Source organism: Pelophylax lessonae, assembly GCF_965119305.1.
Source record: "Pelophylax lessonae genome assembly, chromosome: 2".
NCBI lineage: Eukaryota > Metazoa > Chordata > Amphibia > Anura > Ranidae > Pelophylax > Pelophylax lessonae.
In genome coordinates, this window is record NC_138769.1 from 739,901,165 (window position 1) to 739,973,253 (window position 72,089).

A 72,089-nucleotide genomic window follows, 5' to 3' on the forward strand; every position below is an offset into this window, starting at 1 on the left:
TGGAACTGTTGGCTTGCCCCCCGTCCAGTGTCCTGTCCGAAAGGACGTTCAGCGCAGCAGGGGGGATCGTGACCGATAAGCGCACTCGCCTAGCTCATGACAGTGTAGACTACCCCACATTTATAAAAATGAATGAGGCATGGATCTCTGAGGAATTCAACACGTGATCACCAGTAGACCATGTTTCATTGAAATTCCTCATCACAGGCCACAAATATCTGCCAAACCGCCATCCACCCACAACAATTCCTGGTCCTTGTCGTCGCTAAATACAGCGGCATAAAAGGCATTTCATGTCCATTGAATGGCTAATTTTTGGGGCCTATACAGGCCGACACTTACTTTTGTATACTGTGAACGCCTACTGTACTTCTAGCCATCAAAAACTAAGTTCTTTGCTGCCAGTTAAACCCATGGAAGCTAATTTTTGGAGCCTATACAATCCAACACTTACTTCTGTATACTGTGTGAACGCCTACTGTACTTCTAGCCATCATATACTACGTTCTTTGCTGCCAGTTAAACCCATGGAAGCTAATTTTTGCAGCCTATACAATCCAACACTTACTTCTGTATACTTTGTGAATGCCTAATGTACCTCTAGCCATCATATACTACGTTCTTTGCTGTCAGTTAAACCCATGTGAGCTAATTTTTGGAGCCTATACAGGCCCCCACTTACTTCTGTATACTGTGAACGCCTACTGTACCTCTAGCCATCAAAAACAAAGTTATTTGCTGTCAGTTCAAACCACGTGAGCTAATTTTTGGAGCCTATACAGGCCGACACTTCTGTATACTGTGTGAATGCCTAATGTACCTCTAGCCATCAAATTCTAAGTTCTTTGCTGTCAGTTAAACTCATGTGAATGCCTAATGTACTTTCAGCCACAGAATACTACGTTTGTAGCTGTCAGTTAAACCCATGTGGGCTAATTTTTGGGGCCTATACTGGCCGACACTTATTTCTGTATCCTGTGAACGCCTAATTTTTCAGACTGGAATTGAAAATCAATGGGTCTGTAAAGGTTCCGCCAAATTGTGGAATGGATGCGGACCCATTTTACAGATGTGTGAATGGACCCTATATGTATTAGACATGTATTTACCAGCTGCTGTCAGTTCTGGCTGATTTATGAAAAAAAAAATATATATATTTTTTGCTGTAAGAAAAAAAAAAAAAATTAGGGCAACTGTTTCAATTGCAATACTTCTGTTATGACATTGTCCATGTGCTGGGACTATTTGTGCACAGCTAGTACATCTTTTGTGGCTGCAAATAGGACCTAAAGGTTTTTAAAGTTCGCATCCCATTAAAGTCAATGGGGCCCGCCGCAAACTCGCGGTTCGCGGACTTTTGGGAAAATTTGCGTCTGACGTTCGCGAACCACCCCGGCCGATGTTCGTCCATCACTACCCAGCAAACCATCTATGAAAGGGTCACCTCACCCAAAGCCAAAAGGAAACCCTGGGACAGTCTCTGGTATCTCTCAGGGACTCCACTGGGGAGATCTCTCCCCAGGAATAATGAGAATAGCGATAGGAAAAGTCAGTTGTTGACAGGGGAAATCTTCCATTGGGGACACTAGTTCTGGTGACAACTGTCTAAGAGGAGATTTCTTCTTACTTACCATGGTGTCTCCCAGAGAGGAAGTGAAGGCAAACCTCCCCAAACACCAGAGGGATCCCATCACTCCTATATCCAAAATGAGAAGAAAAAAAAAAAACATAGCAATGAGCTCTAGCGACTGCAGGACCCAGCGCTCAGCAGATGGAGGGACCCAGCGCTCACCAGATGGAGGGACCCAGCGCTCACCAGATGGAGGGACCCAGCGCTCACCAGATGGAGGGACCCAGCGATCACCAGATGGAGGGACCCAGCGATCACCAGATGGAGGGACCCAGCGATCACCAGATGGAGGGACCCAGCGATCACCAGATGGAGGGACCCAGCGATCACCAGATGGAGGGACCCAGCGCTCACCAGATGGAGGGACCCAGCGCTCACCAGAAGGAGGGACCCAGCCCTCACCAGATGGAGGGACCCAGCGCTCACCAGATGGAGGGACCCAGCGCTCACCAGATGGAGGGACCCAGCCCTCACCAGATGGAGGGACCCAGCGCTCACCAGAAGGAGGGACCCAGCGCTCACCAGATGGAGGGACCCAGCGCTCACCAGATGGAGGGACCCAGCCCTCACCAGATGGAGGGACCCAGCGCTCACCAGAAGGAGGGACCCAGCCCTCACCAGATGGAGGGACCCAGCGCTCACCAGATGGAGGGACCCAGCCCTCACCAGATGGAGGGACCCAGCGCTCACCAGATGGAGGGACCCAGCCCTCACCAGATGGAGGGACCCAGCCCTCACCAGATGGAGGGACCCAGCGCTCACCAGAAGGAGGGACCCAGCGCTCACCAGATGGAGGGACCCAGCGCTCACCAGATGGAGGGACCCAGCGCTCACCAGATGGAGGGACCCAGCGCTCACCAGATGGAGGGACCCAGCGCTCACCAGATGGAGGGACCCAGCGCTCACCAGATGGAGGGACCCAGCGCTCACCAGATGGAGGGACCCAGCGCTCACCAGATGGAGGGACCCAGCGCTCACCAGATGGAGGGACCCAGCGCTCACCAGATGGAGGGACCCAGCGCTCACCAGATGGAGGGACCCAGCGCTCACCAGATGGAGGGACCCAGCCCTCACCAGATGGAGGGACCCAGCGCTCACCAGGCGCCGGACCCAGCGCTTACCAGGCGAGGGCTCTCCAGATGCGGGACCCAGCGCTCCAGACTCAGTCACTTATATAAATGTGGTTGTGCCAGACGATCAGTCAATGCACAAGAAATGTGACATAAATTGTGTGCAATTGCTTGCTTACCCCAAAGGAAAGCACAAAAAGAAACAGATTCCCCTTCATTTCCTGTCTTGGTGTCCTCATCAAAAGATTTCCACTCACTTCCTGTACTGGTGCCCCCAATAGAAGATTTCCTCCAACCTCATGTCCTAGTGCCCCATTGAGAAATTTCCCCCTCACTTCCTTTGTTGGTATCCCCATTGGAGGATTTACCCTCACTTTATGTTCTGGTGACCCCAGGGGAAAATACATTTTCCAATGGGGACATCAGGACAGGAAGTGAGGGGAAATCTTCCAAAGGGGACACCAGGACAGAAGGGGAGAGAAAAACTTCAAATGGGGACATCAGGACAGAAGGGGAGAGAAAAATCTTCCAATGGGGACACAAGGACAGAAGGGGAGAGAAAAATCTTCCAATAGGGACACCAGGACAGAAGTTGAGGGGATGGCTTTCAATGGGGACATCAGGACAGGAAGCATTGAGAAATCTTCAAATCAGGACACCCAGACAGGAAGTGAGGGAAAATCTCCCAATGGGGACACCATGGCAGGGAGTAAGGGGAACTCTTTCAATCGGGACACAAGGATAGAAGGTAAGAGGAAATCTTCCAATGGGGACACCAGGAGAGAATGTGAGGGGAAATCTTCCAATGGGGACACCAGGAGAAAATATGAGGGGAAACCTTCCAGTGGAAATACCAGGACAGGAAGTGAGGAAATCTTCCAATTGGGAGACAAGGACAAGAAGTGGGGAAAAAAAACTTCACATAGGGACACTGGGACAAGAAGTGAGAAAACACATCTTGCCAATGAGGAAATCAGAAAATCTTCCAACTGGGTGACTAGGACAGGAAGTGAGGGGAAATCTTCCAATGGGGACACCAGGACAGGAAGTGAGGGGAAATCTACCAATGGAGAAAAAATGTTTTCTGAAAAGCGATCCTCTGAGATCTTCTGAGGGCAGTCATTAGGTTCTATTCCCCCCTATGAAGGAAGGCAGTGGGCCGCCATTAAAACAGTGCTGTGGGGACACCGGTGACATTGCACACCTTCCCTCCTCATAAACACACATAGGAAGGTCCAACCCATACTTTGTATCAAAATGGCTTTGATTGCCCCCCCCCCTCCATATAAACTGACCTGAGTTTCTGGAGGACTCATATCTCTCTGCCTGCACCCAGAAATCTCACCCTCTGCACCCAGAAATCGCTCTGCCTGCCCCCAGAAATCTCACCCTCTGCACCCAGAAATCGCTCTGCCTGCCCCCCAGAAATCTCACCCTCTGCACCCAGAAATCGCTCTGCCTGCCCCCCCCCCCCCCCCCAGAAATCTCACCCTCTGCACCCAGAAATCGCTCTGCCTGCCCCCAGAAATCTCACCCTCTGCACCCAGAAATCGCTCTGCCTGCCCCCCAGAAATCTCACCCTCTGCACCCAGAAATCGCTCTGCCTGCCCCCAGAAATCTCACCCTCTGCACCCAGAAATCGCTCTGCCTGCCCCCCAGAAATCTCACCCTCTGCACCCAGAAATCGCTCTGCCTGCCCCCAGAAATCTCACCGCCTACACCCAGAAATCTCACCGCCTGCCCCCAGAAATCTCTCTGCCTGCCCCCAGAAATCTCACCCTCTGCACCCAGAAATCGCTCTGCCTGCCCCCAGAAATCTCACCGCCTACACCCAAAATCTCACCGCCTGCCCCCAGAAATCTCTCTGCCTGCCCCCAGAAATCTCACCCTCTGGACCCAGAAATCTCTCTGCCTGCACCCAGAAATCTCACTCTCTGCACCCAGAAATCTCACCGCCTACACCCAGAAATCTCACCCTCTGCACCCAGAAATCTCACCCTCTGCACCCAGAAATCTCACCGCCTACACCCAGAAATCTCTCTGCCTGCACCCAGAAATCTCACCCCCTGGACCCAGAAATCTCACTCTCTGCACCCAGAAATCTCACTGCCTACACCCAGAAATCTCACCCTCTGCACCCAGAAATCTCACCGCCTACACCCAGAAATCTCTCCCTCTGCACCCTTAAATCTCACCCTCTGCACCCAGAAATCTCACCCTCTGCACCCAGAAATCTCACCGCCTACACCCAGAAATCTCACTCTCTGCACCCAGAAATCTCACCGCCTGCCCCCAGAAATCTCTCTGCCTGCACCCAGAAATCTCACCCTCTGCACCCAGAAATCTCTCTGCCTGCCCCCAGAAATCTCACCCCCTGGACCCAGAAATCTCTCTGCCTGCACCCAGAAATCTCACTCTCTGCACCCAGAAATCTCACCGCCTACACCCAGAAATCTCACCCTCTGCACCCAGAAATCTCACCCTCTGCACCCAGAAATCTCACCGCCTACACCCAGAAATCTCTCTGCCTGCCCCCAGAAATCTCACCCTCTGCACCCAGAAATCGCTCTGCCTGCCCCCAGAAATCTCACCGCCTACACCCAGAAATCTCACCGCCTGCCCCCAGAAATCTCTCTGCCTGCCCCCAGAAATCTCACCCTCTGGACCCAGAAATCTCACCCTCTGGACCCAGAAATCTCACCGCCTACACCCAGAAATCTCACCCTCTGCACCCAGAAATCTCACGCCTGCCCCCAGAAATCTCACCCTCTGCACCCAGAAATCGCTCTGCCTGCCCCCAGAAATCTCACCCTCTGGACCCAGAAATCTCTCTGCCTGCACCCAGAAATCTCACCGCCTGCCCCCAGAAATCTCTCTGCCTGCACCCAGAAATCTCACCCTCTGCACCCAGAAATCTCTCTGCCTGCCCCAAGAAATCTCTCCCTCTGCACCCAGAAATCTCACCCCCTGGACCCAGAAATCTCTCTGCCTGCACCCAGAAATCTCACTCTCTGCACCCAGAAATCGCTCTGCCTGCCCCCAGAAATCTCACCCTCTGGACCCAGAAATCTCTCTGCCTGCACCCAGAAATCTCACCGCCTGCCCCCAGAAATCTCTCTGCCTGCACCCAGAAATCTCACCCTCTGCACCCAGAAATCTCTCTGCCTGCCCCAAGAAATCTCTCCCTCTGCACCCAGAAATCTCACCCCCTGGACCCAGAAATCTCTCTGCCTGCACCCAGAAATCTCACTCTCTGCACCCAGAAATCTCACCGCCTACACCCAGAAATCTCACCCTCTGCACCCAGAAATCTCACCCTCTGCACCCAGAAATCTCACCGCCTACACCCAGAAATCTCTCTGCCTGCACCCAGAAATCTCACCCCCTGGACCCAGAAATCTCACTCTCTGCACCCAGAAATCTCACTGCCTACACCCAGAAATCTCACCCTCTGCACCCAGAAATCTCACCGCCTACACCCAGAAATCTCTCCCTCTGCACCCTTAAATCTCACCCTCTGCACCCAGAAATCTCACCCTCTGCACCCAGAAATCTCACCGCCTACACCCAGAAATCTCTCTGCCTGCACCCAGAAATCTCACCCTCTGGACCCAGAAATCTCACCCTCTGGACCCAGAAATCTCACCGCCTACACCCAGAAATCTCACCGCCTACACCCAGAAATCTCTCTGCCTGCCCCCAGAAATCTCACCCTCTGGACCCAGAAATCTCACCGCCTACACCCAGAAATCTCACCGCCTGCACCCAGAAATCTCACCCTCTGCACCCAGAAATCTCACCCTCTGCACCCAGAAATCTCACCGCCTGCACCCAGAAATCTCACCGCCTGCACCCAGAAATCTCACCCTCTGCACCCAGAAATCTCACCGCCTACACCCAGAAATCTCACCCTCTGCACCCAGAAATCTCTCTGCCTGCACACAGAAATCTCACTCTCTGCACCCAGAAATCTCATCGCCTACACCCAGAAATCTCATCGCCTGCACACAGAAATCTCACCGCCTGCACCCAGAAATCTCACCGCCTACACCCAGAAATCTCTCTGCCTGCACACAGAAATCTCACCGCCTACACCCAGAAATCTCTCTGCCTGCACCCAGAAATCTCACCGCCTGCACCCAGAAATCTCACCCTCTGGACCCTGAAATCTCACCGCCTGCACCCAGAAATCTCACCGCCTGCCCCCAGAAATCTCACCGCCTGCACCCAGAAATCTCACCCTCTGCACCCAGAAATCTCACCGCCTGCACACAGAAATCTCACCGCCTGCACACAGAAATCTCACTGTCTGTACTTCTAAATCTCACCTTTATCCCCAGAAATCTCACCGTCTGTGTGCATAAAGCTGTCAGTGATTGAATAGTTATGAAATCTTCTCAGAATCCCCCTCTATAGCCAGTGATGATCTCTATGGTGTCAGAGAACAGAGCTCCCCTCCCCCGAGGATCTCCATGTCTGACACCAACAATACTCACCACACCCGCTAACCCTTCACCTGCTGACACTTATCCACTGACCACCAGCAGAAGGGGCCCTAATGTGTCTGAGCTCTGTGCAACCACAATAACATTCCCCTCGGAGTGTTTTATTACTCAGCATGTAACATCTAGAGTCACAAGCTGGCCATACACTGTGCAATCTGATTGTACAATCTCCTTCAGATTACCAAAACTGTGCAATAGGAGGACAAACCTAAACAATCCAATCAATGTCTATTCAATCAGACATGCCTTGACTGCTATTGTACAATCAGATTGTATAGTGTATGGTCAGCATTCAACTATATCTAACAACAAACGATTGTTTTCATTTATGATGTAGTAGGGAAATGTAGGACTGATCTTTTCATTTTTTTTTTATTAAAGATGTCCCTTCACTTCCTGTCCTGTAGTCACAACAGGAACTGAGAGTAAATTCCTCCAAAGTGGGAGAAAACCCTGTCCATAATGTCACAAGAACAGGCGTCCCCATTGGAAGATGTCCCCTTACATCCTGTCCTGATATCTCCATTGGAAGACTTATACCCTCACTTCCTTTCCTGATTTCCCCATTGGAAGACTTATACCCTCACTTCCTTTCCTGATTTCCCCATTGAAGACTTATACCCTCACTTCCTGTCCTGATATCCCCATTGAAGACTTATACCCTCACTTCCTGTCCTGATATCCCCATTGCAAGACTTATACCCTCACTTCCTGTCCTGATATCCCCATTGAAGACTTATACCCTCACTTCCTGTCCTGATATCCCCATTGAAGACTTATACCCTCACTTCCTGTCCTGATATCCCCATTGCAAGACTTATACCCTCACTTCCTGTCCTGATTTCCCCATTGGAAGACTTATACCCTCACTTCCTGTCCTGATATCCCCATTGAAGACTTATACCCTCACTTCCTGTCCTGATATCCCCATTGCAAGACTTATACCCTCACTTCCTGTCCTGATTTCCCCATTGGAAGACTTATACCCTCACTTCCTTTCCTGATATCCCCATTGGAAGACTTATACCCTCACTTCCTGTCCTGATATCCCCATTGAAGACTTATACCCTCACTTCCTGTCCTGATATCCCCATTGCAAGACTTATACCCTCACTTCCTGTCCTGATTTCCCCATTGGAAGACTTATACCCTCACTTCCTGTCCTGATATCCCCATTGTAAGACGTATACCCTCACTTCCTGTCCTGATATCCCCATTGGAAGAATTATACCCTCACTTCCTGTCCTGATATCGCCATTGGAAGACTTATACCCTCACTTCCTGTCTTGATATCCCCATTGGAAGACTTACACTCACTTCCTGTCCTGGTATCAATATTTCCCTATTGGAAGATTTTCACCCCCACTTCCTGTCATGATACCCCCTTTATAAGACTTACTCTCAATTCCTGTCCTGGTAGCCCCATTGGAAGATTTACCCTCACTTCCTGTCCTGGTGTCCCCGTTGAAAGACTTACCCTCACTTCCTGTCCTGGTGTCCCCGTTGAAAGACTTACCCTCACTTCCTGTCCTGGTGTGCCCGTTGAAAGACTTACTCTCACCTCCTGTCCTGATATCTCCATTGGAAGACTTATACCCTCACTTCCTGTCCTGATATCCCCATTGGAGACTTATACCCTCACTTCCTGTCCTGATATCACCATTGGAAGACTTATACCCTCACTTCCTGTCCTGATATCTCCTTGGAAGACTTATACCCTCACTTCTTGTCCTGATATCCCCATTGGAAGACTTATACCCTCACTTCCTGTCCTGATATCCCCATTGGAAGACTTATCCTCACTTTCTGTCTTGGTGTCCCCATTTGAAGACATATCCTCACTTCATATCTTGGTGTCCCCACTGGGAAGTGTCCCTGCACTTCTTGTCCTGGCATCCCGATTGGAAGGCTTGCCCACATTTCCTGCTGTGCTGTCCCCATTGGAAGACTTACCCTCATTTCCTGTCCTGGTATCCCCATTGGAAGACTTACCCTCACTTCCTTTCTTGGTGTCCCCTTTGAAAGACATACCCTCATTTTCTGTTTTGGTGTCCCCACTTGGAAATGTCCCTGCACTTCTTATCCAGGTAGCCCGATTGGAAGGCATACCCACATTTCCTGCTGTGCTGTCCCCATTGGAAGATTTACCCTCACTTCTTGTTTTGATGTCCCTAATGGAAGATTTCCTCTAGCTTCCTGTCCTGTTGTCCCTATTAGAATATTTCCTCTCAATTTGTGTCCCTGGTATTCCCATTGGAAGAGTTCACCTCATTTCCTGTTCTGGTGTCCCCAATGGAAGAGTTCACCTCATTTCCTGTTCTGGTGTCCCCATTGGAAGAGTTCACCTCATTTCCTGTTCTGGTGTCCCCATTGGAAGAGTTCACCTCATTTCCTGTTCTGGTGTCCCCGTTAGAAGATTTCAATCTAACTTTCTATCCTGCTATCCCAATTGCAAGATATCTCTTCACTTCCTGTCCTGTTGTCCCCATTAGAGTATTTCCTCTCACTTCTTGTGTTGGTGTCCCCATTGGAAGATTTGCCGGTACTTCCTATGACACACGATGCCAGAGGGTGAGCAAATGCACTTTTTTTGTTCGTTGTCACCCTTCACACATAGGACCATTTATTTTCATAGTCTGCCCTACACATGACCAATGCAGGAGAGCATCCGATGCAGCTTTATGGGCGTTCATCGGTTTCTCAGCGTGCGTTCGGCCGTGTGATTGTATTGTACTGCCGCTTATATCTGACCTCTGACCTCTCCTTTAGTCTTGTACAGTTGTACTGGCTCCTCCCCCTGGACTGAAATGGCTTCCACTGATTGTGTGTGATACTGTGATGTCATAGCTGTATCCAGGGGGGTGGGGAGAGGTAATACTGTGATGTCATAGCTGTATCCAGGGGGGTGGGGAGAGATAATACTGTGATGTCATAGCTGTATCCAGGGGGGTGGGGAGAGATAATACTGTGATGTCATAGCTGTATCCAGGGGGGTGAGGAGAGATAATACTGTGATGTCATACCTGTATCCAGGGGGGTGGGGAGAGGTAATACTGTGATGTCATAGCTGTGTCCAGGGGGATGGGGAGAGGTAATACTGTGATGTCATAGCTGTATCCAGGGGGGTGGGGAGAGATAATACTGTGATGTCATAGCTGTATCCAGGGGGGTGGGGAGAGATAATACTGTGATGTCATAGCTGTATCCAGGGGGGTGGGGAGAGGTAATACTGTGATGTCATAGCTGTATCCAGGGGGGTGGGGAGAGGTAATACTGTGATGTCATACCTGTATCCAGGGGGATGGGGAGAGATAATACTGTGATGTCATAGCTGTATCCAGGGGGGTGGGGAGAGATAGTACTGTGATGTCATAGCTGTATCCAGGGGGGTGAGGAGAGATAATACTGTGATGTCATAGCTGTATCCAGGGGGGTGGGGAGAGGTAATACTGTGATGTCATACCTGTATCCAGGGGGGTGGGGAGAGATAATACTGTGATGTCATAGCTGTATCCAGGGGGGTGAGGAGAGGTAATACTGTGATGTCATACCTGTATCCAGGGGGATGGGGAGAGGTAATACTGTGATGTCATAGCTGTATCCAGGGGGGTGGGGAGAGGTAATACTGTGATGTCATAGCTGTATCCAGGGGGGTGAGGAGAGATAATACTGTGATGTCATAGCTGTATCCAGGGGGTGGGGAGAGGTAATACTGTGATGTCATAGCTGTATCCAGGGGGTGGGGAGAGGTAATACTGTGATGTCATAGCTGTATCCAGGGGGGTGAGGAGAGATAATACTGTGATGTCATACCTGTACCCAGGGGGGTGGGGAGAGGTAATACTGTGATGTCATACCTGTATCCAGGGGGGTGGGGAGAGATAATACTGTGATGTCATACCTGTACCCAGGGGGGTGAGGAGAGATAGTACTGTGATGTCATACCTGTATCCAGGGGGGTGGGGAGAGATAATCAGAGATGTATAGTAACGAAGTAGAACTACTTAAGTACTGTAATTAAGTACGGAAATGCGGTATCTGTACTTTCCTAGAGTAGAATTTTTTTCTCCTACTTCTACTTTTACTTCACTACATTTTTTCGATGATTTCGATACTTCTACTCAAGTATTTTTTTTTTGTGCTGCATAGTTACTCGTTACTTTTAAAAAAATTACCACTGCCAGAACAGTAGATGGCAGGTTACATAAAGCTCAAAAAAATGTGTATAATGTCATTTGTAAATCAGCGCATACGAAAATAAAGGCTGTGTATAATAAAAGCTGCTATACCAAATCTTTCCAATAAAAATAAAATATGAAACAAACAAATAAATGGTGCTACAGCGCTTAAAGTGCATCAAGAAACTACTAACAAACACAGGTTAATCATTTGAATAAATCATTTGAAATAATAAAACCAATATGATGTTCAAACTTTTGACTTCTTTCTTTAATAACTACATAACACAGTACTTGTACTTCTACTTTCAGTACTTGAGTAGAAATTTTTTTTCAAAACTACTGGTACTTTTTACTTTTAGTACTTAAGTAGCAAATTTTTTGAAAAAACTACTTGCAATACTTAAGTAAAAAAAATGTTGAATACTTTAGTACTTCTACTTAAGTAACTTTTTCTGCGAGCACTTCCACTTCTACTCAAGTAATTTTTTGATCGAGCACTTGTACTTTTACTCAAGTAGAAATTTCGAGTACTTTATACAAGTCTGGAGATAATACTGTGATGTCATAGCTGTATCCAGGGGGGGGTGGGGAGAGGTAATACTGTGATGTCATAGCTGTATCCAGGGGGGTGGGGAGAGATAATACTGTGATGTCATACCTGTATCCAGGGGGGTGGGGAGAGATAATGACAGGTCCACTTTACGATGTGCTGTAAACCCAAATGAAAGGAATGGGGGTGGGGATAACGATCTCTTCTTCACTCCGGGGACTTCAAAGTAGGACCTGCAGGTAGATGAGGGCAGGAAGTCATTGAGTGTTTTATGGCTCCGCCCAGAACCGGGCGACAGATGAATGTGGAGGTTTCAGGAATTCACATAATACTCCGGGACAGTGACCGGACGGGGGGCCACAGAACAGCCCTATTCCAAAGAGCGCCCCCTACCCCTGTGAGCTATGAACTCATTCTCAACACCATACCCCTCATAATGGGCACAGCAGGTGTACAGACCTGGGAACTCAGCACAGGGATGATGGGAACCCCTCATAATGGGCACAGCGGGGGTACAGACCCGGGAACTCAGCACAGGGATGGTGGGAACCCCTCATAATGGGCACAGCGGGGGTACAGACTCGGGAAGTGCAGGGATCCCTAACATACAGAAGTGATTGTGGGGGTTGGGGTTGTTGCAGAATGCTGATGATCACTGATAGGAGATCTCGGTGTGTATGGAAAGGATTGGATGTTAGGAATGCTCAGCATGTCTCTGTCGGGGTGTTGGGTTCTCAGTGGTGCTCATTGTTGGCTGATGTTTTGTGTCCCCAAATGTCCTGAGTCACGCAGAGCGCTGTGTCAGGCCCTGGAAACATCGCACATTGTACTGGAAACAGAGACTGGTCAGGTAGACGGGACATCAGGGGGGAGGGGGGACAGGGGACTGGGGGGAGCAGACCAGCCTGGCACACATCCAATGACTGATATATTGTCAGATGAGGACAATCAGGGCTCAATTTCACTGGCTGACACTGAAACATCTTGGTGACATAGGATACTCTGGGGTCAATGGGTGACATAAGATACTCTGGGGTCGCTGGGTGACACAGGATACTCTGGGGTCACTGGGTGACATAGAATACTCTGGGGTCACTAGGTGACATAGAATACTCTGGGGTCACTGGGTGACATAGAATACTCTGGGGTCACTGGGTGACATAGGATACTCTGGGGGTCACTGGGTGACATAGGATACTCTGGGGTCACTGGGTGACATAGAATACTCTGGGGTCACTGGGTGACATAGAATACTCTGGGGTCACTGGGTGACATAGAATACTCTGGGGTCACTGGGTGACATAGGATACTCTGGGGGTCACTGGGTGACATAGGATACTCTGGGGTCACTGGGTGACACAGGATACTCTGGGGTCACTGGGTGACATAGAATACTCTGGGGTCACTGGGTGACATAGGATACTCTGGGGTCACTGGGTGACATAGAATACTCTGGGGTCACTGGGTGACATAGGATACTCTGGGGTCACTGGGTGACACAGGATACTCTGGGGTCACTGGGTGACATAAGATACTCTGGAGTCACTGGGTGACATAGGATACTCTGGGGTCACTGGGTGACATAGAATACTCTGGGGTCACTGGGTGACATAGGATACTCTGGGGTCACTGGGTGACATAGGATACTCTGGGGTCACTGGGTGACACAGGATACTCTGGGGTCACTGGGTGACATAATATACTCTGGGGTCACTGGGTGACATAGGATACTCTGGGGTCACTGGGTGACATAGAATACTCTGGGGTCACTGGGTGACATAGGATACTCTGGGGTCAATGGGTGACAAAGGATACTCTGGGGTCACTGGGTGACATAAGATACTCTGGGGTCGCTGGGTGACATAGGATACTCTGGGGTCACTGGGTGACATAGGATACTCTGGGGTCACTGGGTGACATAGAATACTCTGGGGTCACTGGGTGACATAGAATACTCTGGGGTCAATGGGTGACAAAGGATACTCTGGGGTCACTGGGTGACATAGGATACTCTGGGGTCAATGGGTGACAAAGGATACTCTGGGGTCACTGGGTGACATAGGATACTCTGGGGTCGCTGGGTGACATAGGATACTCTGGGGTCGCTGGGTGACATAGAATACTCTGGGGTCACTGGGTGACATAGAATACTCTGAGGTCACTGGGTGACATAGAATACTCTGGGGTCAATGTGTGACAAAGGATACTCTGGGGTCACTGGGTGACATAGGATACTCTGGGGTCACTGGGTGACATAGAATACTCTGGGGTCACTGGGTGACATAGAATACTCTGGGGTCACTGGGTGACATAGAATACTCTGAGGTCACTGGGTGACATAGGATACTCTGGGGTCGCTGGGTGACATAGAATACTCTGGGGTCACTGGGTGAAATAGAATACTATGAGGTCACTGGGTGACATAGGATACTCTGGGGTCAATGTGTGACAAAGGATACTCTGGGGTCACTGGGTGACATAGGATACTCTGGGGTCACTGGGTGACATAGAATACTCTGGGGTCACTGGGTGACACAGGATACTCTGGGGTCACTGGGTGACATAAGATACTCTGGGGTCACTGGGTGACATAGAATACTCTGGGGTCACTGGGTGACATAGGATACTCTGGGGTCACTGGGTGACATAGGATACTCTGGGGTCACTGGGTGACATAAGATACTCTGGGGTCGCTGGGTGACATAGGATACTCTGGGGTCACTGGGTGACATAGAATACTCTGGGGTCACTGGGTGAAATAGAATACTCTGGGGTCACTGGGTGACATAGGATACTCTGGGGTCAATGGGTGACAAAGGATACTCTGGGGTCACTGGGTGACATAGAATACTCTGGGGTCACTGGGTGACACAGGATACTCTGGGGTCACTGGGTGACATAGGATACTCTGGGGTCAATGGGTGACAAAGGATACTCTGGGGTCACTGGGTGACATAGAATACTCTGGGGTCACTGGGTGACATAAGATACTCTGGGGTCGCTGGGTGACATAGGATACTCTGGGGTCACTGGGTGACATAGAATACTCTGGGGTCACTGGGTGACACAGGATACTCTGGGGTCACTGGGTGACATAGGATACTCTGGGGTCAATGGGTGACAAAGGATACTCTGGGGTCACTGGGTGACATAGGATACTCTGGGGTCACTGGGTGACATTGGATACTCTGGGGTCACTGGGTGAAAAAGGAAACTCTGGGGTGACATAGGATATTCTGGGGTCACTGGGTGACATTGGATACTCTGGGTAACAGAAGATACTCTGGGGTCACTGGGTGACAAAGGATGATCGGGGGTCACTTGGTGACACAGGATACTCTAGGGTCGCTGGGTGACATAGGATACTCTAGGGTCGCTGGGTGACATAGGATACTCTGGGGTCACTGGGTGACATAGGATGATCTGGGGGTCACTGGGTGACACAGGATACTCTGGGGTCACTGGGTGACATAGGATACTCTGGGGTCACTGGGTGACACAGGATACTCTGGGGTCACTGGGTGACATAGGATATTCTGGGGTCCCTGAGTGACATTCGATACTCTGGGGTCACTGGGTGACACAGGATACTCTGGGGCCAGTGGGTGAGATTGGATACTCTGGGGTCACTGGGTGACATAGGATACTCTGGGGTCACTGGGTGACAAAGGAAACTCTGGGGTGACATAGGATATTCTGGGGTCACTGGGTGACATTGGATACTCTGGGTAACACAAGATACTCTGGGGTCACTGGGTGACAAAGGATGATCGGGGGTCACTTGGTGACACAGGATACTCTAGGGTCGCTGGGTGACATAGGATACTCTGGGGTCACTGGGTGACATAGGATACTCTGGGGTCAATGGGTGACATAGGATACTCTGGGGTCACTGGGTGACTTAGGATACTCTGGGGTCACTGGGTGACTTAGGATACTCTGGGGTCACTAGGTGAAAAAGGAAACTCTGGGGTGACATATGATATTCTGGGGTCACTGGGTGACATTGGATACTCTGGGTAACACAAGATACTCTGGGGTCACTGGGTGACAAAGGATGATCGGGGGTCACTTGGTGACACAGGATACTCTGGGGTCGCTGGGTGACATAGGATACTCTGGGGTCACTTGGTGACATAGGAGGATCGGGGGTCACTGGGTGACACAGGATACTCTGGGGTCACTGGGTGACATAGGATACTCTGGGGTCACTGGGTGACACAGGATACTCTGGGGTCACTGGGTGACAAAGGATACTCTGGGGTCACTGGGTGACATTGGATACTATGGGGTCACTGGGTGACATAGGATACTCTGGGGCCAGTGGGTGACATAGGATACTCTGGGGTCACTGGGTGACATAGGATACTCTGGGGTCGCTGGGTGACATAGGATACTCTGGGGTCACTGGGTGACAAAGGAAACTCTGGGGTGACATAGGATATTCTGGGGTCACTGGGTGACATTGGATACTCTTAGGTTATTGGGTAACAGAAGATACTCTGGGGTCACTGGGTGACATAGGATGATTGGGGGTCACTGGGTGACACAGGATACGCTGGGGTCGCTGGGTGACATAGGATACTCTGGGGTCACTGGGTGACATAGGATACTCTGGGGTCGCAGGGTGACATAGAATACTCTGGGGTTGCTGGGTGACATAGGATATTCTGGGGTCACTGGGTGACATTGGATACTCTTGGGTCATTGGGTAACAGAAGATACTCTGGGGTCACTGGGTGACATAGGATGATTGGGGGTCACTGGGTGACACAGGATACGCTGGGGTCGCTGGGTGACATAGGATACTCTGGGGTCACTGGGTGACACAGGATACTCTGGGGTCACTGGGTGACATAGGATACTCTGGGGTCACTGGGTGACATAGGATACTCTGTGGTTGCTGGGTGACATGGGATACTCTGGGGTAGCAGGGTGACATAGGATACTCTGGGGTTGCTGGGTGACATTGGATACTCTGGGGTCACTGGGTGACATAGGATACTCTGGGGTCACTGGGTGACATAGGATATTCTGGGGTCCCTGGGTGACATTGGATACTCTGGGGCCACTGGGTGACATAGGATACTCTGGGGTCACTGGGTGACATAGGATACTCTGGGGTCACTGGGTGACATAAGATACTCTGGGGTCGCTGGGTGACATAGGATACTCTGGGGTCAATGGGTGACATAGAATACTCTGGGGTCACTGGGTGACACAGGATACTCTGGGGTCACTGGGTGACATAGAATACTCTGGGGTCACTGGGTGACACAGGATACTCTGGGGTCACTGGGTGACATAGGATATTCTGGGGTCCCTGGGTGACATTGGATACTCTGGGGCCAGTGGGTGACATTGGATACTCTGGGGTCACTGGGTGACATAGGATACTCTGGGGTCACTGGGGGGGACACAGGATACTCTGGGGTCACTGGGGGGACATAGGATACTCTGGGGTCACATGTTAATGGGGAGAGCAGAGTGACAGAGAGAATAAGTCATCAATCTGCTGCTTCTGCTTTAACTGTGCAGTCATGGGGGTGGGGATTTGGGGGTTGCAAGTGAAAAGTCACGTCTCATGTTGAAAGAGGAACTCTGAAATACAGTATGAGGTCAAATCTCGGATGGATCCTGCAATGTGAACTGTCCGAGTTGTACTTCCCCTTTCCACGTCTATTCACATGATTAATAGAAGTCATAAAAATGGACTTTCCGCCATGCTTGTACAATTGTACGGTGGTGAACCCCTTTATATCTGACCCCGCCCAGGGAAGGAAATGTAGGGTGACCCCACATTGGCTTAGAATGAACCTGCAGGGGGCGATATATACATGGTGGTCACCTCTCTCTGCCCTCCCCCGAGTTCCCATTCCTGGACAACCCAGGGGGAGAAGCAATGTGCCCAGAGGCTCAGACATTTCTGCTCACCGCGGGCAACTGCCATCCTGATACATTGCCATGAGCAACAAGAACAAGAAGACCTCCCCCCCCCATCTTCCTTTCTCTATCAGCCTGGTGCTGCACAAATAGAAGTTAGGCAATGAGCGTCTCCTTTTCCCACCTCTCAGAACATTCTACAGAGAGGACACATTGTGTGTAAGGTTACATACTAAAATGTGTCACTGTGACAGCGCTCCACTCTGACATCACCAAACTCCACCCTCACATCATCAAACTCCACCTGACATCACCAAACTCCACCCTCACATCATCAAACTCCACCTGACATCACCAAACTCCACCCTCACATCATCAAACTCCACCTGACATCACCAAACTCCACCCTCACATCATCAAACTCCACCTGACATCACCAAACTCCACCCTCACATCATCAAACTCCACCTGACATCACTGAGCTCCACTCTGACATCACCCAACTCCACCCTGACATCACTGAGCTCCACCCTGACATCACCGAGCTCCACCCTGATTGAGCTCCACCCTGACATCACTGAGCTCCACCCTCACATCACCGAGCTCCACTCTGACATCACCGAGCTCCACCCTGACATCACCGAGCTCCACCCTGACATCACCGAGCTCCACCCTGACATCACTGAGCTCCACCCTGACATCACTGAGGTCCAATCTGACATCACCTCAGCTCCTAACTGAACACGGGCCCGCCCACTCCCTCTCCCACCTTTAAAAACTCTTCAATATGTCACACCTACTTTAACAATGGGTCCCGCCTACAAAAGTACTGAACGCTCGCTGCAAGTTTGCCCCGCCCTTATCTGTATAAAGTCCCGCCTATCCTTTGAATAGCCAGCCATCTTTCCCCGCCCATACTCAATGAAAACACAGCCCCGCCCTTCTCCGTTCCCATGACAACCCGTCTCGTGACTCTCCACGGAACCGGAAAAGGAAGTTTAGCGGAGTTCGCCACTTCCGGCGGGTCATGTGAGGGAGCCGAGAGTGAGGGCTCTCCGGGGAGGACATGGGCTGCTGCTACAGCGGCGAGACCGACACCGGAAAGGGGGTGAGACACGGAGAGACCTTACTATGGGGGAGGGGAGAGACGGAGAGTCATTACTGTGGGGGGAGGGGAGAGAGACACGGAGAGTTCTCACAGACAGTCCTCACTTCATTATTTGGGGGGAGGGGGGGACACAGACAGTCCTCACTTCACTATTGGGGGAGGGGGGACACAGACAGTCCTCTCTTCACTATTGGGGGAGGGGAGACACAGACAGTCCTCTCTTCACTATTGGGGGAGGGGGGACACAGACAGTCCTCACTTCACTATTGGGGGGAGGGGGGGACACAGACAGTCCTCTCTTCACTATTGGGGGGAGGGGGGACACAGACAGTCCTCACTTCACTATTGGGGGAGGGGGGGGGCACAGACAGTCCTCACTTCACTATTGGGGGGAGGGGGGGACACAGACAGTCCTCACTTCACTATTGGGGGAGGGGGGGACACAGACAGTCCTCACTTCACTATTGGGGGGAGGGGGGGGGCACAGACAGTCCTCACTTCACTATTGGGGGAGGGGGGGACACAGACAGTCCTCACTTCACTATTGGGGGGAGGGGGGGGCACAGACAGTCCTCACTTCACTATTGGGGGAGGGGGGACACAGACAGTCCTCACTTCACTATTGGGGGAGGGGGGGGCACAGACAGTCCTCACTTCACTATTGGGGGGAGGGGGGGACACAGACAGTCCTCTCTTCACTATTGGGGGGAGGGGGGACACAGACAGTCCTCACTTCACTATTGGGGGGAGGGGGGGACACAGACAGTCCTCACTTCACTATTGGGGGAGGGGGGGACACAGACAGTCCTCACTTCACTATTGGGGGGAGGGGGGGGGCACAGACAGTCCTCACTTCACTATTGGGGGGAGGGGGGGACACAGACAGTCCTCTCTTCACTATTGGGGGGAGGGGGGACACAGACAGTCCTCACTTCACTATTGGGGGAGGGGGGGGGCACAGACAGTCCTCACTTCACTATTGGGGGGAGGGGGGGACACAGACAGTCCTCACTTCACTATTGGGGGGAGGGGGGGGGCACAGACAGTCCTCACTTCACTATTGGGGGAGGGGGGACACAGACAGTCCTCACTTCACTATTGGGGGAGGGGGGGGCACAGACAGTCCTCACTTCACTATTGGGGGGAGGGGGGGACACAGACAGTCCTCTCTTCACTATTGGGGGGAGGGGGGGACACAGACAGTCCTCACTTCACTATTGGGGGGAGGGGGGGGGCACAGACAGTCCTCACTTCACTATTGGGGGAGGGGGGACACAGACAGTCCTCACTTCACTATTGGGGGAGGGGGGGGCACAGACAGTCCTCACTTCACTATTGGGGGGAGGGGGGGACACAGACAGTCCTCACTTCACTATTGGGGGGAGGGGGGACACAGACAGTCCTCTCTTCACTATTGGGGGGAGGGGGGACACAGACAGTCCTCACTTCACTATTGGGGGGAGGGGGGGACACAGACAGTCCTCACTTCACTATTGGGGGAGGGGGGGACACAGACAGTCCTCACTTCACTATTGGGGGAGGGGGGACACAGACAGTCCTCTCTTCACTATTGGGGGAGGGGGGACACAGACAGTCCTCTCTTCACTATTGGGGGGAGGGGGGACACAGACAGTCCTCACTTCACTATTGGGGGGAGGGGGGGACACAGACAGTCCTCACTTCACTATTGGGGGAGGGGGGGACACAGACAGTCCTCACTTCACTATTGGGGGAGGGGGGACACAGACAGTCCTCTCTTCACTATTGGGGGAGGGGGGACACAGACAGTCCTCACTTCACTATTGGGGGGAGGGGGGGGGCACAGACAGTCCTCACTTCACTATTGGGGGGAGGGGGGGACACAGACAGTCCTCTCTTCACTATTGGGGGGAGGGGGGGACACAGACAGTCCTCACTTCACTATTGGGGGAGGGGGGGGGCACAGACAGTCCTCACTTCACTATTGGGGGGAGGGGGGGACACAGACAGTCCTCTCTTCACTATTGGGGGGAGGGGGGACACAGACAGTCCTCACTTCACTATTGGGGGGAGGGGGGGGGCACAGACAGTCCTCACTTCACTATTGGGGGGAGGGGGGGACACAGACAGTCCTCTCTTCACTATTGGGGGGAGGGGGGACACAGACAGTCCTCACTTCACTATTGGGGGAGGGGGGGGCACAGACAGTCCTCACTTCACTATTGGGGGGAGGGGGGGACACAGACAGTCCTCTCTTCACTATTGGGGGGAGGGGGGACACAGACAGTCCTCACTTCACTATTGGGGGGAGGGGGGGACACAGACAGTCCTCTCTTCACTATTGGGGGGAGGGGGGGGCACAGACAGTCCTCACTTCACTATTGGGGGGAGGGGGGACACAGACAGTCCTCTCTTCACTATTGGGGGGAGGGGGGACACAGACAGTCCTCTCTTCACTATTGGGGGGAGGGGGGACACAGACAGTCCTCACTTCACTATTGGGGGGAGGGGGGGACACAGACAGTCCTCACTTCACTATTGGGGGGGGACACAGACAGTCCTCACTTCACTATTGGGGGGAGGGGGGACACAGACAGTCCTCTCTTCACTATTGGGGGGAGGGGGGACACAGACAGTCCTCACTTCACTATTGGGGGGAGGGGGGACACAGACAGTCCTCACTTCACTATTGGGGGGAGGGGGGGACACAGACAGTCCTCACTTCACTATTGGGGGGGGACACAGACAGTCCTCACTTCACTATTGGGGGGAGGGGGGACACAGACAGTCCTCACTTCACTATTGGGGGGAGGGGGGACACAGACAGTCCTCACTTCACTATTGGGGGGAGGGGGGGACACAGACAGTCCTCTCTTCACTATTGGGGGGAGGGGGGGGACACAGACAGTCCTCTCTTCACTATTGGGGGGAGGGGGGGACACAGACAGTCCTCACTTCACTATTGGGGGGAGGGGGGACACAGACAGTCCTCACTTCACTATTGGGGGGAGGGGGGGACACAGATAGTCCTCACTTCACTATTGGGGGGAGGGGGGACACAGACAGTCCTCACTTCACTATTGGGGGGAGGGGGGGACACAGACAGTCCTCTCTTCACTATTGGGGGGAGGGGGGACACAGACAGTCCTCACTTCACTATTGGGGGGAGGGGGGACACAGACAGTCCTCACTTCACTATTGGGGGGAGGGGGGACACAGACAGTCCTCACTTCACTATTGGGGGGAGGGGGGGACACAGACAGTCCTCTCTTCACTATTGGGGGGAGGGGGGACACAGACAGTCCTCACTTCACTATTGGGGGAGGGGGGGGGGCACAGACAGTCCTCACTTCACTATTGGGGGAGGGGGGGCACAGACAGTCCTCACTTCACTATTGGGGGAGGGGGGACACAGACAGTCCTCACTTCACTATTGGGGGGAGGGGGGGGGGGCACAGACAGTCCTCACTTCACTATTGGGGGGAGGGGGGGACACAGACAGTCCTCTCTTCACTATTGGGGGGAGGGGGGACACAGACAGTCCTCACTTCACTATTGGGGGGAGGGGGGGACACAGACAGTCCTCTCTTCACTATTGGGGGGAGGGGGGGGGGCACAGACAGTCCTCACTTCACTATTGGGGGGAGGGGGGGACACAGACAGTCCTCTCTTCACTATTGGGGGGAGGGGGGACACAGACAGTCCTCACTTCACTATTGGGGGGAGGGGGGACACAGACAGTCCTCTCTTCACTATTGGGGGGAGGGGGGACACAGATAGTCCTCACTTCACTATTGGGGGGAGGGGGGACACAGACAGTCCTCACTTCACTATTGGGGGGAGGGGGGGACACAGACAGTCCTCTCTTCACTATTGGGGGGAGGGGGGACACAGACAGTCCTCACTTCACTATTGGGGGGAGGGGGGACACAGACAGTCCTCACTTCACTATTGGGGGGAGGGGGGGACACAGACAGTCCTCTCCACTATTGGGGGGAGGGGGGGACACAGACAGTCCTCTCTTCACTATTGGGGGGAGGGGGGGACACAGACAGTCCTCACTTCACTATTGGGGGGAGGGGGGGACACAGACAGTCCTCACTTCACTATTGGGGGGAGGGGGGGACACAGACAGTCCTCACTTCACTATTGGGGGGGAGGGGGGGACACAGACAGTCCTCACTTCACTATTGGGGGGAGGGGGGGACACAGACAGTCCTCACTTCACTATTGGGGGGAGGGGGGACACAGACAGTCCTCACTTCACTATTGGGGGGAGGGGGGGGGACACAGATAGTCCTCACTTCACTATTGGGGGGAGGGGGGACACAGACAGTCCTCTCTTCACTATTGGGGGGGGGGACACAGACAGTCCTCACTTCACTATGGGGGGAGGGGGGGGACACAGACAGTCCTCACTTCACTATGGGGGGAGGGGGGGGGACACAGACAGTCCTCACTTCACTATTGGGGGGAGGGGGGGACACAGACAGTCCTCACTTCACTATTTGGGGGGAGGGGGGGACACAGACAGTCCTCACTTCACTATTGGGGGGAGGGGGGGACACAGACAGTCCTCACTTCACTATTGGGGGGGGGCACAGACAGTCCTCACTTCACTATTGGGGGGGGACACAGACAGTCCTCACTTCACTATTGGGGGGAGGGGGGGGCACAGACAGTCCTCTCTTCACTATTGGGGGGGGGCACAGACAGTCCTCACTTCACTATTGGGGGGAGGGGGGACACAGACAGTCCTCTCTTCACTATTGGGGGGAGGGGGGGACACAGACAGTCCTCACTTCACTATTGGGGGGAGGGGGGGACACAGACAGTCCTCACTTCACTATTGGGGGGGGGACACAGACAGTCCTCACTTCACTATGGGGGGAGGGGGGGGACACAGACAGTCCTCACTTCACTATTGGGGGGAGGGGGGGACACAGACAGTCCTCTCCACTATTGGGGGGAGGGGGGGACACAGACAGTCCTCTCTTCACTATTGGGGGGAGGGGGGGACACAGACAGTCCTCACTTCACTATTGGGGGGAGGGGGGGACACAGACAGTCCTCACTTCACTATTGGGGGGAGGGGGGGACACAGACAGTCCTCACTTCACTATTGGGGGGGAGGGGGGGACACAGACAGTCCTCACTTCACTATTGGGGGGAGGGGGGGACACAGACAGTCCTCACTTCACTATTGGGGGGAGGGGGGACACAGACAGTCCTCACTTCACTATTGGGGGGAGGGGGGGGGACACAGATAGTCCTCACTTCACTATTGGGGGGAGGGGGGACACAGACAGTCCTTCACTATGGGGGGAGGGGGGGGACACAGACAGTCCTCACTTCACTATGGGGGGAGGGGGGGGACACAGACAGTCCTCACTTCACTATTGGGGGGAGGGGGGGACACAGACAGTCCTCACTTCACTATTTGGGGGGAGGGGGGGACACAGACAGTCCTCACTTCACTATTGGGGGGAGGGGGGGACACAGACAGTCCTCACTTCACTATTGGGGGGGGGCACAGACAGTCCTCACTTCACTATTGGGGGGGGACACAGACAGTCCTCACTTCACTATTGGGGGGAGGGGGGGGCACAGACAGTCCTCTCTTCACTATTGGGGGGGGGCACAGACAGTCCTCACTTCACTATTGGGGGGAGGGGGGACACAGACAGTCCTCTCTTCACTATTGGGGGGAGGGGGGGACACAGACAGTCCTCACTTCACTATTGGGGGGAGGGGGGGACACAGACAGTCCTCACTTCACTATTGGGGGGGGGACACAGACAGTCCTCACTTCACTATGGGGGGAGGGGGGGGACACAGACAGTCCTCACTTCACTATGGGGGGAGGGGGGGGACACAGACAGTCCTCACTTCACTATTGGGGGGAGGGGGGGACACAGACAGTCCTCACTTCACTATTTGGGGGGAGGGGGGGGGGCACAGACAGTCCTCACTTCACTATTGGGGGGAGGGGGGGACACAGACAGTCCTCACTTCACTATTGGGGGGGGACACAGACAGTCCTCACTTCACTATTGGGGGGAGGGGGGGACACAGACAGTCCTCTCTTCACTATTGGGGGGAGGGGGGACACAGACAGTCCTCTCTTCACTATGGGGGGAGGGGGGGACACAGACAGTCCTCTCTTCACTATTGGGGGGAGGGGGGGCACAGACAGTCCTCTCTTCACTATTGGGGGGGGGGCACAGACAGTCCTCTCTTCACTATTGGGGGGAGGGGGGGACACAGACAGTCCTCACTTCACTATTGGGGGGAGGGGGGGACACAGACAGTCCTCACTTCACTATTGGGGGGGGACACAGACAGTCCTCACTTCACTATTGGGGGGAGGGGGGGACACAGACAGTCCTCACTTCACTATTGGGGGGAGGGGGGGGCACAGACAGTCCTCTCTTCACTATTGGGGGGAGGGGGGACACAGACAGTCCTCTCTTCACTATTGGGGGGGGGGCACAGACAGTCCTCACTTCACTATTGGGGGGGGGGACACAGGCAGTCCTCACTTCACTATTGGGGGGACACAGACAGTCCTCACTTCACTATTGGGGGGAGGGGGGGACACAGACAGTCCTCACTTCACTATTGGGGGGAGGGGGGGACACAGACAGTCCTCACTTCACTATTGGGGGGGGACACAGACAGTCCTCACTTCACTATTGGGGGGAGGGGGGGACACAGACAGTCCTCACTTCACTATTGGGGGGGGACACAGACAGTCCTCACTTCACTATTGGGGGGAGGGGGGGACACAGACAGTCCTCTCTTCACTATTGGGGGGGGGACACAGACAGTCCTCACTTCACTATTGGGGGGAGAGGGGGGGGACACAGACAGTCCTCACTTCACTATTGGGGGGGGGGAACACAGACAGTCCTCACTTCACTATTGGGGGGAGGGGGGACACAGACAGTCCTCTCTTCACTATTAGGGGGGGGAACACAGACAGTCCTCACTTCACTATTGGGGGGAGAGGGGGGGGGACACAGACAGTCCTCACTTCACTATTGGGGGGGGGGGGACACAGACAGTCCTCACTTCACTATTGGGGGGAGGGGGGGACACAGACAGTCCTCACTTCACTATTTGGGGGGCAGGGGGGGACACAGACAGTCCTCACTTCACTATTGGGGGGAGGGGGGGGCACAGACAGTCCTCTCTTCACTATTGGGGGGAGGGGGGGGCACAGACAGTCCTCTCTTCACTATTGGGGGGAGGGGGGGGCACAGACAGTCCTCACTTCACTATTGGGGGGAGGGGGGGGGGGCACAGACAGTCCTCTCTTCACTATTGGGGGGAGGGGGGGGGCACAGACAGTCCTCACTTCACTATTGGGGGGAGGGGGGGGGCACAGACAGTCCTCACTTCACTATTGGGGGGAGGGGGGGCACAGACAGTCCTCTCTTCACTATTGGGGGGAGGGGGGGGGCACAGACAGTCCTCACTTCACTATTGGGGGGAGGGGGGGCACAGACAGTCCTCACTTCACTATTGGGGGAGGGGGGACACAGACAGTCCTCACTTCACTATTGGGGGGAGGGGGGGGCACAGACAGTCCTCACTTCACTATTGGGGGAGGGGGGGGCACAGACAGTCCTCACTTCACTATTGGGGGGAGGGGGGACACAGACAGTCCTCCACTATTGGGGGGAGGGGGGGACACAGACAGTCCTCACTTCACTATTGGGGGGAGGGGGGGACACAGACAGTCCTCACTTCACTATTGGGGGGAGGGGGGGACACAGACAGTCCTCACTTCACTATTGGGGGGGGACACAGACAGTCCTCACTTCACTATTGGGGGGAGGGGGGACACAGACAGTCCTCACTTCACTATTGGGGGGAGGGGGGGACACAGACAGTCCTCTCTTCACTATTGGGGGGAGGGGGGACACAGACAGTCCTCACTTCACTATTGGGGGGAGGGGGGACACAGACAGTCCTCACTTCACTATTGGGGGAGGGGGGGGACACAGACAGTCCTCACTTCACTATTGGGGGGAGGGGGGGACACAGACAGTCCTCACTTCACTATTGGGGGGAGGGGGGGACACAGACAGTCCTCACTTCACTATTGGGGGGAGGGGGGGACACAGACAGTCCTCACTTCACTATTGGGGGGAGGGGGGACACAGACAGTCCTCACTTCACTATTGGGGGGAGGGGGGGGACACAGATAGTCCTCACTTCACTATTGGGGGGAGGGGGGACACAGACAGTCCTCTCTTCACTATTGGGGGGGGGACACAGACAGTCCTCACTTCACTATGGGGGGAGGGGGGGGACAGAGACAGTCCTCACTTCACTATGGGGGGAGGGGGGGGACACAGACAGTCCTCACTTCACTATTGGGGGGAGGGGGGGACACAGACAGTCCTCACTTCACTATTTGGGGGGAGGGGGGAGGGGGGGGGCACAGACAGTCCTCACTTCACTATTGGGGGGAGGGGGGGACACAGACAGTCCTCACTTCACTATTGGGGGGGGGGCACAGACAGTCCTCACTTCACTATTGGGGGGAGGGGGGGGACACAGACAGTCCTCTCTTCACTATTGGGGGGGGGCACAGACAGTCCTCACTTCACTATTGGGGGGAGGGGGGACACAGACAGTCCTCTCTTCACTATTGGGGGGAGGGGGGGACACAGACAGTCCTCACTTCACTATTGGGGGGAGGGGGGGACACAGACAGTCCTCACTTCACTATTGGGGGGGGGGCACAGACAGTCCTCACTTCACTATGGGGGGAGGGGGGGACACAGACAGTCCTCACTTCACTATGGGGGGAGGGGGGGGACACAGACAGTCCTCACTTCACTATTGGGGGGAGGGGGGGACACAGACAGTCCTCACTTCACTATTTGGGGGGAGGGGGGGGCACAGACAGTCCTCACTTCACTATTGGGGGGAGGGGGGGACACAGACAGTCCTCACTTCACTATTGGGGGGGGGACACAGACAGTCCTCACTTCACTATTGGGGGGAGGGGGGGACACAGACAGTCCTCACTTCATTATTTGGGGGGAGGGGGGGACACAGACAGTCCTCACTTCACTATTGGGGGAGGGGGGACACAGACAGTGCTCTCTTCACTATTGGGGGGAGGGGGGACACAGACAGTCCTCTCTTCACTATGGGGGGAGGGGGGGACACAGTCCTCTCTTCACTATTGGGGGAGGGGGGACACAGACAGTCCTCACTTCACTATGGGGGGAGGGGGGGACACAGACAGTCCTCTCTTCACTATTGGGGGGAGGGGGGGCACAGACAGTCCTCTCTTCACTATTGGGGGGGGGGCACAGACAGTCCTCTCTTCACTATTGGGGGGAGGGGGGGACACAGACAGTCCTCACTTCACTATTGGGGGGAGGGGGGGACACAGACAGTCCTCACTTCACTATTGGGGGGGGACACAGACAGTCCTCACTTCACTATTGGGGGGAGGGGGGGACACAGACAGTCCTCACTTCACTATTGGGGGGAGGGGGGGGCACAGACAGTCCTCTCTTCACTATTGGGGGGAGGGGGGGGGACACAGACAGTCCTCACTTCACTATTGGGGGGGGCACAGACAGTCCTCACTTCACTATTGGGGGGGGGACACAGGCAGTCCTCACTTCACTATTGGGGGGACACAGACAGTCCTCACTTCACTATTGGGGGGACACAGACAGTCCTCACTTCACTATTGGGGGGACACAGACAGTCCTCACTTCGCTATTGGGGGGAGGGGGGGACACAGACAGTCCTCACTTCACTATTGGGGGGGGGCACACACAGTCCTCACTTCACTATTGGGGGGAGGGGGGGACACAGACAGTCCTCACTTCACTATTGGGGGGAGGGGGGGACACAGACAGTCCTCACTTCACTATTGGGGGGAGGGGGGGACACAGACAGTCCTCACTTCACTATTGGGGGGAGGGGGGGACACAGACAGTCCTCACTTCACTATTGGGGGGGGACACAGACAGTCCTCACTTCACTATTGGGGGGAGGGGGGGACACAGACAGTCCTCACTTCACTATTGGGGGGAGGGGGGGGACACAGACAGTCCTCTCTTCACTATTGGGGGGGGGAACACAGACAGTCCTCACTTCACTATTGGGGGGAGAGGGGGGGGGACACAGACAGTCCTCACTTCACTATTGGGGGGGGGAACACAGACAGTCCTCACTTCACTATTGGGGGGAGGGGGGACACAGACAGTCCTCTCTTCACTATTGGGGGGGGGGACACAGACAGTCCTCACTTCACTATTGGGGGGGGGGGGAACACAGACAGTCCTCACTTCACTATTGGGGGGAGGGGGGGACACAGACAGTCCTCACTTCACTATTTGGGGGGCAGGGGGGGACACAGACAGTCCTCACTTCACTATTGGGGGGAGGGGGGGACACAGACAGTCCTCACTTCACTATTGGGGGGGAGGGGGGGACACAGACAGTCCTCACTTCACTATTGGGGGGGAGTGGGGGACACAGACAGTCCTCACTTCACTATTGGGGGGAGGGGGGGGCACAGACAGTCCTCTCTTCACTATTGGGGGGAGGGGGGGGCACAGACAGTCCTCTCTTCACTATTGGGGGGAGGGGGGGGCACAGACAGTCCTCACTTCACTATTGGGGGGAGGGGGGGGCACAGACAGTCCTCACTTCACTATTGGGGGGAGGGGGGGGCACAGACAGTCCTCTCTTCACTATTGGGGGGAGGGGGGGGCACAGACAGTCCTCACTTCACTATTGGGGGGAGGGGGGCACAGACAGTCCTCACTTCACTATGGGGGGAGGGGGGGGACACAGACAGTCCTCTCTTCACTATTGGGGGGGACACAGACAGTCCTCACTTCACTATTGGGGGGAGGGGGGGGACACAGGCAGTCCTCACTTCACTATTGGGGGGAGGGGGGGGACACAGACAGTCCTCACTTCACTATTGGGGGGAGGGGGGACACAGACAGTCCTCTCTTCACTATTGGGGGGAGGGGGGGGAGAGACACAGACAGTCCTCACTTCACTATGGGGGGAGGGGAAGGGACACAGATCAAGTGTTACATTGGATGAGGGATTGGGGGTTACATTGTATGGGACGAGGGATCGGTTGGTTACATTGTTTTGGATGAGGGATCGGGGGTTGCATTGTTTTGGATGAGGGATCGGGGGTTACATTGTTTCGGATGAGGGATCGGGGGTTGCATTGTTTCGGATGAGGGATCGGGGGTTGCATTGTTTCGGATGAGGGATCGGGGGTTGCATTGTTTCGGATGAGGGATTGGGGGTTGCATTGTTTCGGATGAGGGATTGGGGGTTACATTGTTTCGGATGAGGGATTGCGGGTTACATTGTTTCAGATGAGGGATCGGTTGGTTACATTGTTTTGGATGAGGGATCGGGGGTTACATTGTTTTGGATGAGGGATCGGGGGTTACATTGTTTTGGATGAGGGATCGGGGGTTACATTGTTTTGGATGAGGGATCGGGGGTTACATTGATTTGGATGAGGGATCGGGGGTTACATTGTATGGGATGAGGGATCGGGGGTTATATTGTATGGGATGAGGGCTTGAGGGTTACATTGTTTTGGATGAGGGATCGGAGGTTACATTGTTTTGGATGAGGGATTGGAGGTTACATTGTATGGGATGAGGGATTGGGGGTTACATTGTATGGGATGAGGGATCGGGGGTTACATTGTATGGGATGAGGGATTGGGGGTTGCATTGTTTTGGATGAGGGATCGGGGGTTACATTGTTTTGGATGAGGGATCGGGGGTTACATTGTATGGGATGAGGGATTGGGGGTTACATTGTTTTGGATGAGGGATCGGAGGTTACATTGTTTTGGATGAGGGATCGGGGGTTACATTGTATGGGATGAGGGATCGGAGGTTACATTGTATGGGATGAGGGATCGGGGGTTACATTGTTTTGGATGAGGGATCGGTGGTTACATTGTTTTGGATGAGGGATCGGGGGTTACATTGTTTTGGATGAGGGATCGGGGGTTACATTGTATGGGATGAGAGATTGGGGGTTACATTGTTTTGGATGAGGGATTGGGGGTTACATTGTTTTGGATGAGGGATCGGAGGTTACATTGTTTTGGATGAGGGATTGGGGGTTACATTGTTTTGGATGAGGGATTGGGGGTTACATTGTTTTGGATGAGGGATTGGGGGTTACATTGTTTTGGATGAGGGATCGGGGGTTACATTGTATGGGATGAGGGATCGGAGGGTTACATTGTTTCGGATGAAGTGACGTTCCGGTGTTTTCTCCCTCTGACAGGAGCAGGGTGAAAGGGAACATCTGCTGCCCTCCAATCAGACGCTTCCTAACAGGACGCCCAATGGATCCGAACCGAACTCCACCAATAACCCGGCGGCCCGGACGGATGAGCAGGCGCTGCTCTCCCGGATCCTGGCCAGGACGGCTCAGTGAGTATAGATAGAGGGGATCCTTGGGGGCGGAGTGCCTGGGTCTCCAGATAGCCACTCCCCCCTGTGTAAAGTATACACCCCCATCTGCCCCCTCAGTGCAGTAAGTGCGGCTTCACACTGATTGGCTGTGGCTTGGCTGCAGGGCAGGTTACCCTCACTTCCCATAGACTTCTATTAGATCTCAGCATGCAGGACTTTAATGCATTTTCATAAAACGCAAAAACGCTTCCTGATCTGATAGAAATCTATGAGAAGTGTGGGAAACTGCATGAAATTTGTGGGTACGCTGCAGCCAAGCCACTGTAGATCACTGTAAAACCACCCAAAGTGTCAGAACTCATCCATTCTGATGTCACTGCATTAGTCTCCTCCTAGTGGGGCTCAGTGATTGGTGGCCCAAGTGCTGTCACATAATCCCCCCCCCTCCCCCACACTAGAAGGTGTAATGAGTAAACCTTGCAGTGGTGATAATCCTCTTCTTTCCTTGGGCAGCTCATCCAGTGGCTTTACTCCTCTCTACAGCAGCACCTGGGCCAATCACTGAGCACCAGCACTGTCACATGACAAGAAGGGGAGTGGCTTTACTCCTCTCTACAGCAGCACCTGGGCCAATCACTGAGCACCAGCACTGTCACATGAGAAGGGGAGTGGCTTTACTCCTCTCTACAGCAGCACCTGGGCCAATTACTGAGCACCAGCACTGTCACATGACAAGAAGGGGAGTGGCTTTACTTCTCTCTACAGCAGCACGTGGGCCAATCACTGAGCACCAGCACTGTCACACGAGAAGGGGAGTGGCTTTACTCCTCTCTACAGCAGCACCTGGGCCAATCACTGAGCACCAGCACTGTCACATGAGAAGGGGAGTGGCTTTACTCCTCTCTACAGCAGCACCTGGGCCAATCACTGAGCACCAGCACTGTCACAATGACAAGAAGGGGAGTGGCTCTACAGCAGCACCTGGGCCAATTAGCACTGTCACATGACAAGAAGGGGAGTGGCTTTACGCCTCTCTACAGCAGCACTGTCACATGAGAAGGGGAGTGGCTTTACTCCTCTCTACAGCAGCACCTGGGCCAATCACAGAGCACCAGCACTGTCACATGAGAAGGGGAGTGGCTTTACTCCTCTCTACAGCAGCATGTGGGCCAATCACTGAGCACCAGCACTGTCACATGAGAAGGGGAGTGGCTTTACTCCTCTCTACAGCAGCACCTGGGCCAATCACTGAGCACCAGCACTGTCACATGAGAAGGGGAGTGGCTTTACTCCTCTCTACAGCAGCACCTGGGCCAATCACTGAGCACCAGCACCGTCACATGAGAAGGGGAGTGGCTCCCATGCTCCTCCATACCCCAATACATTTTATATCCAGTTTTTTTTTTTTTTTTTTTGCTAGGAAACTATTTGGAACTCCCAAACATTAAATATATATATTTTTTTTTTTTAATTTTTTTTATCACACCGTATTTGCGCAGCGGTTTTATGAACGCAACTTTTTTTTGGAAAACCATGCCTTATTTTTTTTCCCACAAACAGAGCTTTCTTTTGGTGGTATTTGATCACCTGTGCGATTTTTTTTTTTTTTACTTTTTGCGCTATAAACAAAAAAAGAGCGACAATTTTGCAAAAATAACAATATTTTTCACGTTTTTTAATATGAAATTCCCCCAAAAAAAATGTAAAAATCTAAATTTTTTATTTTTGGCCAATTTGTTTTCTGCTACATATGTTTGTTAAAAAAAATCGCAAAAAGCGTATTTTGATTGGTTTTCGCAACAGTTATCGAGTTTACTAACAAAGGGAAAGATTTTTGGTGTTTTTTTTTTTTTTAACGCGTAATGGTGGCGATTTGCAATTTTTTTTTTTTTTTGCGGGACTGCGACGTTGTGGCGGACAGATCGGACCATTGACATTTTTGAGGTTACCAGTGACATTACTGCAGTAATCAGTGCTATAAAGATGCACTGTTACTGTAAAAATGACACTGGCAGGGAAGAGGTTAATTTTATTGGGGAAGGAGGGGTTAAGTGTGTCCCTAGGGGCGTGCTTCTAACTGTGATTGGCTGTGGCTACTGGTGTAGGAAGAGAGATCAACGGTCCTACATAGTAGAACCGTATGATCACCATTCCTGCACAGGGGAGAATGACAGGCGGCTTGTTTATATTAGCCACCTGCCTTTCTCCCTTCACGGAGGACGATCGCGAGTGACCGGCGGACATCGCGTCTGCCGGTCACACGCACGGACTTCCCAGGGAACGAGCCGGGGCGCGCACTCGCCCGCGATTGGCTCACAAGCCAGTGCCTGGCCGGGGCTGACCGCCGCAGTATATGTACTTGCGGCGGTCGGCAACCGGTTAAAGGGGGATTGAAAAAAACAAAAAAACTTACACAAGTCCAAGTAAAATGAGCATACAATCAACGTGTACTGGAATGATGGCAGATAACATGGCGCTGACGCGTTTCGTCATATATGACTACTTCTGAGTAAATGGATACCTAACATGTCATGCATCAAAATTGCGCACACTCGTGGAATGGTAACAAACTACGGTGTTTTAAAAATCCCCATATGCAACACTTAAACCACTTGCCGACCGCTCACTGAGCTGGTACTGCGGCAAAGTGGCTCGTTATCGTCCAGTGACGTAGACCTACGTCGCTGGACTCCTCCCCTTGTGGGCGGTGCATGCATGCTGCCGGAGGCTCACTCCCGCTGTATTCAGTCACAGCGGGAGTCGGGCCAGGGGAGGAGAGGCGGTGATCACTGCCGCTCTTCCCCGATCGTCGGGGATCGAGTGAGGAAATCCGCCTGCTTGTGTAAACAAAGTGGGCGGAACTCCTCTGTGACAGATTACAGGATTCAGCATAGCTGAACCTGCGATCTGTGCCTGTGTCACACAATCCCCTCCCCCCACAAGGACCAGGCATATATTTAACCCCTTGATCACCAATACAGTTAACCCCTTCCCTGCCAGTGTAATTTTTACAGTAACAGTGCATATGTATAGCACTGATTACTGCAGTAATGTCACTGGTAACCCCAAAAGTGTCAAAATTGTCAGTCAAGGGTCCGATCTGTCCGCCGCAATGTCGCAGTCCCGCAAAAAAAATCGCAGATTGCCGCCATTACTCGTTAAAGAAAAAAAACAATAAAAATGACAGAAATTTCCCGTATTTAGTAAACACAATAACTTTTGCACAAACCAATCAAAATACGCTTATTGCGATGTTTTTTTTTTTTTTGTTTTGTTTTTACCAAAAATATGTAGCAGAAAACAAATTGGCCTAAAATGTAAAATTTTATTTTTACATTTTTTTTCGGGGGGGGGGGGGGGGGGATTTCATATAAAAAAAATGTGAAAAATATTTTTATTTTTTCAAAATCGTCGCTCTTTTTTTATTAATATCGCAAAAAAGAAAAAATCGCACAGGTGATCAAATACCACCAAAAGAAAGCTCTGTTTGTGGGGGAAAAAAGGACGTCAATTTCGTTTGAGTACGGCGTTGCACGACCGCGCAATTGTCCGTTAGGGTAACGCAGTGCCGAATCGCTAAATATAGCCTGGTCAGGAATGGGGTAAAATCTTCCGGTCTTATAGTGGTTAAAAATACGCTCATTGAGAATTTTTTTGTCAAAGACATGGAGCTAAATACATTTTGGCCTAAATATCTGACAAAAATTGAATATATTGGATATTTTTTAACTCTCAAAGTAGAAAAATATTGTTGTTATTTCAAAATGTTCGCATTTTTTTATTAACATCGCAAAAAGTAAAAATCGCACAGGTGATCAAATACCACCAAAAGAAAGCTCTGTTTGTGGGGAAAAAAAGACGTAAATTTAGTTTGGGTACAGCGTTGCATGACCGCGCAATTGTCAGTTAAAGTCGCACAGTGCCGAATCGCAACAAGTGGCCTGGACGTAAAGCAGCAAAATCCTCCGGTGGTAAAGTGGTTAATAATTTCTACAGGTTACCAGATTAGAGTTACAGAGGAGGTCTAGGTCTAGAATTATTGCTCTCGCTCTAACGATTGCAGCGATACCTCACATGTCTGAATACCATTTACATATGTGGGCGCAACTTGCGTATTCATTCGCTTCTGCATGCGAGCTAACAAGGACGGGGCGCTTACATTTTTATTTTATTTTTCCTATTTTAATTTTTATTTTTACATTGCTTTTAACTACTTTAAGACCGGAGGATTTTCCTGCTTTACGTCCAGGCCACTTTTATCAACTTGGCACTGCGCGACTTTAACTGACAATTGCGCGGTCGTGCAACGCCGTACCCAAACTAAATTTACGTTCTTTCTTTTCCCACAAACAGAGCTTTCTTTTGGTGATATTTGATCACCTCTGCGATTTTCATTTTTTGTGATTATTAATAAAAGAGCGAAAATTTTGCAAAAAATTTATATTTTCTACTTTGACAGTTAAAAAATATCCAATAAATTCAATTTTTGTCATATATTTAGGCCAAAATGTATTTAGCTACATGTCTTTGACAAAAATATTCTCAATGAGCGTATTTCTATACCGGAAGATTTTACCCCCTTCCTGACCAGGCCATATTTTGTGATTCGGCACTGCGTTACTTTAACCACTTCAGCCCCGGAGGATTTGGCTGCTCAAAGACCAGGGCCTATTTTGCGATTCGGCACTGCGTGACTTTAACGGACAATTGCGCGGTCGTGCGACGCTGTACCCAAACTAAATTGACGTCCTTCTTTCGCTCAAATAGAGCTTTCTTTTGGTGGTATTTGCTGTGCGATTTTTTTTTTTTTTTTTTTTTTTTTTTTTTTTTTTTTTTTGTTATAAACAAAAAAGAGCGACAATTTTGAAAAAATAACTATTTTTTATATGAAATTCTCTAAAAAAAAATGTAAAAAAATCAAAATTTTTTTGCCAATTTTGTTTTCTGCTACATATTTTTGGTAAAAAAAAAAATCGCAATAAGTGTATTTTGATTGGTTTGCGCAAAAGTTATCGCGTTTACGAACTACGGGGAACATTTGTCATTTTTATAATTTTTTTTTATTTTTAACTAGTAATGGCGGCGATCTGCGACTTTTTTTTTTTTCCCGGGACTGCAACATTGCGGCGGACAGATCGGACCCTTGACTGACATTTTTGACACTTTTGGGGGTACCAGTGACATTACTGCAGTAATCAGTGCTATACATATGCACTGTCACTGTAAAAATGACACTGGCAGGGAAGGGGTTAACTGTATTGGAGAGGGAGGGGTTAAGTGTGTCCTAGGGGCGTGATTCTAACTGTATAGACTGGCTATTGGTGTAAAAACAAAGATCAACGGTCCTACATAGTAGAACCGTCTGATCTTCATTTTTACACCAGGGAGAATGACGGGCGGCTTGTTTACATAAGCCGCTCCGCCTTTCTCCCTTCACCGGAGCAATCGTAGTGTGACCGGCAGACATCGGGTCCGCCGGTCACACGCACTGACTTGTCAGTGAACGAGCCGCGGCGGGCGCGTGCCCGCCCGCAATTGGCTCTCAAGTCAGTGACAGGCGAGTGACATATATATACATCACTCTGCCTGGCCGGGGCTGACCGCCGCAGTATATAGTCGTGCGGCGGTCGGCAACCGGTTAAGGCCGTTGGGATTGGGAGGAAGTGACTTATGACATCGCTCCGGTCCTCCGAGGCCATAGAGTGGAGTGGGGGCCAGCTTGCCTTTACTAGACTTCCTGCCTAAGAGGGGAGCAGACCGGATCGTTTTCCCCGCTACCGACGGGTTCCAAGTCTTTTCTAGTAAAAAATACAGATTTTTAACTTGTAAGCAACAAACGTCAGAAAAAGGCTTAGGCATGAAGGGGTTAAACTTGTAAACAAAAAGTGCCAGAAAAAGCCTGATCAGGAAGTGGTTAATCCAGATTGTAACCCTGCAAAATCTAAAAAGGGGGGGGGTGGGGGGCTCTGTAGGTAGACAAAGCTGCTGGAATTGGTATTTCCGATGATAAAAATGTAAAATTTTGACTTTTTATGAATTGTCTCTTTTCTCCTGTGACATAAATCTGTGTGTTCTGTATCTGCACAGGAACATCATCGATGTATCTGCTGTAGAGTCCCAGGGGATGGAGCAGCATGAATGTATGGACAGAGCCAGGCAGTACAGGTGAGCCGTGTCCCTATGGGAGTCATGACGGGCCGATGGGAACCATAAATCTATTCCTCATTATGTCTGGTGTCATGTCCTTTACAGCAGTGCTTTCCAACCTTTTTATCGCCGCGGACCGGTCAACGTTTCATAATTTTTCCGTGGCCCGCTGAGTGTGGGGGGGGGGCGTCAATGCAGAGTGCCCACAGCGTGCCCCCCAGTCAATGCAGAGTGCCCACAGCGTGCCCCCCAGTCAATGCAGAGTGCCCACAGCGTGCCCCCCAGTCAATGCAGAGTGCCCACAGCGTGCCCCCCAGTCAATGCAGAGTGCCCACAGCGTGCCCCCCAGTCAATGCAGAGTGCCCACAGCGTGCCCCCCAGTCAATGCAGAGTGCCCACAGCGTGCCCCCCAGTCAATGCAGAGTGCCCACAGCGTGCCCCCCAGTCAATGCAGAGTGCCCACAGCGTGCCCCCCAGTCAATGCAGAGTGCCCACAGCGTGCCCCCCAGTCAATGCAGAGTGCCCACAGCGTGCCCCCCAGTCAATGCAGAGTGCCCACAGCGTGCCCCTGATTTGCAGCGGCGGCTTCTCCTCTGTCTCCCCGCGTCTCCTCGAGTCTTCCCTCTTCCTCCTCTTCCTTGGCCAATGGCATGGGTTCGCCTTTCGGCTAATCAGGAAACGCGTCTCGGACCTGCTTCCTGATTGGCCAGGAGGAGGATCCGTGTGACAATAGCGAATATTCATTTGCTGTTGTCACACAAATGGGTGGGCTCAGGGCGCACTGCTCTGTGCCCCGGGTCCACCCTTTTCTGAAAAAAATTTTTTTTTTTCTAAAATGGAAATGTTCTTTGGGCGCACCGGTACCGTTTGATCCAAGGACCGTTACCGGTCTGCGGCCCGGGGGTTGGGGAACACTGCTTTACAGTACATATTCCTATCGCACACCTTCCTGGTTTCAAGGCATGTTGTATACTGGGTGCTGAAGCGATCACCACCTGGCCACTGTATCAGTTACAAGTAGATATAATTCGCACACCAAGGATCTTGCAAAAGCAGTCCAAAAACACAGCTGATTTGCTCAGAACGACTGTATACACTGATGACCAATACTGAAAAACAGGTTTTGGGTTTACATGTGCTTTAATTTGGGTCATGGATACAAAAGTTAGAAAATGTAAATACCAACAAGCAATAGCTTTTTTTTCATTCCTCTTTCGTTCATTGACGGACACAGCTCCATATCTTCTTTGACCCTTGGGTTATGCTGCTCTCCATAGGAGTAGTACTAGGTGGAAACAACTTTACTATTCCCCTAGGGCAGTCCTAGGGGGTATACTTCCCACTTTCTGCCATAGGACTTCAGTTTTTTTTCTGCCTAGTCAGGAGTAAGGACCTGGTTCCCTGCTGGGATCTCTGGTCCTGACATATTTTTTCCCCTTTTTAAATTGAATTTTTTTCTTCCTTTTTGTAGTTTTCACAGGAACAGAAAATAATAAACTGCTGGACTGGGTAACGCACTGGATATCCTAGATCCTTAGTATTCCTAGTCTGGCCAGCGAGTGCGACCCAACTATTTGCTCCAGGCTTGGTTGGCCATGACATAGCCCCACTGGATGGCGGCTGGCTGGCGAGTGAAGCACCTCGCGATGACACATGGCCCTGGATGCGATAATGGTCACTGCCACAGTCGCAGCGTAACTTTTGGCTTGCAGCACCCCCATTCAAAGATGGCGAGGTGGACTGTCAGGAGTTGTGCCCAATGGGTTTCCCAGGTGTGGTGAGTAGTGTCCCCCCCCCCCCCCCCTCTTCTCTGGGGTAATACTGGGGTGGACGCGATCCCCCTTCCTGGGGTTGGTAGGCCTATTTTGTGCCCACCCTTCCCTCATGGTCCCCCCCCCCTCACTAGCGGGGTTCCCCTGTACTGGTTGCCCTCACCTACCCCCCCCTTTAGTCCCGCTCGGGGTGCATGGGCTGTTGGAGGTGTGGGGTGTCATGTTGATGGGCTGGACGGAGGCGGGGGAGCGCTGCCGGTGACTCATTTTTGAAGCTCCTGTGGCGAATGGCTGTGCAGGTGGTCCCTTTTGTAGACCCCCCCCCACCCCAGTGGACTACAAGCACTTGTAGTGGTCCTGGGTGGCGCGTGGCACCGCCATTTTGTTGTGAATGGCTGTATACAGCCATGTTTTGTATAGTCCAGCGCCCATGTTTTTGGAGTTTCCCATTGAAGTCAATGCGGCGGCCATTTTCTTGTAGCCTATGGAGCGGTGATGTGGCAATTGGCCTCTAGTGGCAGTGACTGCCCTTCCTCTTCCTTTTCTGATCGCAGCATGGCAAGCAGCTTGGCGCTCTGTGTCCAGCTCTGAATAGGTGGTGGGGAGTCCCTGCGGGTATACAGCTCCTTTTTCTGCTATAGCAGCGCCTCTGGTGAGCTGGGTCTTACAGTCCCACAGTAGTAGCGGTGTGAGGGTTTTAAAAAAAAAAAAAAAAACTTTTTTTTTTTTTTTTTTTTCTTGCATATTAAGGGCGGCCTCCGATTTAACCATGGAATCCCTGGAGCAGGTATCTCCACCTGGCCCACTCTCAGAAGCTGTGGGACCCTCTGGGTCTCAGTCTGCCCTGGCAGCTATGGTGGTGGTCCTACAGTCACTTGTATCAAAGGTTGATATGGCTTTTCAAAAGCGGCCTAGCAAGAAGTGCCCACCACCCTCACCTGTATTCTCTGCCTCCTCAGAGTCTGAGGTGGATTTGGCTGCCACGGGCGCGAGTCAACCCACTGGGTCTGCCTCCACGCACCCTGAGTGCTCGGACGCAGTGCGGCCGCGCATGAAAAGGGTATGAGTGCTGTGCTTCCACAGGTTGCCAAGAGCAAAGAACCTCGTTGTCCTTTCTTCTCAGCTCACAAACAGCCCTTTTGTCCCGCGGGCTCGCAAGACAAGGCACAAAAGCTCACCCGTAACTTTGCGGGAGGTTCCAAGAGACCCTGGGCTGTAAAGTCAAAAGTGGGTTCCACTGGTCCCGCAAACAAGTCCTCCTCTGCCTGAAGGGGTGCCCGTACCGATATCTAGGGTGGGGGGATGTCTTCGCCTTTTTCCATACCCGTGGACCTTGCTTAATCAAGACAAATGGGTCCACGAGTTGATTTGGTCCGGTTACAAGATCGAGTTTCGGTCCTTGCCTCCAGCAAGGTTCTTTCCTTCCAACTTGTGCCTGTCCCTGCATCGGCTGCAGGGCCTTTATGGGACGGTGAAGGATCTGCTGTCACAGGGAGTAATTGTCCCGGTTCCAGAGCTGGAACCTTTTCAGGGATTTTATTCAAATCTGTTTACTGTTCCCAGGAAGGAAGGCAAGGTCCGTCCAATCTTGGATATCAAGGCCCCAAATTGCTTTGTGCGGGTTCAGAAATTTCAAAGGGAGTCCATTCCGCAAGGTGGGGGCATCCCTTCATCAAGGGGGTTTTCTGGTCTCTCTCGATATCAAGGATGCCTACCTTCATATCCCAATAGATGTAATGCATCAGCGTTTTCTTTGTTTTGCCGTGGGAGAGGAACATTATCAATTTGTGGCGATTTGGTATCGCCTCAGCTCCTCGGGTGTTCAAAAGTGTTGGCCTTGCTCAGGCAGAGGGGGATCGCGGTACTGGGGTACCTGGACGATCTCCTTTAATGAGAAGAGTCTGTCTTTAAAAGCCGATCTGGACATCACTGTGCGAACTCTGCAAAAGTCGGCTGGACGCTGATTTCTCAGAAATCGGCTCTGACTCCATCCAACAAGCTGGACTACCTGGATCTGACTTTGGATTCAGTCTCAGCCAGGGTGTTTCTCCCGGAGGCAAAACTGCTAAAGTTTCAGCATGCGATTCGGCTCCTGTTGTCCAACTGTTGGTCGTCTCTCTGGGTGTGCATGCAAGTGCTGGGCCTGATGGTCTCCACCTTAGGGGCGGTTCCGTTTGCTCAGTTACATACCAGGCCTCTGCAAAAGGAGATCCTTGCCAAATGGGACAAGAATCCTCCTAACTCTCGACAATCTGATTCTGTTGAGCCGGGGTGCGACGGGATCGTTGCTTTGATGGCTCTGTTCCCCGGTGCTTCGACAAGGGAGATCCTTTCTCCCCCTGTACTGGACAGTGGTTACCATGGATGCCAGCCTGTCTGGGTGGGGAGGTGTCTTGAGCACAGATTCGGCACAAGGGGTTTGGACTCAGGAGGAGTCCAGTCTTCCGATCAATATCCTGGATATTCGGGCGATCAGGCTATGCCTTTCCTAGTGGACGGATCGTCTGCAGGGATGTCCGGTAATGATTCAGTCGGGCAATGCCACGGCTGTGGCATATGTCAATCATCAAGGGGGCACAAAAAGTGCCCTGGCGGCCAGAGAAGTTGCCGGCATTTTAAGATGGGCATAACTCTCTGCTGTGCACGTTCCAGGAGTGGAAAATTGGCAGACGGACACCTTAGTCGGCAGGCCCCGAGTCCGTGCAAATGGTCTCTTCATCTGGAAGTGTTTCAACAACTATGTCTCAGGTGGCGGGCTCCCGATGTGGACCTGTTGGCCTCTTGTCTCAGGTTAAGGTTTGTGGCAAGATCTCGGGATAGTTTGGCTGCCAATGCCGCTCTGGTGGCCCCATAGGGTCAGTATCGTCTGATTTATGCTTTTCCTCCACTACAGCTTCTGCTGTGGCTTCTGCACAGAATTGAGGCAGAAGGGATTCCAGTCATTCTGGTGGTTCCAGACTTGCCTCGTCAGTCTTGGTACGCAGGCCTCGTAAGGCTTGGTAGCCCAGGTTCCTCGGAGAATCCTCAGAGAAGATCTTTTGTCTCAAGGGCTGATCTTCCATCCTTCTGCCTTACAGTTGCTGGCTTTAACGGCCTGCCTATTGAAAGCCAGGTACTGAAGGATAGAGGGTTGTCGGATTCAGTGATTCCTACTCTTGTCAAAAGCTAGAAAATCTACTTTTAGGAAGATTTATTTTAGTCTGGAGGGCGTACATTTCTTAGTGTGAGTTTCGGGGGGGGGTTTCTCCCCTGGGGTTCTCCCCATTTCTTTTCAGTGTCCCATCTGCTGTAGTTTCTACAAGGTGTAGATAAACATTTGGCTCTGGGCACTATCAAGGGCCAGATTTCTGCTTTGGCAATTTTTTTCCAACGCCCGTTGGCTACAAATTCTTTGGTTCACACTTTCGTTCAGGGGGGTTCGCCTCTTGGCTCCTCCGGTAAGGTCTCTGGTACCTCCATGGGGGATCTCAATTTTGGTTCTGTCGGTTTTGAAAATCTATATGTGAACTTCCTCTGCTTACTCTGTCACAGAAGGTAGCTTTTTTGGTGGCTATTACTTCTGCACGCAGGGTGTCAGGACTGGCTGCGTTGTCCTGTCGGTCACCTTACCTGGTGGTTCACTGGGACAAAGTGATGCTACGTCCCTGTCGGTCGTTCCTTTCGAAGGTCATCTCGGGTTTCCAATTTAATGAAGACATTGTGTGGCCTTCCTTGTGCCCGAAGCCAAAACATCCTAAATAAATTGCTTTACTTTCCATGGATGTGGTTCGGGCAATCAGGGTGTACCTGGTGGCAACTGAGGTGATTCGGAAATCCAGATTCCTTGTTTGTCCTTAGGGATGGATCTCATAAGGGGCTGCGTCTGCTGCAACCATTTCCACATGGATCAGGCAGACGGTTGCAGGCTTATTCCATTAAGGGTCAGGATCCTCTTTTCCTTGTTAAGGTGCATTCTACGAGGGCGCTCAGTGCCTCCTGGGCCGTCCGTCATGAGGCGTCAGTGGTTCAGGTCTGCAAGGTGGCCACCTTTTCGTCTGTGCATACATTCACCACGTTTTACAAGGTGGATGTTCTAGCATCTGCAGATGCTGCTTTCGGCCGCAAGGTTTTGAAGGCCACGGTTGCATTGGCTCCTCCCTCTTGAGGGTGTACTTTTTTTTTCTTCTGGGTGGTGAGCTCCAGTTGTTCAGGGTTGAGCTCCTGGTTTACCTGGTTGGCCATATTTAGCCCTTTTTGGGAATTATGTGCATTGTTGTGTTTTTCCCACCCCTCATGTTGGGACGTCCCCAGAGTCAAAGATCTGGAGCTGTGTCCCGTCTATGAACGAAAGGGAACTGGATTTTTGTCTTTCTGTAAAATCCTTTTCTCTGAGGTTCATTGACGACACATCACCTATCCCTCTGTTGGGTTATGTATTCTTCTGACACTGCTTGTTATCACCCACCCCTCTGTTGGGTTGGGTTTATGTATTCTTCTGACGCTGCTATAGCAAAAAGTGGGAAGTACCTAGAACGGCCCTAGGGGCTTAGTCAAGATTTGTTTCCGCCTAGTACTGCACCTATGGAGAAGCAGCATAACCCAAAGTCAAAGAACATATGGCGCGGTGTCCGTCAATGAACATCAGAAAAGGATTTTACGGTAAGACAAAAATCCATTTTTTTTTTTTTTTTGTTATATGAATTGCTCACAAACTGTAGTGAGCTTTGCAGTTGCTCTCTCCTGTGGATAGGTGGGAGTGGGAGGTATGTAGGTGGGCTTATAGCAAAGAGGGAGGTGTGGGCCTTATCAGTAATCTAAAGGAGGCGGGGCAGTGGCACAATGAGGTGGTATGGTGTTGGCCTTACTGGTAATCTGAAGGAAGTGGGGTATTGGCACATGAAGGTTTTGTTTGCCTTTTACCAGTAATCTAAAGGAGGCTGGTGTGGGCTTTATCAATAGTCTGACTTAGGAGGTGGGGCAGCGACACAGGAAGGAGGGGCTTAGTATGGGCCTTGCCTGTAGTCTGGAAGTAGCAGTAGGTGGGGCAGTGACACAAAGGAGGGGGCTCAGTGTGGGCCTTGCCTGTAATCTGAAGGAGGGGGGGGGCAGTGACACAGGAAGGAGGGGCTCAGTGTGGACCTTGTCTGTAGTCTGGAGGTAGCAGGAGGTGGGGCAGTGACACAGGAAGGAGGGGCTTAGTGTGGCCCTTGCCTGTAGTCTGAAAGTAGCAGGAGGCTAGGCAGTGACACAGGAACGGGGGGGCTCAGTGTTGGCCTTGCCTGTAATCTGAAGGAGGGGGGGGGCAGTGACACAGGAACGAGGGGACTCAGTGTTGGCCTTGCCTGTAATCTGAAGGAGGGGGGGCAGTGACACAGGAAGGAGTGGGCTCCGTGTCGGCCTTGTCTGTAGTCTGGAGGTGGCAGGAGGTGGGACAGTGACACAAAGGAGGGGGCTCAGTGTGGGCCCTGCCTGTAATCTGAAGGGGGGGGCAGTGACACAGGAAGGAGGGGGCTCAGTGTGGACCTTGTCTGTAGTCTGGAGGTAGCAGGAGGTGCTTAGTGTGGACCTTGCCTGTAGTCTGGAGGTAGCAGGAGGAGGGGGTTCAGTGTGGGCCTTGCTTGTAATCTTGAGGGGGGGGCAGTGACACAGGAAGGAGGGGTCTCACTGTTGGCCTTGCCTGTAGTCTGGAGGTAGCAGGAGGTGGGGCAGTGACACAGGAAGGAGAGGGGGCTCAGTGTTGGCCTTGTCTGTAAACTGAAGGGGGGGGGGCAGTGACACAGGAAGGAGACGGCTTATTGTGGACCTTGCCTGTAGTCTGGAAGTGGCAGGAAGCGGGGCAGTGACACAGGATGGAGGGGGCTCAGTGTTGGCCTTGCCTGTAGTCTGGAGGTAGCAGGAGGCGGGGCAGCGACAGAGAAAGGGGGGGGCTCAGTGTGGGTCTATCCTGTAATGTGGAGGAGATGGGCCAGCGACACAGGAAGGAGGGGCTTGGTGTGGGCCTTGCCTTAAGCTGGCAGGAGGCGGGGCAGTGGCACATAATCTATAGGCAAATAGTCGGCCCCCACCGCAGAGCAGGGAAAGAAGGATCTTAAGGGTGTTGGCCTCTGGCAGGTATAACAGTTGAGCTGTGAGTGTCCTCTGTGTATTTGTCTATTGATGTATTCAGGTGTCACTGTGCAGTTTAGAAGTCATGCGTTTTTCTGTCTCTGCAGCACACGGCTTGCGAAGATCAGTAGTAGCCTAACGCACTTGAAGGTGGTTCCTCCTCTGCCCTCGCTCACCGCCCAGCCACACCAAATACTCGCCAGTGACCCCGTTCCTTATGCAGATATCCAGCAGGTAAGCAGCCTAGGGGAGTGGGCGGGGCTGGGGACCAGAAATTGTATGATGTCATTACATAGGTGCAGCCCAACCAAGTTTTCTCTGATCACCATTCCAGTCTATGGGAGTCATGACACCGAGCAGTGTACAGTAATTAGGACGTTGAGGGGGGGGGCTCCATCCATCCATCCATCCATCCATCCATCCTTCCTTCCTTCCTGTCTTTTACCTAAACTTCCCTTTTGGAGTCATTGTTCGGGGGGTCGGGGCTGCGTGGGGGGGCCCTCCCGCTCTGGGGGTCGGGGCTGCGTGGGGGGGCCCTCCCGCTCTGGGGGTCGGGGCTGCGGGGGGGAGGGCTTGCGCTTTGACTCATTAACTTCTAGAATTGTAAATTTAACAGAAGTGCTAAGGAGAGCGCCATCTACTGACTTAAAATGAGAATACTGGATATTCCTATGAAAAAAAAAAAAACATTTTTTTTATTCTTTTCCTTTTGTGGTAAATTGGGATTCTCATTTTTATTTTTACTTTTATTATTTTTTTACACACAGGTTTCAAAGATAGCAGCTTATGCCTTCAGTGCACTTTCACAGATCCGTGTGGATGCCAAGGAGGATCTCGTTGTACAGTTTGGGATTCCCTAATTTCCGCACACCTCTCATTCACTTAGCACACAGGCTCTCCCCTCCCCCACTCTGTACTCAACGCACAGGATCTACTAATTCTACCCCCCCCCCCCCCAAAAAAAAACCTCCACTTCTTCTCTACTCGGAACACAAGGTCCCCGCTTTCCCCCCAGGACTTCAGATACGACTCTTGGCACTGCCCAGCACTCGGTATGCGGGGATCCGGAACACAGCGTGACATTTTTAGCTAATTCATAGAAACTCACCATTTCCTGCAAACATGAAAGCCCAACTTCACAGCGATCAGCGAAATACATTCCGAGTGCATCTAAACAAAGATTCAATGTCCCGTTATATTTTTTTTAGAAATTGACTTACTATGTGGAAGCAGTCTCCTCTCTGCAGAGGTTCTGCCTCCCCCCTGTCGGAATTAGAGTTCACTGATTAGCAGGGAGCAATGAGTTTGGCTTATTGCAGAGCTATAGGTCTGACTCAGGGTGTGTCAGTACCACTGCTTCCACACATACAGCAATAGTCTTCTCTGCAGTGTGCTGGCAGGGGACAGGCTTTTCTGCTCTGGCTGCTTTCTGCACAGAACAAGGGTCCTTCTCTGCAGCGGGCTGGCAGGGGACAGGCTTTTCTGCTCTGGCTGTGTCTGCTTTCCACACAGAACAAGGGGTCCTCTGCAGGGGACAGGCTTTTCTGCTCTAGCTGCTTTTCACACAGAACAAGGGGTCGCCCTCTGCTGCATGCTGGCAGGGGACAGGCTTTTCTGCTCTGGCTGTGGCTGCTCTTCACACAGAAAAAGGGTACTTCTCTACAGTGTGCTGGCAGGGGACAGGCTTTTCTGCTCTGGCTGTGGCTGCTCTTCGCACAGAACAAGGTTGCCTTCTCTGTAGCCTGCTGGCAGGGGACAGGCTTTTCTGCTCTAGTTTTCCGCACAGAAAAAGGGGTCGTCCTCTAAAGCATGCTGGCAGGGGACAGGCTTTTCTGCTCTGGCTGTGGCTGCTTTCCACACAGAACAAGGGGTCCTTATCTGCTGCATGCTGGCAGGGGACAGGCTTTTGTGTGGAATGCAGCCAAAGCAGAAAACAAGGGGTCCTTCTCTACAACGTGCTGGCAGGTGACAGGCTTTTCTGCTCTTCACAGAAAAAGGGTACTTCTCTACAGTGTGCTGGCAGGGGACAGGCTTTTCTGCTCTGGCTGTGGCTGCTCTTCGCACAGAACAAGGTTGCCTTCTCTGTAGCCTGCTGGCAGGGGACAGGCTTTTCTGCTCTAGTTTTCCGCACAGAACAAGGGGTCGTCCTCTAAAGCATGCTGGCAGGGGACAGGCTTTTCTGCTCTGGCTGTGGCTGCTTTCCACACAGAACAAGGGGTCCTTATCTGCTGCATGCTGGCAGGGGACAGGCTTTTGTGTGGAATGCAGCCAAAGCAGAAAACAAGGGGTCCTTCTCTACAACGTGCTGGCAGGTGACAGGCTTTTCTGCTCTGGCTGCTCTTCACAGAAAAAGGGTACTTCTCTGTAGCAGGCTGGCAGGGGACAGGCTTTTCTGCAGTGTCTGCTTTCCACACAGCTCTTCAGCATGCTGGCAGGGGACAGGCTTTTCTGCTCTGGCGGTGTCTGCTCTTCAGACAGGAAAAGGGTCCTTCTCTGCAGCGTGCTGGCAGGGGACAGGCTTTTCTGCTTTCTGCACAGCTCTGCAGCGTGCTGGCAGGGGACAGGCTTTTCTGCTTTCTGCACAGCTCTGCAGCGTGCTGGCAAGGGACATGCTTTTCTGCTTTCTGCACAGCTCTGCAGCGTGCTGGCAGGGGACAGGCTTTTCTGCTTTCCGCACAGCTCTGCAGCGTGCTGGCAGGGGACAGGCTTTTCTGCTCTGGCTGTGGCTGCTTTCTTATGAAAACAGTCTGCACACCTCCTTGTTTCGATGCACTCGGCTTATTAACTGATTTATATTTTGGTCTTCACCACAACCAGCTGTATACTGTAGTCTCCAGACATGATACAGATCTGTCCATTGAAGGCGAAAGCCGCCATCGCCCCAGCTCTTCTACTTGGAGGACTTGTCTGCTATCATTTTTTTGCAATCAGATGAAGCCCCTCGGTTCCCCCAGGATGGAGCGACCGCAAGAGGCAGAAGCGGGAACGATCTTTACACCCTTCTTGATGACTTGAGGAGAACCGATGGGCAGAATACCGATCGGTCACAACCCGGATGGCGTCACTTCATCAAGGTGATGCGTTCACTTAAAGTCTGCAGAGCTGCGCCATTTACAGAGTTCTGCTAAACTTTTTAGATTTTTTTTCACGTTGAGGAACTGTTTGCCAAGTTGGAAGAGTGGATGAGAGATATTTTTGATTTTTTATAAATCTCAGAGTTTATGGTATGGAATTCATGTAAGCATTATAAAGATTGGATACTTGATTTGAGACTCCTCCCCCGTTCTGTTTAACTTTTTTTTTTTTTTTTTATTCCTGGCACTAGAGATTAAATTTATTCCTCAAAGATTTTCCCGGCTCTGTCTTTATTTGTACTGGTCAGGTTCCGGGTGAATCGAGCAGATGTGATTGGTCTCTAAAAAAAAAAAAAGTCTAACAGACTCCGTCTGATTGTGCAAGCATTATTCACATCTAACATTTCTGATTATTTATTTTGTTTACTGTTTTTAAAGGGAAATGTAATATTGTAATTAAATATTTCATGTAAATCGGTTGTTTCCACATTATTTCTTTGGCTGCTTTTGAGTTTTTTTAAAAGATTTGTCAGATTATGGATATATCAGAATACATGTTAACCCCTTCCCACAGGCCGTCTCCTGGCCCTTTTAAGGGTTTCCAAACACTGGGAGGTGGACATTTGGGTCATGTGACTGCTGTGATTGGCCAAACTGGTGCAGACCAAAAAAAACAGGTCCTGTACCACTTTGGTGCGATTTAAGTCATACAAATCCAGGGCTCAAATCGCCCCCCAGAGATACCGCATGTAAGTCGTAGATGAATGTGCTGCGGTTCCGGTGCAAATTACATGCGGTGTCTCGTACCATAGCAGGGTGAACTCAGGTTAAATAAATTTGCATTAGGAGCTTGCCTGCTAAGGCGACTCTCCTGCGCTGGATCATATACCTAGTACATGAGCTGTGCGCTGGGCTAGAGAGTGCACCAGCTGTGCTGGGATTAGCTGCAGCATGAACCAATCAGTGGGTGCCGGCTGCTGATTGGTTACCAGCACCCAACGATAGGCTCTGGAGATTACGGAAGGGAGCCCTGCGTGGGCTTGCGGAAGGGAGCCCTGCGTGGGCTTGCCGACGGGAGCCCTGCGTGGGCGTGCCGAACACAGGGCTCTCCTCTGACAGCAACAATGTGCTGTTGTTTTTTTTTTTTTTTTTTTTTTCTTCCTGCAACACACATTGAGGGGGATTTACTAAAACTGGAGAGTGCAAAATCTGGTGCAGCTCTTGGAGAGCCGAGACTTTGGTCTGCTACATGTTTACTGTGGCCTGTTTGGTCCTTAGGCTGGTGTTCACCATAGAATTGGTGTCCCAGACTTCAACAGAGTGGGCAAAGTTTTGCACCAGGATCTGGAAGGAGAACAGCTCCCCCCCCCCCCCCCCCCCTGCCCTTGCGAGCTGGCGGACCGGTTGGTCTAGGGGTTTCAGTTTTGTCTGTGGTGCCTCTCTGGATGCGGCTCCCTTTTCTAGGCTGTCCATGACAGCAGTCGTCCTTCGGCGCCTGATATGGCGGAAATGCTGATCTGTGGGCCAGTCTTCCAAGATGGCCTTATCTGTTCTCTCCTTTTTGGGAGATCGCCTGTTTGGATCTTAATCGAATGATATCCTTAAGGGTTTTACAGAGGGGAAGAGTACTCTTCTTCCACAGGCTGCCAGGGGTGAGGAGTCTCGTTACAGAGAGCAGGTTGTTCCAGACCTGCAGACAAAGCCCTCTGTGACGGATGCCGGTATTGGATCCCTGCCCTTTTCACTAACTCGTGACAAAGGACTGGCCAATCTCGCACTCTGCCGTCACTTACGTTACAATGCCACTCTGCTGCACCCGGCACGAAGATTTTCCAGCTTGCAGGACCACAATCTAAATGCCAGCAGGCTGGGCGCGATTGTCACTGTGCTAATTAAGCAATTAACCCTTTGACTGCCACCACCTCCGTTCTGAGACCAGAGGAAGTTCGTAATTTTATTAATACCAATTATGATTTTAGAATAATCGTCTGTAACACACACTGTCACCACAGACTGGAATGTTCAGAGGATTTATTCTATAAAGTAGCACTCTTTAAGAGACAGGTTCTTTTGTTAACCTTGTCCCTAAGGTCTTAATGCAAGCTAACACTTTTCAAAATAAGGTTTTATAATGAAAAGGTCAAAGTTGGTGCAAATAAAATATTTACAGGAAAAGTGTTTCAAAGAAATAGAGACACAATTCAGCAAACAGAAAAATAAGGTATAATTGAGGAGGAAGGCTACTTGCAGTCAATGTCCTGGGTGTTATCAGTTCAATCGATAAGCCAGTTGTGATTGGTTCTCAAACTTGATAGATGTTCATTTTTTGATGTTACCTTGAGAACTCACTGGTTAGGGGTCTCCCTTTTTCTCTGGGATCAAAGGGGTGTTGACAGATGCCTCTGACCATTTAAAACGGAGTGGCAGTGGGCTGTCCTGGGGGTTATGACTGTATCAGGATCCTCCTCTTTGGACAGTTTTTATACCACTATTCATGTCTTAAAATATGTATTGGTTACATTCTCTAAACTAATAGTTTTATCATTCTGCATGTAATTTTGCATCCAGGGATACCGAACACAGAATATCTCAGATAAACTTGTCACCCAGGGAATATCTGACAGCTATCTTCTATTCTATATGTGATAGGGTGGTCATGCATTGTCTTAATTCGGTCAGTATATTTCTCATCCAAATTTATACTTATTGTTTATGTGCCATGTTCTTGTCTGCATTTATGAATCGTGTGTGTATTAAGTTTTGAACTGGTAGAGCTTGCTGATTGCTATTTATGACTCCCATTAGTTTTGGTTATCCTTAGTGGATTTGTTCAAAGTTTTACGATAGGCCTGGATGGAAGAAACGGACATCCTGCCAGGGCCCAGTTGAGATGAGCCGCTTTGGAAGTGTAAAACCTATGCATTCTATGAATTGCATGAGGTGGGGAGGGGGCAATAATATCACTGTGTGTAGAACTGTCATGTATGACCTATAATAACTGAACAACATGGCCGCTTGCTACAGCTTGCCTTATGTCCAGTGCGGGATATCATTACACCCTCTTCTGCCTGAAGGGTTGCCCTCAACTGTGTCTGAGGTGGGGGGGGGGGATTCTTTGTTTCTTTCCAGACCCATGGATCTTCCTGATTCAAGACAAGGTGGGTCCACGAGCTGATCCGTTTCGGCTACAAAATCGGGTTTGTCTTATCCTCCAGTGAGGTTCTTTCCTTCCAATCTGCATTTGTCCCCAGACCACCTGCGGGGTCTCTTCTGGGTGGTGCAAGTCTTTCTACTACAAGGGGTGATAGTTCCGGTTCCAAAAATCGGAATGTTTTCAAGGTTTCTGGTCAAATCTGTGTACATTCCCAGGAAGAAAGGCAAGGTGTGTCCAATCCTGGACCTCAAGGCTTTAAACGGATTGTGTGGATAGAGAAGTTCAGAATGGGGTCCATTCGTATAGTAAGGGCATCCCCACATCAAGGGCGCTTACCTTCATATTACATTAGATGGCGGTCATCAACGTTTCCTCCACTTGCCCTGAGTGAGGAGATTGTCCAAGTAGCCCAGTACCACAATCCCACGTTAGCGTAGAAAAGCTAGCACTGGGGCTAACACTTTTGTGAAGACCCGAGAAGCAAAGAGGAGAACAAAGGGTAATGCCACAAACTGATAATGCTCCTCTCCCACAGCAAAGCGGAGAAAACTCTGGTGACTGGCACATTTTGGAATGGGAAGGTAGACCTTTATATCGATAGAGGCGAGGAAATCTCCCTGATGCAGGGATGCCACCAGAATGGATTCCATTCTGAACTTCTGTACCTTCCCGCACAAAGCAGTTTAGAGCCTTGAGGTCCAGGATTGGACGCACTTTGCCTTCCTTCCTGGGGACTATGAACAGGTTTGAATAAAAACCCTGAAAACGTTCCAAAGTCAGAACCGGGACAATTATCCGTTGAAGTAACAAATCTTGTAACTCCCCAAACAGGCCCTGTCAGCGGTCTGGGGAGGGAAAAGAACCTTTATGCACGCTAGTACTTTACCAGTGCGGTACCTCACACACGGGTTTTTTTTTTTTCTTTTCTTCTTTTGTTTAGCAAAAAATAACCCCCAGTGGTGATTAAAGAGGTTGTAAACCCCTTTTTTTTTTTTTTTTTTTTTTTTTTTTTTTTTTTTTTTTACCCTGAAAGACAAACACATAATGAGCTAGTATGCATTGCATACTAGCTCATTATGAAATACTTACCTTAGAACGAGCCCCTGCCGTGCCGCCTGCTTACCTGTATGACGGGCGACATGTCCAGTCGCCCGTCTTCCGGGATCGCGGCATCCGGCCATCTGATTGGCCGGAGCTGCGGTGACGTCACTCGCGCGCTGGAGCCGACGGTCACGGCACGGAGCTCTGAAGGAACGGCACGAGTGGCAGTTCCTTCAGAGCGCATGCGCCAGTGATGTCACTGGATGCATCGAAGATAAATATCTCCTAAACGGTACATGTTTAGGAGATATTTACAGTACCTATAGGTAAGCCTTATCATAGGCTTACCTATAGGTACAACTTGCCAAGTAGGGTTTACTTCCTCCTTTAAATACCACAAAAAGAAAGCGATATTTGTGTGAACAAAATGAAAAAGATTTGATATGGGTACAGTGTTGCATGACCGCGCTATTGTCATTCAAAGTGCAACAGCGCCAAAAGCGGGCCTGGGCAGTAAGGGGGTTAAAGTGCCTGGTAGGCAAGTGGTTAATTATAGGAGGAAGAAATTGCTGCTTTGTGAATATGTGAGCAATATGGGAAAACAGTCATGTGGAAAGGAATAATGTGTGTCATTCTGCATGAGGCCTTAGTATCATATCCGTATATTGTATAAAAATAGCAGAGAAGAACAGATGGATGCCATATAAACGTTGGATGGGGGACACAGTGCACCAGGTCCGGGATAAGGGGTGGGCAGAAGAGATGGCTGCCCTGGGTGCAATGGTTTATTGCAGGGATAGGGGCGCCTTAACCCTAAGGGAAAGGGGGGGGTGCAGGTTGGCATCTTCACCCTGGGTGCTGGATGACCTTGTCCCAGGACTGTCCAAGTCAGTGTATTGGAGCCGGTGTTCTATCAAAATAGCGCTACCTATCCGATTCTGCAACCGGAAGTGATGTACGGACTAGAACAACTTACTGCACAGGCGATATGCGTTCCAACACGTGAAAAAAGAATAATCAGCGCAAACCAAAATAAATCCATAAGTCAATATGCAATCAAGTGTACTAGGCAGCAAGCAATCAGTGCCAAACACAAAAACACCTGTGAACTCAATATATAAAATTATTGCTGCGCCAAGTGAGCATAAGTAAATGAAGATAAATCAAAATAAATCAGTGTTGATAATACTATACATGTGAATACATTATAAATAAATATATATAAATCCAGTGCAAAAACGTCCCAATCAGGTAATATATCAAAAATAATATAGTCCCAAAATCATAATTTGTGCCAAAAAGTGATAAATTTCTTCATCCAAATTATAAGTGATTAAAGCCCTGTACACACTAACAGATTATCTGAAGACTTTTGTCTTCAGATTTACCTTTTCTATGTAGTGCAAGGGCCTGCCGGATTGCATACAAATTGAAAGTGTTTAGGTTTGACCTCATATTATATGGTTTTGGTAAGTCTGCAGACAAAAGTCTTCAGATAATCTGATAGTGTGTACAGGGCATAAGGGTGCTTGCATGCTACACGTGACTGGTTACACACTAGCAGCTCACCTCAAGGAGAGGCTCTACAGAGCCAAAACACGCATATATATGATATATTCCAGCAGCCTGGTCTTCCTAACACGACCTCCTGTTCATCTCTCCAGATATACCAGCATATTGATTTGCACATGAGCTGTGCGGGCTGGAGGAAGCGTTGTATCAGTTTTAGGAGACACAGGAAAGGTCCTATCCTGGGGCTGGATCTCGCCCGTTGGAGTCTCTGCCCCCTATTCGTGTGTCGTCAGGTGCTGATGGGCGTGTGACTTCCTCAGTAGGGCTTTTTAAAGCAAGGCACTTCCGGGAAGCATGGCTTTCTTTGGAGGATGCGGGCATTGATCCCGCTACCTCTCGCATGCTAAGCGAGCGCTCTACCACTTGAGCTAATCCCCCTTTTGCTTTTTTAATGCAAGGCACTTCCGGGAAGCGTGGCTTTCTTTGGAGGATGCGGGCATTGATCCTGCTACCTCTCGCATGCTAAGCGAGCGCTCTACCACTTGAGCTAATCCCCCTTTTGCTTTTTTAAAGCAAGGCACTTCCGGGAAGCGTGGCTTTCTTTGGAGGATGCGGGCATTGACTTTCTTTGGAGAATGCGGGCATTGATCCCGCTACCTCTCGCATGCTAAGCGAGCGCTCTACCACTTGAGCTAATCCCCCTTTTGCTTTTTTAAAGCAAGGCACTTCCGGGAAGCGTGGCTTTCTTTGGAGGATGCGGGCATTGACTTTCTTTGGAGAATGCGGGCATTGATCCCGCTACCTCTCGCATGCTAAGCGAGCGCTCTACCACTTGAGCTAATCCCCCTTTTGCTTTTTAAAAGCAAGGCACTTCCGGGAAGCATGGCTTTCTTTGGAGGATGCGGGCATTGATCCCGCTACCTCTCGCATGCTAAGCGAGCGCTCTACCACTTGAGCTAATCCCCCTTTTGCTTTTTTAAAGCAAGGCACTTCCGGCAAGCGTGGCTTTCTTTGGAGGATGCGGGCATTGACTTTCTTTGGAGAATGCGGGCATTGATCCTGCTACCTCTCGCATGCTAAGCGAGCGCTCTACCACTTGAGCTAATCCCCCTTTTGCTTTTTTAAAGCAAGGCACGTCCGGGAAGCGTGGCTTTCTTTGGAGGATGCGGGCATTGACTTTCTTTGGAGAATGCGGGCATTGATCCCGCTACCTCTCGCATGCTAAGCGAGCGCTCTACCACTTGAGCTAATCCCCCTTTTGCTTTTTAAAAGCAAGGCACTTCCGGGAAGCATGGCTTTCTTTGGAGGATGCGGGCATTGATCCCGCTACCTCTCGCATGCTAAGCGAGCGCTCTACCACTTGAGCTAATCCCCCTTTTGCTTTTTTAAAGCAAGGCACTTCCGGGAAGCGTGGCTTTCTTTGGAGGATGCGGGCATTGACTTTCTTTGGAGAATGCGGGCATTGATCCTGCTACCTCTCGCATGCTAAGCGAGCGCTCTACCACTTGAGCTAATCCCCCTTTTGCTTTTTTAAAGCAAGGCACGTCCGGGAAGCGTGGCTTTCTTTGGAGGATGCGGGCATTGATCCCGCTACCTCTCGCATGCTAAGCGAGTGCTCTACCACTTGAGCTAATCCCCCTTTTGCTTTTTAAAAGCAAGGCACTTCCGGGAAGCATGGCTTTCTTTGGAGGATGCGGGCATTGATCCCGCTACATCTCGCATGCTAAGCGAGCGCTCTACCACTTGAGCTAATCCCCCTTTGCTTTTTTTAAAGCAAGGCACTTCCAGGTATCGCTCTTATGCGCCTCCCTTCACTAACCTCACTTCCGGATCCTCGGAGTGAATGTCGCCTAGATCCTTCCTTGTTTTCACTTTGTTACATCTGTTCTGTGTATATCAGCGGCATTCTCAGGCTGTATAAACAGGACCTTGAGGACCCTATCTGCTCAGCGTGGGGGATTCTGGTCTAGGGGGATCAGAGCCCAGCAGTCACCATTTCTTTAACCTGGAGGGTCATAAAGCGCTACTGGTCTCTTTGTCGTAAGGCAGTTGAGACCCACCATATCTGGTGAGTTTACACCTTATCCTTTCTTGAAGTCACCTTTATGATTGGATTTCCTGGACCATTGGAGGATCCAGCACCGAGCACTTGCACCTTTTTTCTGGCACTTTTATGGACTATTTATCACTAAGTCACCCATGAACTATTTTGGACTTCACTTGGCACATTTATACACTTTTATTGATATCCATTTTTATTTATATATATTTATTTTTCTCACTTTACACTTTAAGGGTTTAGATTTTATGTAATTTATGATATTAGCCTTTTTTTGAATTGTAATTCCAATTTGCTCCTGTTCCTACCAGCAAGCGCTATATTATCCCATCTAGTTTGGGTTTTTTTTACTCCGTTACTGCTAAAATAAATGTAAAATTCAGGACTTGTGTGGGTGTAAGAAGATGTCCGCCTCTGCTTCCTGTTCTGTCACATTAGGAAACCTATTGGAACGCATAGCGACCATGTTAGAATGCATGGCGCATGCGCAGTAAGTTCTCGTCTGTACATCACTTCTGGTTGCAGAATCTGATAGGTAGCGGCAGGGCCCGGACCAGGGGTGGGCAGAAGGACGGCTGCCCTGGGCACTGTGGGATCGGGGATGCCATAAGGAGATTGGAGGGAAGGAGATTTGTGTTGGAAGGGGGGTTTGGGGGGCGACAGGGGGTAAGTATTGTTCTAAGAGGGGAAATTTGGAGGGGCATTTGTGCTGGGAAGGGGGGATTTAAAGTGTGTGGGAAAGGGGAGAGAAGATCCGTACTAGAAGGGGAAATTTTAGGAGTAGAGGATTTTTTTTTTTTTTTTGTGGGGTGGGGGCAAAGATTTGTGCTGAGAGGTGGGATTTTAGCGGGGGGATGGATTTGTACTGGGAGGAGGGGGAATTTATGGCTAGGGGGTAAGCATGCAGATTATTGCTCAGTGTTTTTAAGGGGGATTTCCATTGACACATGCTTATACATCTTGGGGGGTAGGGGGGTTGCAGTTTGGTATGTTTGCCCTGGGCTCTACATGACTGGGTATCGCTATTCTGATAGAACACTCTGTTCACATTGGTGCGATGCGGGAACCCTGTGAATCCACTGCGGGTTCCCGCATTGCACCTGACTCGCAGGCAGTTCACACTGCCAAATGCAAACTGCTGGGGGTGTCAATACAAAGTTAACGACACCCCCAGATTAGTTTGCATAGTTTGAACTGTCAGTTCGGACAGGGATCGGATCGGATAGGTGTGAACACCCATTCGATCGGATTCTGGTGTGGATCCAAAAAAAGGGTCCTGTGCAACTTTGGTCAGAATGCGATGCCAATTCAGCCATGCAATCTGTATAGCTGAATTTGCATCGCGCGTGATTTGCGGAGCGGATCACATGCGATTTCTCACATTGCATATGTGTGAACCGGCACTAAATAAGTGATAAGTCTGGCGCAGGATCTTTACAAAGGGGGGGGGGGGTGTAAACAATCGCTGATATTACGGTGCATTGGGCGGGTTAGTATGACTGTTGTTTAATGTTCACACATAGGGGGGGTGACTGGTGATTTTCCCACACTAGAAGAATGCCAATCACCACTGGGGCACATAAAAGCAATTGTTTTCTATGTGCTTCTTTTACACTGCAACACAGCCCAGGGGAGCTGCATTTTATCGGAGTGTACAGGTGAGCATTGCATGCAATGTACCTTGCTGCTGTTCAGTGACCTGAATCTAGTGTCACTTTGTGCCCTTCAAATAAAGTTAACAAAAACAGAATAGGAAACTGTGTTACGCTGAAATGCGTATTACAACGCCCCCTCACTACAGCTGAAACTGACAGCTGCCTTGACACTAAAATGGAGTGTTTAGCGTGCGGGCAATGTGAACGGGCCCTTTGTATTAGCGCGCGGGCAATGTGAACGGGCCCTTTGTATTAGCGCGCGGGCAATGTGAACGGGCCCTTTGTATTAGCGCGCGGGCAATGTGAACGGGCCCTTTGTATTAGCGCGCGGGCAATGTGAACGGGCCCTTTGTATTAGCGCGCGGGCAATGCGAACGGGCCCTTTGTATTAGCGCGCGGGCAATGCGAACGGGCCCTTTGTATTAGCGTGCGAGCAATGCGAACGGGCCCTTTGTATTAGCGTGCGGGCAATGTGAACGGGCCCTTTGCATCCAAAGTTATTTTTTTAATATTGTACACAAGAAAATTCAGCCTTTTTTTTGTTTGCTCGAAAATAACTTCAAACCTCCAACGGTTCTATGTTTTGTGAAAATGTAAAAAGAAAAACACCTGCGCTAATTCAAAACAAAAGATCAGCAACTTCAAGTGCGACCGACACCCCAAAACAAATATATAAAAACAAGTTGCGCTGTGAATTGAACCATCAAATGAAGTAGTCCATAAATGTCCAATAAAAATGATGAATGAAGAGACTTGTGCAGGTACCGCTTACCAAAGGCTGAATAAAGGAAAGCCAAATATAGAGTGGTTCCAACTGTCCTCAGGAAATGTGACACGATGGACCTCAACGGTTCCGGTGTGGATCTCCTCAATAGGACTTTATATAAAATAAAGGAAAGCAAACACCATAGTGTAAATCCGAAAAGTAAATTGGGAATAACGCCCAAAATTAAATATATGACTTGTGCAGGTACCGCTTGCCAGAAATATGAAAAAGAATGGCCAGATAATAAAGGGTGACTCCAACACGCCTCAGGAAATATGATCAGGGGACCTCACGGTTCCGATGTAGATCTCCAGCAGTGTGATGTGTATGGTATTATATGAAATGAAAAAGGGCAAACGCCATAGCGTAAAACCACAAAACAAAAATATGAAGACAACACCCAAAGTGATGGGAACACAAAGGTTCTAGTGCAAAAAAGTGAATCAGTGTGGATAAGTGAAGCACCAACACCACCAGACTCCATAGGTACCCCTTACCGAGTGCTGTAGGATAATAGCAAAAGGTTTGAAGGACACCTTCCCCAGTGGAAATGGCCGCTTACCAGATTGACCTTAATGGAGAGCGTAGAAAGAGGGGGGATCCCAATCGTGCAAACCAGGGGAGCGACAATATGTGTGGGTACTCTTACCAACTCCAGATATTAGGTAGGCAGGGGTTCAAATAAACACTCAGCTGGGACCTCCACTGCGAACTTCACCATAGAGCTCAGGATATAATGCAGGGGTTACCCAAGGAACACAGAGGAGAGAGCCATAGCGTAAAACCCAACAAAAATTTATTGCATAAAAGAAAGACACTTACAAACGTCAAAAGACAGGTGCATGGATGGAGAGGGATAAACAGCCGCCGGACGGACGGCTCCGCTCGCCCGTCCTTCGTAGACAGATACGTAGGGATGACGTCAGCACTCCGTGACCTGACGCGTTTCATCAAAGATGAAAGAGAATATCATATTTGATGAAACGCGTCAGGTCACGGCGTGCTGACGTCATCCCTACGTATCTGTCTACGAAGGACGGGCGAGCGGAGCCGTCCGGCCGGCGGCTGTTTATCCCTCTCCATCCATGCACCTGTCTTCTGACGTTTGTAAGTGTCTTTCTTTTATGCAATAAATTTTTGTTGGGTTTTACGCTATGGCTCTCTCCTCTGTGTTCCTTGGGTAACCCCTGCATTATATCCTGAGCCCTATGGTGAAGTTCGCAGTGGAGGTCCCAGCTGAGTGTTTATTTGAACCCCTGCCTACCTAATATCTGGAGTTGGTAAGAGTACCCACACATATTGTCGCTCCCCTGGTTTGCACGATTGGGATCCCCCCTCTTTCTACGCTCTCCATTAAGGTCAATCTGGTAAGCGGCCATTTCCACTGGGGAAGGTGTCCTTCAAACCTTTTGCTATTATCCTACAGCACTCGGTAAGGGGTACCTATTGAGTCTGGTGGTGTTGGTGCTTCACTTATCCACACTGATTCACTTTTTTTGCACTAGAACCTTTGTGTTCCCATCACTTTGGGTGTTGTCTTCATTTTTTTGTTTTGTGGTTTTACGCTATGGCGTTTGCCCTTTTTCATTTCATATAATACCATACACATCACACTGCTGGAGATCTACATCGGAACCATGAGGTCCCCTGATCATATTTCCTGAGGCGTGTTGGAGTCACCCTTTATTATCTGGCCATTCTTTTTCATATTTCTGGCAAGCGGTACCTGCACAAGTCATATATTTAATTTTGGGTGTTATTCCCAATTTACTTTTCGGATTTACACTATGGTGTTTGCTTTCCTTTATTTTATATAAAGTCCTATTGAGGAGATCCACACCGGAACCGTTGAGGTCCATCGTGTCACATTTCCTGGGGACAGTTGGAACCACTCTATATTTGGCTATCCTTTATTCAGCCTTTGGTAAGCGGTACCTGCACAAGTCTCTTCATTCATCATTTTTATTGGACATTTATGGTCTACTTCATTTGATGGTTCAATTCACAGCGCAACTTGTTTTTATATATTTTTATATACTATGTTTTGTGAAAACTGAGACCCTGGAGAATAAAATGGGGGCAGTTGGTATTTTTATTTCACTCAATGAGGGAGATTTATTATTAGTGGTGCTCACAGAATTTGGTGCAGGTCTGCATAGTAACCAATCGGCTTCTAGGTTTTGTTGTCCAGTTGCTGAAGTCAGAAGCCAATTGGTTTTCCATGCAGAGCTGCATTGGGTTCTCTGTGCACCAGTGGCGGCTGGTGCTCCATCAGTCGGGGGGGGAGGGAGGGGACGGCAGACGGACCCCCCCCCATATCACTCCAGCCTGCACCACCACATCTCTGTCTCTCTCCCCCCCCCTCCCCGCCAGCGCCAGTTTACTTATCTTATTCCTTAGGAATGACAGGCGGCGGTTTCCCCTCAGGCTCCTTCATGTCCCTTCTTGGCGGCCGTCTTTCCCCCCCCCCCCTCTTAGCCAATAGCATGCCCTCTCCTTTCGGCCAATCGGGAAATGGGTCTCAGGACCTGCTTCCTGATTGGCCGGGAGGAGAATCAGTGTGGCAATAGTGAATATTCATTTTCTAGTGTCACACAACTCGGTGGGCTCAGGGCGCAGTTCTCTGTGCCCCAAGCCCACCCTTTTTAAAGCCTATTAGAGCTTCTGGCTCTAATCCGGTGCTTTAAAAAAAAAAAAAGCGCCATTGGAATCCATGTGTCCAGCGTCCCGCATATAGATTAAGGGGCTGGATGCATGGATAGGGGGAGCGGCACCCCCAATGGACGGGCCGCCACTGGTGTGCACCAGTTTTAGTGAATTTTCCCCAATATTTGGTGGCTGTTCATCAAATATACAGGGAATGAAGTTTAGTGCACAAAAACATAACATGCCCAATATTTTTGTAAAATATAAAAGATGAGGTTTGGTTGAGTACATGGGCGCCGATGTGTCTGTGAAATCGTGAAAAACTCCGGTACCCAAAAGTGTCCATAGGCAACGCTTTACCGATTTTATTATTAATTATTGTTGTCACTCCACTGTGATACCTCACATGTTGTGCGCAGTCACTGGTCACATACACGCGTGTTTGCTTTTATTGTTTTTTCTTCATTTTATTATAATTTTTAATATTTCAAAAGCATTTTTTTTTTCACTTTGTTGTTAGGGGGCTATGTTTAGGGGAGGGGGCAGGGGGGCAATTGCCTCCTGGGCCCCTCTGATGCCTCGTTAAAAAGGCTGCACTGCTTCTGTCCCAGACATGCCTAAAGGATTCCTGGTGAAGAGAAGTAAAAAGTCTCCACCACTGACCTACTGAGTGTGGGATGAAGACAAGGACAGAGCACAGCCCCCCTCCCCCAACATGGATGGTGTAAACCAGGGGTCTCCAAACAGTCATGTCTGTGAGAGAGTTTTACAATGCCTCATGGGATGTGTAGTTCCACAACAGCTGGAGGGCCATAGTTTGGAGATCCCTGGTGTAAACTGTCTGAGCAGAGGCCAGTCCCCTGCCCCACTGGCGACTCTCCTTCCCCAGCCAGCCCCAGCTCCCCCCCCCCCCCCTAACTGCCCCCTGCTGGCCAGGTCGGGAACCCAGATTCGCCCGGTGAGTAGAGAGTACCTGGAGCGGAGCTTCATTCTGGAATGGGGGTTAGGAGAAGGGCAGGAAGAAGGAGAGTGGGAGGGGGGCTGAGTCGCTGCACCATGGGCTTCTGGTTTGTACTTGCCCCCTGGGCCGAAAGTTGCCAGTATGCCCCTGGCTATGTTATATAGTTAGATTGAAAAAAGACACAAGTCCATCCGGCTCAACCAATAAAACACAAAAAACAGTAAAGAAAACCCACCCATACAATCCCATAAAACACAATCCTATACCTGCCCCAACCATTCAATCCCATATACACAATCCTATACCCGCAGTTGATCCACAGGAAGTCGAAAACCTCCCAGCAAAGCATGATCCAATTTATTTCAGCAGGGGAAAAAAAATTCCTTCCTGATCCCCCGCGAGGCAATCGGATATTCCCTGGATCAACTTTACCTATAAATATTGGTACCCACTTATATTATGTACACCCAGGAAAGAGTCCAGGACTTTCTTTAAGCAATCTACTGATCTGCCCAGAACCACCTCTGGAGGGAGTCTATTCCACATTTTCACAGCTCTTACTGTGGAGAAACCTTTCTGTATTTGGAGACAAAATCTCTTTTCCTCCAGATGTAAAGAGCGCCCCCTTGTCCTCTGTGATGACCTTAAAGTGAATAACTCAACACCAAGTTCACTATATGGACCCCTTATGTATTTATACATGGTGATCATATCCCCCCTTATGTATTTATACATGGTGATCATATCCCCCCCCCCCTCATGTATTTATACATGGAGATCATATCCCCCCTCATGTATTTATACATAGAGATCATATCCCCCCTTATGTATTTATACATGGAGATCATATCCCCCCTTATGTATTTATACATGGAGATCATATCCCCCCTTATGTATTTATACATGGAGATCATATCCCCTTTTATGTATTTATACATGGAGATCATATCCCCCCTTATGTATTTATATATGGAGATCATATCCCCCCTAATCTCTTATCAAGAGAGAATAAATTCAGTTCCTCTTATCTCTCCTCATAGCTGAGCTCCTCCATGCCTCTTATCAGTTTGGTTGCCCTTCTCTGCACTTTCTCCAGTTCCCTGATATCCTTTTTGAGAACTGGAGCCCAAAACTGAACTGCATATTCCAGATGAGGTTTCTGTGTAATGGCATTGGGCAGGTAACAGGCCCTCCTTATGGAAACATCTTTTAGACCCCCAATATCTCCCCTGTCCTCCACTTCAGCCATTCAAGCCCAGGACTGTTGTTAGTCAGCGGTTTATTAGGGTCTTAACTGATTTGGACAGCTCTGAACCCGGAAAGACTGAGCACTTCTGGGTTCATTGCTTTCTCCCACTCACCATCTTGTTGGGGGGGATGGGGGGGGGGGGGCAGTACCTTCACTGTTCCATAAAGCTCCTGGATCATGCTTGCTTGATAGCCAGGAGACGGCTGGGCAAAATGGTAACAAGCTCACAAATGCTGCTGCAGCCATGATCGGGTTTTAACCCCTTGAATTCCAGGATGTTTATAAACAGCCTGTGGATGTCAAGTAATTAACCACTTGGCAACTGTGCTATAGCTGAATGACGGCTACAGCGCGGATGGTGCACTCTGTGATCACAGTTTCCGGAGGACACTGCTAATCACAGATCGGAGTAAAGAGCCAATCAGCGGCTTTTTACCATGTGATTACACGTGTCCAATCACAGCTGATCACGGATGTAAATAGAAGCTGGTTATCGGCATTCCTTTTCTCATGCTGACAGCGTGAGGAGGAGAAGAAAGCCGATAACCAGCTTCTCTAAAAGGGACATATACACTAATAATCAGGTTCCTGATTATCAGTGCAGTCCAAACAGTGTCCACCAGTGCATCCTCAGTGCCACCTATCAGTGCAGCCTCATCAGTACCCACCAGCAACTCTTCATCAGTGCAGCCTCATCAGTGCCCATCAGTGAAACCTCTCAGTGCCACCTATCAGTGCAGCCTCATCAGTGCAGCCTCATCAGTTCCCACCAGTGCATCCTCCTCGGTGCCACCTATCCATGCAGCCTCATCAGTGCCACCTTTCAGTGCAGCCTCATCAGTGCCCATCAGTGAAATCTCTCAGTGCCACCTATCAGTGCAGCCTCATCAGTTCCCATCAGTGCCACCTATCCGTGCAGCCTCATCAGTGCCCATCAGTGCCACCTATCAGTGCAGCCTCATCAGTGCCCATCAGTGAATCATCTCAGTGCAGCCTCATTAGTTCCCTCCAGTGTCTCATCAGTGCCCATCAGCGAATCTTCTCAGTGCAGCCTCATTAGTTCCCTCCAGTGCCACCTATCAGTGCAGCCTCATCAGTGCCCTTTAGTGCATCATATCAGTGCATCCTATCAGTTACACCTATTAGTGCCCACCAGTGACACCTCATCAGTGCATGCTATTAGTGCATCCTATCCGTGACACCTCATCAGTGCACATCAGTGAAGGAGAACAATTACCTGTTTGCAAAATTTTATAACAAAGTATGAAAAAGTTTTTTTTCAAAGCTTTTCTAAATTTTCTGACATTTTTCATTTAGCAAAAAATAAAAAAAAACAGCGGTGATTAAATACCACCAAAAGAAAAGTCAATTTGTTTAAAAAAAAGATAAAAATGTAGGTTGGGTACAGCATTGCATGACTGCGCAATTGTCATTCAAAGTGTAACAGCGCTGAAAGCTGAAAATTAGCCTGGGCAGGAAGAGGGTAAAAGTACCCGGTAGGCAAGTGTTACATGAGGTTTAATGTCAGGTTTGGTTTTTGTTTCTTCGGGTTAGGGAGTCTTCAAACAAGACCTTTAAGATGAGATAGAGAGTCCAAATTGATAAAAGAAAAGGTGCATTTATTCACTGCAGTGGAGAGATACAATACACAGAGGCTCAATTCATGTGAGCTGAGCAAAAAGGAGAATTATATCGTCTAGCTAACAATTAGGCTAACTAATTTATAGTAATGAATATGCATAAGGCATATTTGTGTTCTAGGTTGTAATCTAGGTGTGATTGTAGAATCAATCCAATCAGTGTCCATATCTTCTTATGGGAAGTTAATTGTTAAATGGGCGTTAACATCATGTGACTGACACAAAAAGGGAACTAGTAGCAGTTCTACCATGACAGTTGTTGACCACAAATGTCTATTCTTTGATCAAACGGGAAGGTAGTTGGTTGGTTTTCATCCGGCGGTGAGCGTCATTACAGGCCAGGGGTGGATCCGAGGGGGGGGGAGGGCAAAAGGGCAATTGCTCCCCCTGAGAAAATATTACTGACTCTTCCTCCTGCTCTGGGATGGCGGGTCGGCAAGCCCAGATTGCGGATTCCCGACCCGCCATCCCCGAGCATCTCTGTAAATAATGGTGCCGTCGCCAGAGGAAGAGGAAGCGGAGCCGAAGCTTCCTGTGTAGCGCCGCCTCCTATTACAGGTGGAGTGATACCAAATGTACTCTGCCTCTGCCTGTGACATAGCTACATAGTTAGTCAGGTTGAAAAAAGACACAAGTCCATCTGGCTCAACCAATAAAAAAAAAAAAAGATACAGTAAAGAAAACCCAACCATACAATCCTATACCCGCAGTTCATCCAGAGGAAGGCAAATAAACCCCAGCAAAGCATGATCCAATTTGCTACAGCAGGGGAAATAAATTCCTTCCTGATCCCCCGAGAGGCAATCGGATATTCCCTGGATCAACCTTACCTATAAATATTAGTACCCAGTTATATTATGTACGCCTAGGAAAGAATCCAGACCTTTTTTAAAGCAATCTACTGAGCTGACCAGAACCACCTCTGGAGGGTGTCTATTCTACATTTTCACAGCTCTTACTGTGAGGAAACCTTTCCATATTTGGAGACGAAATCTGTTTTCCTCCACATGTAAAGAGTGCCCCCTTGTCCTCTGTGATGACCTTAAAGTGAATAACTCAACGCCAAGTTCACTATATGGACCCCTTCTGTATTTATACATGGAGATCATATCCCCCCCTTCTGTATTTATACATGGAGATCATATCCCCCCCTTATGTATTTATACATGGAGATCATATCCCCCCACCTTATGTATTTATACATGGAGATCATATCCCCCCCTTATGTATTTATACATGGTGATCATACCCCCCCTTATGTATTTATACATGGTTATCATATCCCCCCTAATCTCCTCTTTTCAAGAGAGAATACATTCAGTTCCTCTAATCTCTCCTCATAGCTGAACTCCTCCATGCATCTTATCAGTTTGGTTGCCCTTCTCTGCACTTTCTCCAGTTCCCCGATATCCTTTTTGAGAACCGGTGACAGGAGCGATACAGGAGGCATCGACTCTGCTCTCTACTGCAGCCGCATGCTTCTTCCAGCGCTGCTCCTGTCACACTGATGCTCAGGGATGGTGGATTGGGAACTCACCAGCAGTATCAGCCAGCAATACCCACCAGCAATATCCACCAACAGTACCTTCCACAATAACTGGCCTGCAGTACCAGCCAGCAGTACTCGCCAACAGCACCAGCCAGCACCAGGTCTCACTATTCTTCCCTACCTCCTCCGTGCTGAGAGGAAGTGGCATCATTTTAAACTAGGTTAGGACTGTAGTAGGATACATTAAAAACAGTTCTGTAAGCAACATTTTTTCTGGCAGTGCCCCTCCCAAGACTAGACTCTGGATCTGCTCCTGTCACAGGCTCAGACTTTGTTTCCTACAGTTAACAGAAAAGTGTACATTAGCTCCTAAAATAAAATGACAGTGAAAAGCAGAAGTAACCGTATATACAAACCCAATTCCAAAAAAGTTGGGACACGGTACAAAATGTAAATAAAAAAGGAATGAACTAATTTACAAATCTCATAAACTTATATTTTATTCACAATATAATATAGATAAAATATCAAATGTTGAAAGTGAGACATTTTGAAATGTCATGCCAAATATTGGCTCATTTTGGATTTCACAAGAGCTACACATTCCAAAAAAGTTGGGACAGGTAGCTATAAGAGGCCAGAAAAGTTAAATGTACATGTATGGAAGAGCTGGAGGACCAATTTGCAACTTATTAGGTCAATTGGCAACATGATTGGGTATAAAAAGAGCCTCTCAGAGTGGCAGTGTCTCTCAGAAGTCAGGATGGGAAGAGGATCACCAATTCCCCCAATGCTGCGGCGAAAAATAGTGGAGCAATATCAGAAAAGGAGTTTCTCAGAGAAGAGTTTGAAGTTATCATCATCTACAGTGCATAATATCATCCAAAGATTCAGAGAATCTGGAACAATCTCTGTGCGTAAAGCCCCGTACACACGTACCGATCGTCGGCCGAACGATCGGCCGTCTTTTGTCCAGGGCTGTTGTGTCAGTTGAAAACTGCAAAAGACTGCACACGAATTTTGTCGGCCAACAACAGCCGACTGCAGAAGTGATGTCATGTGATGGTTAACTTTCCGTGTGTTTTTTCTTTTCTGAGCATGCCCAGTCTTGCAAATCTGCTGATTGTCGGCCGAATTCTGTACTGACTGGCGAACAATCGGCCGTTCTGGTGTTGGCCAACAAAAATATTAATGCCTACACGACAGATTATTTTCGGCCGAAAGTGCGCTGTCGGCTGTCGGAAGCAGCATACTAACAAGCCTACAATCGGTCGTCGGCCGAATATTTACGGCCGACAATCAGTACGTGTGTACGGGGCTTAAGGGTCAAGGCCGGAAAACCATACTGGATGGCGGTGATCTTCGGGCCCTTAGACGGCACTGCATCACATACAGGAATGCTACTGTAATAGAAATCACTACATGGGCTCAGGAATATTTCCAGAAAACATTGTCGGTGAACACAATCCACCGTGCCATTCGCCGGCTAGAATTCTATAGGCCAAAAAAGAAGCCAAATCTAAACATGATCCAGAAGCGCAGGCGTTTTCTCTGGGCCAAGGCTCATTTACAATGGACTGTGGCAAAGTGGAAAACTGTTCTGTGGTCAGACGAATCAAAATTTGAAGTTCTTTTTGGAAAACTGGGACGCCATGTCATCCGGACTAAAGAGGACAAGGACAACCCAGTTCAGAAGCCTGCATCTCTGATGGTATGGGGTTGCATGAGTGCGTGTGGCATGAGCAGCTTACACATCTGGAAAGGCACCATCAATGCTGAAAGGTATATCCAAGTTCTAGAACAACATATGCTCCCATCCAGACGTCGTCTCTTTCAGGGAAGACCTTGCATTTTCCAACATAACAATGCCAGACCACATACTGCATCAATTACATCATCATGGCAGCGTAGAAGAAGGATCCGGGTACTGAAATGACCAGCCTGCAGTCCAGACCTTTCACCCATAGAAAACATTTGGCGCATCATAAAGAGGAAGATGCCACAAAGAAGACCTAAGACAGCTGAGCAACTAGAAACCTGTATTAGACAAGAATGGGACAACATTCCTATTCCTAAACTTCAGCACCTTCTCCTCAGTCCCCAGACGTTTGCAGACTGTTATAAAAAGAAGAGGGGAGGCCACACAGTTGTAAACATGGCCGTGTCCCAAGTTTTCTGAGATGTGTTGATGCCATGAAATTTAAAATCAACTTATTTTTCCCTTAAAATGATACATTTTCTCAGTTTAAACATTTGATGTCATCTATGTTGTATTCTGAATAAAATATTGAAATTTTAAACTTCCACATCATTGCATTCTGTTTTTATTCACAATTTGTACAGTGTCCCAACTTTTTTGGAATCGGGTTTGTATATTATCTCACAGAAGTGAGTACACCTCTCACATTTTTGTAAATATTTTATTCTATCTTTTCATGTGACAACACTGAAGAAATGACACTTTGCTACAATGTAAAGTAGTGAGTGTACAGCTTGTATAACAGTGTAAATTTGCTGTCCCCTCAAAATAACTCAACACACAATGTGGACCTAAAGTGTCAATATTTTGCGTGGCCACCATTATTTTCTAGCACTGCCTTAACCCTCTTGGGCATGGAGTTCACCAGAGCTTCACAGGTTGCCACTGGAGTTCTCTTCCAGTCCTTCATGATGACATCACGGAGCTGGTGGATGTTAGAGACCTTGCGCTCCTCCACCTTCTCTTTGAGGATGCCCCACAGATGCTCAATAGGGTTTAGGTCTAGAGACATGCTTGACCAGTCCATCACCTTTACCCTCAGCTTCTATAGCAATGCAGTGGTCGTCTTTGAGGTATGTTTGGGGTTGTTATGTTGGAATACTGCCACTGCAGCCCAGTCTCCGGAGGGAGGGGATCATGCTCTGCTTCAGTATGTCACAGTACATGTTAACATTCATGGTTCCCTCAATGAACTGTAGCTCCCCAGTGCCGGCAGCACTCATGCAGTCCCAGACCATGACACTCCCACCATCATGCTTGACTGTAGGAAGACACACTTGTCTTTGCACTCCTCACCTGGTTGCTGCCACACACGCTTGACACCATCTGTACCAAATAAGTTTATCTTGGTCTCATCAGACCACAAGACATGGTTCCTGTATTCCATGTCCTTAGTCTGCTTGTCTTCAGCAAACTGTTTGCGGGCTTTCTTTTGCATTATCTTCTGGGATGACAGCCATACAGACCAATTTGATGCAGTGTGTGGCGTATGGTCTGAGCACTGACAGGCTGATCCCCCACCCCTTCAACCTCTGCAGCAATGCTGGCAGCACTCATACGTCTATTTCCCAAAGACAACCTCTGGATATGATGCTGAGCACGTGCACTCAACTTCTTTGGTTGACCATGGCGAGGCCTGTTCTGAGTGGAACCTGTCCTGTTAAACCACTGTATGGTCTCTGCCACCGTGCTGCAGCTCAGTTTCAGGGTCTTTGCAATCTTCTTATAGCCTAGAGACCATCTTTATGTAGAGCATCAAGGCAACAATTCTTTTTTTTAGATCCTCAGAGAGTTCTTTGCCATGAGGTACCATGTTGAACTTCCGGTAGCAAACAGGGTAATGGTCTGGTTACTTCCATAGCACACTTCCATCCCAAAATACATATGTAGACAAGAGAGATTGGCCCGCGGGACTTTAATTGAGGTAAATGCTAGTGGCTGGCAATAAAATGCAAGAGTAGGTAGGTAAAAAAGTAGACTTTTATTGTAGTATAAAAAATATTGGAGAGGTATGGAATGGTGTCATACATTGGATTACATATGAACTAGCCAACTGGCTGAATTGTAAACAATATACAGCATAAATACAGAAGTAATATATCACATATTGGTAAACATCATTGTAATACAGCTTGGTTTCCGAGGTAGCCTTAATGACATATTATGGTTCCATAATAATAGAATATACTGCATCCTGAACTGACGCGTTTCACGAGCTGTTTTCAGAGATAAATGCATTCAAGGTATATCTATGAGAAATAATTGTTGAAGTAAAAAATAAATCAATAGGAAAAGTATATAAGGAAAGGTTAGGTAAAGTAATGGAGACTCATGGGAGTACTGAATACTCACAGATCGATGGAACTAAGCTGGGGAAATAAACTTCTGTGTGGTAGCGGTGGCATATATATGACCCAGGAGCTGAAGGGTCCCGAATGGATGCAAGCCAGAAAGGGGGGGCCCATGGTGAGTGGGTAACGAGTAGTAAGATGGAGGAGTGCACCTTCCAAATCTGTCACAAATATAAATGAAGTAATAAGGGTGTGTCGTAGTTTTAACATATATAAGAATCGCAGGATAATTTTCAAGATACAGGAAGGGCTGGTGTGCAGACAATAAGAGTGATAAAAACCAAGGTGGAATAAAATAAAAATTGAGGAAAGAAGAAACCTAGCACCAAGTAGCTAGTACACTGTAATGGGTGATAAAGTATAGATGTAGCATGGCCCAATGCCATAGATGTGAAGGATAAAAGCAATATAGAACTAAGTAGGTGATTGCTGACCATATAAGAAATATGGTGCTAGGAGGAAAAGTGCCAGTGAGAGAGAAAGGAGGGGAGAAAGCCCAGAGACCGAGCTCACCATGTGGATCCAAAGCCAGCAGCATACAAACGCGTCAGTTCAGGATGCAGTATATTCTATTATTATGGAACCATAATATGTCATTAAAGAGGAAGTAAAGTCCCAATAAAAAAAAAAAAAGGAGAAAAAAAAAGCCCTGTAAAGAGAAAGGCATAATGAGCTAGTATGCATCGCATACTAGCTCATTATGAAGTACTTACCTTAAAACGAAGCCCCCGCCATGCCGCCCGCTCAGCGACAGGACGGCCGACATGTCCGGCCGTCCTGCTTCCGGGTTTGCGTCCTCCGGCCATCTGATTGGATGGGAGCCGCCGTTCACGGCACTGAGCTCTGAAGGAACGGCACGGGAGGCCGTTCCTTCAGAGCGCATGCATCGATGACGTCATCGGCAGTATGCACTCTAAATATCTCCTAAACGGTGCAAGTTTGGGAGATATTTATAGCACCTATAGGTAAGCCTTAATATAGGCTTACCTATAGGTAAAAGTTTGTGAGGTGGGTTTACAACCTCTTTAAGGCTACCTCTGAAACCAAGCTGTATTACAATGATGTTTACCAATATGTGATATATTACTGCTGTGTTTATGCTGTATATTCTTTACAATTGGCTAGTTCATATGTAATCCAATGTATGACACCATTCCATACCTCTCCAATATTTTTTATACTACAATAAAAGTCTACTTTTTTACCTACCTACTCTTGTATTTTATTGCCAGCCACTAGCATTTACCTCATTTAGCCCCGGTTCACACTTCTGCGAGTGCCGGGTTCGCATGTAATGTCGGAGCGCACTGCTCCGACATTACATGCGATCAGCTGTGCGGTGCGAGTTTAGCCATACAGTTTGTATGGC

At 49.9% G+C, this 72,089-nt stretch overlaps 1 protein-coding gene across 1 annotated transcript; it reads left to right on the forward strand.

Annotated features, from left to right (window-relative positions):
* The first annotated feature begins 18,798 nt into the window (after nt 1-18,798).
* On the forward strand, nt 18,799-46,271 carry LAMTOR1 (late endosomal/lysosomal adaptor, MAPK and MTOR activator 1). The gene is made up of 5 exons (XM_082247223.1): nt 18,799-18,927; nt 31,231-31,379; nt 37,449-37,526; nt 45,472-45,598; nt 46,132-46,271. Exons 1-5 carry the CDS (start codon nt 18,886-18,888, stop codon nt 46,222-46,224), a joined length of 489 nt encoding a protein of 162 aa, XP_082103349.1. The 5' UTR covers nt 18,799-18,885; the 3' UTR covers nt 46,225-46,271.
* The last annotated feature ends 25,818 nt before the right edge of the window (nt 46,272-72,089 follow it).

Excerpts from the sequence above, each read along its gene's own strand:
- LAMTOR1 (XM_082247223.1), top strand. The coding sequence starts at position 18,886 with ATGGGCTGCTGCTACAGCGGCGAGACCGACACCGGAAAGGGG. Across the intron at positions 18,928-31,230 it reads AGACCGACACCGGAAAGGGG|GAGCAGGGTGAAAGGGAACA; the intron begins GTGAGACACGGA and ends TCCCTCTGACAG. Across the intron at positions 37,527-45,471 it reads GACAGAGCCAGGCAGTACAG|CACACGGCTTGCGAAGATCA; the intron begins GTGAGCCGTGTC and ends CTGTCTCTGCAG.